General features: G+C 43.7%; 5 protein-coding genes across 11 annotated transcripts; 3 read left to right on the forward strand and 2 right to left on the reverse strand.

Moving 5' to 3' along the window:
- Positions 1–2,935: 2,935 nt before the first annotated feature.
- Positions 2,936–7,748, forward strand: get4 (guided entry of tail-anchored proteins factor 4). The gene is given in 10 exon segments (XM_029629097.2): positions 2,936–3,303; positions 4,255–4,333; positions 4,468–4,549; positions 4,684–4,833; positions 4,930–5,068; positions 5,177–5,317; positions 5,420–5,463; positions 5,466–5,494; positions 5,616–5,688; positions 5,833–7,748. Coding segments are annotated over 10 exon segments (975 nt in total). The 5' UTR covers positions 2,936–3,160; the 3' UTR covers positions 5,928–7,748.
- Positions 6,101–14,357, reverse strand: LOC115106159 (VPS35 endosomal protein-sorting factor-like). 3 transcript variants are annotated; one of them, XM_065007921.1, is made up of 6 exons: positions 13,854–14,357; positions 13,676–13,761; positions 13,304–13,515; positions 12,860–12,937; positions 10,033–10,146; positions 6,101–9,914 (listed from the first exon to the last, which is right to left on the reverse strand). In XM_065007921.1, the coding sequence occupies exons 1-3, from the start codon at positions 14,151–14,153 to the stop codon at positions 13,431–13,433; spliced, it is 471 nt and encodes a 156-aa protein (XP_064863993.1). In that variant the 5' UTR covers positions 14,154–14,357; the 3' UTR covers positions 6,101–9,914; positions 10,033–10,146; positions 12,860–12,937; positions 13,304–13,430. The 3 variants fall into 3 exon arrangements, 2 of the variants coding, with proteins under 2 accessions (XP_064863993.1, XP_064863994.1); XM_065007922.1 differs by lacking the exon at positions 10,033–10,146; XR_003859990.2 differs by lacking the exons at positions 13,304–13,515; positions 13,676–13,761; positions 13,854–14,357 and adding an exon at positions 13,076–13,164.
- A 2,835-nt stretch (positions 14,358–17,192) lies between these two features.
- Positions 17,193–29,501, forward strand: LOC115106401 (palmitoyltransferase ZDHHC16B-like). 3 transcript variants are annotated; one of them, XM_029629102.2, is made up of 10 exons: positions 17,193–17,926; positions 20,788–21,041; positions 21,424–21,618; positions 21,741–21,829; positions 21,951–21,979; positions 22,192–22,325; positions 25,099–25,184; positions 26,897–27,020; positions 27,113–27,183; positions 27,261–29,501. In XM_029629102.2, the coding sequence occupies exons 2-10, from the start codon at positions 20,796–20,798 to the stop codon at positions 27,367–27,369; spliced, it is 1,083 nt and encodes a 360-aa protein (XP_029484962.1). In that variant the 5' UTR covers positions 17,193–17,926; positions 20,788–20,795; the 3' UTR covers positions 27,370–29,501. The 3 variants fall into 3 exon arrangements, with proteins under 3 accessions (XP_029484962.1, XP_029484961.1, XP_029484963.1); XM_029629101.2 differs by lacking the exon at positions 17,193–17,926 and having other exon boundaries at positions 18,192–21,041; XM_029629103.2 differs by lacking the exons at positions 17,193–17,926; positions 27,113–27,183 and having other exon boundaries at positions 18,192–21,041.
- Positions 29,502–29,542: 41 nt separating this feature from the next.
- On the reverse strand, positions 29,543–46,644 carry LOC115106400 (MMS19 nucleotide excision repair protein homolog). 2 transcript variants are annotated; one of them, XM_029629100.2, is made up of 31 exons: positions 46,347–46,644; positions 45,833–45,881; positions 45,618–45,718; positions 45,435–45,520; positions 45,231–45,305; positions 45,037–45,106; positions 44,803–44,931; positions 43,738–43,799; positions 43,236–43,322; positions 42,943–43,017; positions 42,766–42,843; positions 42,492–42,630; positions 40,215–40,369; positions 39,826–39,895; positions 38,768–38,893; positions 38,447–38,528; positions 38,076–38,173; positions 37,787–37,948; positions 37,147–37,302; positions 36,831–36,924; positions 36,410–36,512; positions 36,176–36,250; positions 35,842–35,968; positions 35,644–35,750; positions 34,496–34,552; positions 34,176–34,362; positions 33,964–34,046; positions 32,066–32,230; positions 30,589–30,648; positions 30,371–30,471; positions 29,543–30,185 (listed from the first exon to the last, which is right to left on the reverse strand). In XM_029629100.2, the coding sequence occupies exons 1-31, from the start codon at positions 46,432–46,434 to the stop codon at positions 30,155–30,157; spliced, it is 3,078 nt and encodes a 1,025-aa protein (XP_029484960.1). In that variant the 5' UTR covers positions 46,435–46,644; the 3' UTR covers positions 29,543–30,154. The 2 variants fall into 2 exon arrangements, with proteins under 2 accessions (XP_029484960.1, XP_029484958.1); XM_029629098.2 differs by having other exon boundaries at positions 36,176–36,253; positions 46,347–46,641.
- A 193-nt stretch (positions 46,645–46,837) lies between these two features.
- LOC115106402 (ubiquitin domain-containing protein 1-like) lies at positions 46,838–58,685 on the forward strand. 2 transcript variants are annotated; one of them, XM_029629104.2, is made up of 3 exons: positions 46,838–47,624; positions 55,022–55,249; positions 55,515–58,685. In XM_029629104.2, exons 1-3 carry the CDS (start codon positions 47,537–47,539, stop codon positions 55,895–55,897), a joined length of 699 nt encoding a protein of 232 aa, XP_029484964.2. In that variant the 5' UTR covers positions 46,838–47,536; the 3' UTR covers positions 55,898–58,685. The 2 variants fall into 2 exon arrangements, with proteins under 2 accessions (XP_029484964.2, XP_029484965.1); XM_029629105.2 differs by lacking the exon at positions 46,838–47,624 and adding an exon at positions 47,858–47,937.
- The last annotated feature ends 11,220 nt before the right edge of the window (positions 58,686–69,905 follow it).

The following is a 69,905-nucleotide window of genomic DNA, read 5'->3' on the forward strand; positions in this document are numbered from 1 at the left end:
TTATTTTGTCATTGATATGTGTCCCATATCAGTTTGCAAACAATTTTAAAAATCTTCATACAAATATGGTCTCTTTTATGCTTTCTTGAGTAAGGCAGCTCCAAAATGCAGGTGTTTCATCCTAGCTCAGTGCTTTCTGTGGTGGTGGGGTAGCCAGCGGAAAATACGGAGCGAAGTGGTTGGTAATGTTCTCTAGTTGCATAGTGATTAGCTCAATGTTTTCCCACTCATGGGGACACTACGTCACCGCGAAATCTATGGGGAGAGCTCGAAAATTGAAGCTCCTTGAGTGCTGCCATAGAGTTACATTATAAGTGCCCATCCAAGAAGGCTCAAGGTCAATGGCCACAGATAAAATGATGTCAAATCACATTATATCTACCATAGCTTTGATGGAATGAGGCCTCCCGAGTGGGGCAGTGGTCTATGGCACTGCATCGCAGTGCTAGCTGTGCCACTAGAGATTCTGGGTTCGAGCCCAGGCTCTGTTGCAGCCAGCCGTGACTGGGAGACCCATGGGGCGGCGCACAATTTGCCCAGCATCGTCCGGGTTAGGGGAGGGTTTGGCCGATAGGCATTTCCTTTTCCCATCACGTACTAGCGACTCCTGTGGCGGGCCGTGCGCAGTGCACGCTGACACAGTTGCCTGTTTACAGTGTTTCCTCCGACACATTGGTGCGGCTGGCTTCCGGTTTAAGTGGACATAAGCAGTGCGGCTTGGTTGGGTTGTGTTTTGGGGGACGCACGGCTCTCGACCTTCGCCTTTCCAGAGTACGTACGGGAGTTGCAGCAATGAGACAAGACTGTAACTACCAATTGGATACCATGAAAAAGGGGTATAAAAAAAGCTTTAATGGAATGATCTGGTCAACATCATACTTTCAAAATCTTATCTAGCAAGCTAGACAAGCAGTCATCATCATGAATCACGTCGGAAAATCATTTTCAATCCTTGTCATATGAAGACAAATTATAGATAAAACGTATCCATGCTCATCGGCCATTGGACAAGTTCAACAATGAGTGGTTTGGAAGGAATCAGTGGCGGTTAACTGCAAGCCAATCACTAGTGTGCTATTCAGTGGAGTGGGATGTGGTCCAAGTCTGGGTTTAAGGGTCTCTTTTCCAAGCTTAAAAGGATAAACATTCATGCTGTCAATCCAGCATGATTTCTGTCAGGTGCAGAACAACTGGAAATTCGGAACTGGGAAATCTCAGACTTCGGTGAGTTCAAGACACCTGTGAACTCAGAAAAAAACGAGCTCAGACTGGGAAAATACATTTTGAAAGGTCATCCAACTCAGAATTCCAAGTCGGGAACTCAGGCCTCTTTCTAGACCCCCGACCTGAAGATCACTGACGTCATGATTCAACCTTGTTTTCCCCCCCAGTTGTCTAGAAAGCACCATAAATCCAAAGAATGCCAGTCCTTGATGACAAATTGTGTTGACAAAAATTTCTCACAAGGACAGGCCACCTTCTTGTTCAAGTGAGCAAGGCACAACAAGGTGAGTCCAAAAATGTATTGTATGCTGCTGCATAAATCATGTAATATGACAGGGAGATACGTATACTGTAGCTAAGAAAGTAATAGTAAGTGTATGTTGTGTAGTAAGCTGTTAGCAGCCTATGTGCCTCACCCTAATAATTTGGTCCCTTTCTCCCTATAGCCTGTTTTAGAGAAATGTAATCATTGAATATTGTAAGAGTTTTCATTGTCTGCTTATATGACCCCTTTATTTATCCTACGGTTCTGACTTGGTGTACAGGGAGAATACTGTAAGAACAGCCCATGTTCTGAATTATGTTGCTGTACATTTCAAAAGTGCTGAACAAATAGTTACATTGACTATGTCCATCCTAGCTCGTTCATTATGTCTTAATCGAAATTACGGATTGCCTCTAATCTGCTCGTTGTCCCCTTATGCCATAGTTTGTACATCCTAATTGTCAATAGAAACCACATTTGTTTAAGCAAGTCAGCCATATCAGCTGTGTTTTTTTTAAGGCTGTAAATGAGGCTGAATGAACTGTTTTTGTGCCAGACAAGGCTCCGCTGATAGCCAGGTGTAGCAGTGGTAAGGATTCACTCCATGGTGCTGAAAAGAAAGCTCTGCTGTTGGGACAGCTTTATGTAGGCCCTAACAGTTTGTGGGCACCGTTTGAAACCGTTACAGTGCAATTAATGTATTGTTTAGTGTTGTGTTGTGTCATGGCTTTGCTGGCATCTAAAACATGTTTTTGTTTGTTTGCCCCACCAAGATTTACATGCTAAAATCTCCACTGATCACAATCTCTTTCAATAACGACAGGAACGGAGGAGGTATTTTATCCAGTGAGACTGCTAAGGCCAACACTGCCATGTTAAGTTTTGTCGGACCTAGACCGAGGCACTGTCTCTATAAAAAGCTGAGCTGACTGCACTGACTGTGCTAGTGGCAGACTCAACTAAACTGGCCTGCACCCTATCTCATTGTGACCGCACATTTTTTTAAACAACATTTTATCACATAAAAAAGGTAACTGTAATAAAACGGTGAAAATGTGTTAAAACCCCAAATTAGTGAAATTAAAGTGGCCTAACTTTAGCAGGGAATCTGGTCACTAACACCCCAGACTCTATTTGATAGTACCTGACTTGGATGTAAACAACACAAGGTCATAGCCAAAGATACAGTATTTATAGATTTCCTTCGGGGAACGCCTCCTCTGTGAAGTGCGCATGTGCACAAACCTTGCACTCCTTCTAAACAACGCTATTTTTTAAGACTTTGCCAAAGAGTAAAGTCTATAAAACTTAATGCATTGTGTTCGTAACAGATTTTAGTTTTGGGAACAGAAAATGTATTGAGATCAGATGTTTCATCGATGAGAACATTTGCAGAATGTCGACACAGTTTCACCCAGTTCCATCCTCTCCCACTACTTGCCACTGGACATCCTCTCTCTACCATATTTGGTGGTGAGAAAACGTTCTGAACGGATGCTTCAGCTTTATAACCCCTGTGGCGTGTCTGTGTTGCCCATTCTGTCTGTGCCATAACCATAACTAACTACGGCAAGTAAAATGGGTCAATGCTAGGTATTTTTGTGTATCCGCTTTCTGCACTGTCAGTGTCAACGTTTGGTTGTTGGGCCGAGTTGCTGGGAACAAACAATAATGATGTCGGAGCAGGAGGCTCTGAAGTGCTCCAATGCAAGAAACCGTGGAGGAACGCAGCGGGTTGAAGGGAAACTGCGAGCCAGTGTGGAAAAGGGAGATTACTATGAAGCTCACCAGATGTACAGAACCTTATTTTTTAGGTAAAACATTTCAATTTTCGTTAGCCCGGTGAGATTATTAGTTCGCTTTTGGGCCTCCCCTTTCCAGATCGTTATGCTTGTTAACCTTGCTGCCTACATTTTAGTGTATGATTGGTATATTCAAGGTACTGCCCCACCCACTCGGGTCAGTCCTTCTTTTTGTTTGGACAGTTTTTTGCGTCAATCACTCCAAGTCACAAAATGGGACACAGCATGCGAGCTAGCCTAGCTAATGTCGCAATATACGCTAGCTAGCTAGCCAGTCCATCTCGTTTTTCTAACTAGTTACCCATAAGTGTACGTTTTTGTCTAGTAAAGATACAGTTCACTGACCTGACACACTGATAATCAGACTGTCATCTCCAGCCCAGTAACAATCATGTCAGATACAAGTAGTAGCTAACGCTAGCTGGCTATCTCGCTAGCTAGAGTGTGTGTAGTTAGCCAACGTGAGCAGGCTAGTTTGTTTTAGCTAACTTACATGTCCTAACCAGCTAACGTTAGCTAGCTAGTCGTCTTTGCTACACAGTCACAATCAATTTAGCTATGGGTGTTGGTATTGCCCATGGTTCCTAACCTTCCATCACTATTTTAATAGCGATGGTGTCATCAGTCATTGGGTGTAATTCATTCACTTACTGTTATACTTCAATGTTTTTGACTGTCATGACAGGTAGCCTAACTTAACATGAGAACTGTGTGTGCCTAGTAACTGACAGTTAACTGCGATTCACTGTCGTGTATTGAGAAATGTTGGCCCAGTGACTGAGTATTACTTTTCAGCCCTCATTATTTCATAGACAGGGGGACCACCAGACTAACATCCATACTGTCACTCGGCTGACGTAAAAAGGGCTTTATAAATACATTTGTTTGATACTGTCACTTGCTTAGCCTGGTTTCAATTCAGTTTATCAGTGACATGACATTTGCCATCTCTGTTTGACACAGGTATATTTCACAAGCAAAGCACACCGATGCCAGGGAGTTGATGTACAATGGCGCCCAGCTCTTCTTCAGCTACAACCAGGTATAAGAAGTCATGACGCTGGGGCATTCATTGCATTTCGGCTGTTTTTGTGGCATTGGCTACAGCAATTTTAATTATCCACAGCTAAACAGTTGTGAGTTCTATGGCAAATTACAGGTGTTTGTCATCCACAGCTTAACAGTGCTGCAGACCTGTCAATGTTGGTGCTAGAGTCTTTGGAGAAATCTGAGGCGAAGGTGGAGGATGAAGACTTAGGTGAGCTAACGTGTGTGTGTGTGTGTGTGTGTGTGTGTGTGTGTATATAATGAATTGTAGTTAAACAGTATGAACACAGTTAGTGTCAGTGTGCCGTAGTCGCTGTGTTAAGCTCCTCTGGGTTGTAATTTCAGAGCACCTGGCTAAGCTGTTCAGTTTGATGGACCCCAACTCCCCAGAGAGAGTAGCATTTGTGTCCCGCGCACTCAAGTGGTCCACAGGTGGCTCAGGGAAGCTGGGCGCCCCCAAACTGCATCAGCTCCTAGCAGTCACCTTGTGGAAAGGTATTCAGTAGAAAACTCTGAACATTAAACTGCAAGGTTATCATTTTCATGTTTCCTTGAACAGAGGTTGCATATGATATAATTCTATCTGTTTAGAGCAAAACTACAGTGAGTCTCGCTACCACTTCTTGCACTCCTCTGATGGAGAGGGATGTGCCCAGATGCTGGTGGAGTACTCAGCGCAGCGGGGCTTTCGCAGTGAGGTGGACATGTTTGTGGCACAGGCCGTCCTGCAGTAAGTCTGTCTCCCTGCACCCTCATCTGTTTTCAATCTGTCAACAAAAGCTGCTTATTCTGCTGTTTAATCGCTTGTTCACCTCTGCCCCTCCCTCTTCCTGCTCAGGTTCCTCTGTTTAAAGAACAAAAACAGTGCGTCTGTAGTGTTCAGCACATATACACAGAAACACCCCTCAATAGAGAAGGATCCTCCCTTTGTGCAGCCCTTGCTCAACTTTATCTGGTTTCTCTTGCTGGCAGTGGATGGGTAAGGCCTTATTTATTCAACCACCAAAACCTTCAGGGAATAAAACAGTGTTTTTCCAGGTTCTCATAAATGTGCCTCAACTTTTTCTGTTTTCCTCTGCAGAGGCAAATTAACAGTGTTCACAGTGCTATGTGAGCAGTATCAGCCTTCCTGAAGAGGGACCCTATGTATAATGAGGTGAGCTTGACCCTTTAATGAGTGTTCCTCATGTAGCAATGTAACTCTGCATGGTGTCTAATGATTTCCCCCCCCCCTTCTCCTCTACCCCTCCTGTTACATTGACTGCCTGCTGCATCAGTATCTCGACAGGATAGGACAGCTTTTCTTCGGGGTGCCACCCAAACAGTCTTCATCATATGGTGGATTGCTAGGTAAGTGCTTGTGACTGTCATCTCTTAAATACCAGGCATGAACTAAGCAGTATTTTTACAAACTCATTCTGATCACCATTGAAAGCTACTTTGGTGAAACGGTATGTTTATGTGTTTCATTCAAGTGTGTTCTGTATCTGTCAGGAAACCTGTTGAACAGCCTGATGGGCTCAGGTGAGGGTGAGGATGAGGAGGGAGAGGAAGCACAGGAGCACGGCAGCCCCATTGAGCTGGACTGAGAGCACAGGGTAGTGCAAGGCTTACCCCCCCCCCCACATCCAACAAGAACCTGAACAAAGAGCAGGCCAAACTATCCCCCTCAGTACTGCCTGGACTGCGCCAAAATGCAAACTCCTTTCGTTTGAGTTATGTTTGTTTTTTATATAGTTTTTGTTTCTTCGTTTTTGGACAATTTTCTGTGTAGGTTTGTTTCTTTAAAAAGGATAAGAGAGCAACTGCAATCCTTCCTTCCCTGGACTTATTTTCCCTCATCCACAGGGACAGAAAAGATTCAACAATGGCTGTGTATTCATTTCAGTCATAATTCAACTCGTAAAATAACACATCAGCCTGGGATACTACAACAACAAAGAAACCCTTTTCATTCTAGGGAGTGCTGCTTTTTCTCCTCATATACCATGCATCTTCCACAGGTGCAGGTAGTAATTTGTATTCAAGAATTACTATAAACAACTTATGTGGTAGTTGCATGGTGTAGAGAGACATACCTGTCAGGCATCGTACACCTGGCTGCAAGCTAAAGCCGGACTTGACCATTACTCATAATCCATATGAAAGATTACGTGTGTTTACGTCGACAGGAGTAGACGGGTAGATGGCACAGGAGGTTGGTGGCACCTTAATTGGGGAGGACAAGCTCATGGTAAATGGCTCGAGTGGAATGGTATAAAACACATGGTTTCTATGTGTTTGCCATTCCATTAGCGCTGTTCCAGCCATTATTAGGAGTCATCCTCCCCTCAGCAACCTCCACTGGTAGATGGGTATGCTCAGGTCATATACCTGTGTGTGTTAAATGTGTTTGGCATGCTCATGTGAATGCGAATCAGTTACGTTGAAGTCTTCTAATACATCGCCCCTCCCCCCCCAATACATTGTCAGATTGAGTTGGTGACTGCGCCATTTTGTCAGTCCAGATGTTTGAGACCAGAAAAAAAAAAAGAAACTTAAAAATACTAAGATAAAAACAAAAGAAATCCCAGCCTACTGTGGAATTATATTGTCTATATCCAGAAGCTTAATTATTAATCTCACATGGTTTGGTTTAAATATACCCCAGTATCCAACATGAAGATTCCTTTTGCGTGTATAGAGTATACAGTGGTTTTTAAGCCAGTTCTTTGACATTTTCCACTGTTAACTTACTTTATGTGTTTTGGGAATTTCTTGAATTCATGTTTAAGAAGAGTGGTGAAAGGTTCTCTATTTTGGAATTATAACTGCTATTAAAATTCTCACGTGACTCTTCTAAGCTAACAGACACATCCTTCAGATATTGTTATTATAATGTTACATCTTTGATAATAGCCATGATGTCCATAAGTGTTACTACTATAACATATGCCATTTAGCAGACGTTTTTATCCAAAGCTACTCCGTGCGTATATTTTACGTATGGATGGTCCCAGCAGTAGAACACACTACCCTGGCTTTTCTAGCGTGTTGCTCTATCAACTGAGCCACAAAGGATCACTACAAATATCTCAACTTAAAAAAATAAGTTCATGCCATTGGTTACATCATTATTCAATGCACTAACTCAACAAGATAAGTTGCCTGGATAGCATTAAAGGCCTGAATATATATTATTCCTTCTGGTGTGTGAGTATGTACGGTAATGCGCAGAATATTTAGTGAACACTACCGGAGTTGAGGAATATGTGTCATCAAAGGCTTTTTAGACAGACCGGGGCTCTGGCAAGCAAGCCAGCATGGTGAACATAACATTTGGTTTTTGATTATTTCATTTGAATGCAAATGGGGGTTGTTTGCCTTTTTAAATGATTCACTAATTGAGTAAATAAACACAAATGGTGATAGCTTTTCTGTCCTCAGTCTTTTTAAAGAGTGCTGGGCTTGAATGAGTTGGTTGCTTTCGGAGGAGCCAAAACAAATACCCAATATCACTATTTAGTTTTTTTCAATCCTGTATGTTCAGACATTATTACAATAATATACAAAATGTTAGCGCAGAATGGAGAAACGTCATTTCAGTAGAAATACACAAGTATACAATCATTTGAAATGGAGTAAAGTTTAACGTCACTGTATGAATCAGTTATCTATAATGTTCGTTCATGGCATAGTAAGGAGCTCTTCCTATCTAGGATCAGTCTAGACTGGAAGAGGGAGTGTCATATCAATCTGGAAATGAATTGATCAATTAATGTAACTTATTGGCTGGAGGCAACAAACCTAGTTTACTAGGTCCAAATGAAATCCTGAAATACTGTAAAATCTGCAAGTGTACAGTCCTCCAGGGGCCTAGTTGACACCTAGTGGGCACTAAACATATGCAGTTTTAAGGTGAGACAATCTCTACAGGGGATGTACAGTGTCTTCAGGAAGTATTCATACCCATTGACTTATTCAGCCTGAATTCAAAATTGATTAAAAAAAAATGTTTGTCTCACCCATGTACACACAATACCTCAATGACAAAGTGAAAACATGTTTTTAGAAATGTTTGCTAATTCATTGAAAATGAAACACAGGTATCTAATTTACATAATTATTCACACCCCTGAGTTGATACTTTGTAGAAGCACCTTTGTCAGCTGTTAGTCTCTTAAGAGCTTTCCACACGTGGATTGTGCAACATTTGCCCATTATTTTCAAAATTCTTAAAGCTCTGTCAAATTGGTTGTTGATCATTGCTAAACAACCATTTTCCGGTCTTGTAGATTTAAGTCAAAACTGTAACTAGGCCACTCAGGAACATTCACTGTCTTCTTGGTAAGCAACTCCAGTGTAGATTTGGCTTTCTGTTTTAGGTTATTGTCCTGCTGAAAGGTGAATTAATCTCCCAGTGTCTGGTGGAAAGCAGACTGAACCAGGGTTTCCTCTAGGATTTTGCCTGTCCTTAGCTCCATTCCGTTTCTTTTTTTATTCTGAAAAACTCCCCAGTCCTCAACGATTACAAGCATGCCCATAACATGATGCAGCAACCACTATACCTGAAAATATGGAGAGTGGTACTCAGTAATGTGTTTTATTGGATTTGCCCCAAACATAACACTTTGTATTCAGGACAAAAAGTTAACTTGCTTTACCACATTTTTTGCAGCATTACTTCAGTGCCTTGATGCAAACATGATACATGTTTTGGAATATTTTTATTCTGTTCAGGCTTCCTTCTTTTCACTCTGTCAATTAAGTTAGTATTGTGGAATAACTACAATGTTGTTGATCCATCCTCAGTTTTCTCCTATCACAGATATTCAACTCTGTAACTGTTTTAAAGTCACCACTGGCTTCATGGTGAAATACCTGAGGGGTTTCCTTCCTCCCCAGTAACTGTGTTAGGAAAGACGCCTGTATCTTTGTAGTGACTGAGTGTATTGATACACCAAAGTGTAATTAATAACTTCACTATGCTCAAACAGATATTCAATGTCTGCTTTTTTATTTTTTTACTCATCTACCAATAGGTGCCCTTCTTTGTGAGGCATTGGAAAACCTCGCTGGTCTTTGTGGTTGAGTCTGTGTTTGAAATTCACTGCTCGACTGAGGGACCTTACAGATTATTGTATGTGTGGGGTACGGAGAGGAGTCATTCAAAAAATCACGTTAGACACTTATTACACACAGAGGGAGTCAATAAAACTTATGCGAGTTGTTAAGCAAATCTTTACTCCTGAACTGATTTATTTTTGACAAAACAAAGGGGTTGACTGCTTATTGACTCAAGACTTTTCAGCTTTATATTTTTTATACATTTGTAAACATTTTGAATAACAATTCCACTTTGACATTATGGGGTATTGTGTGTAGGCCAGTGACAAAATAATCCAAATGTAATCATTTTAAAATTCAGGCCGTATCACAAAATGCTAAAGTCAAGGGGTGTGAAAACATTCTGAAGGCCCTGTAGATGTATGGGACCAGGGATGTAGTTGATGGCCTCAGGTCCTAGACTGCAGGGTGGGGTGTTGAACCATGTCTGGCTGCTGGGCCTGGCGCTTGATGAATTCTAGTGTCCTCACCTGTCAAGAAAAAGAGGGCGACTAATAAATAAACCATATTCTGTGTTGTGTATATAGAGATAGTGAATATCTCTCCATGTTTTGTTCTTGCACCTAAAACTTCCTGTTTTACACTCACAGAGGTGCGTGTGTGGCTCAGATTCCACAAGTTGAGTTTGTTGTTACGTAGCTCCCCATGAGCCAAGAGGCAGCCAAACAGAGAGAAGGCTAGACTACCCTGTCTACGAACACTCTATGGCACAAAGAGGAAGAATATGAAGGGATAAGAGAGGACAGTTAAGTAAAACATGTTCTATGGAAAAATACAAAGAAAATGTATAAGCAGCGACTTTGACTCCAATGATTCTTTCATTTCACTTTCTTCTATATTTCTGAAGTCTACTCTGAGAAATCAATATCATATGGTCCTCTGTAGCTCAGTTGGTAGAGCATGGGCTTGCAACATCAGGATAGTGCGTTGGATTCCCAGGACCACTCGTACTTAAAATGTATGCAAGCATGAGGCAGCAGGTGGTTAGACTAGTGGTTAGAGCATTGGGCCAGTAACTGAAAGGTTGCTGGATCGAATCCCCAAGCTGACAAGGTAAAAATATGTTGTTCTGTCCCTGAGCTAGGCAGTTAACCCACTGTTCCCCGGGCGTCTTTGGGTGTCGATTATGGCAGCCCCCCGCACCTCTCTGATTCAGAGGGGTTGGGTTAAATGCGGAAGACACATTTCAGTTGAATGCATTCTGTTGTAGAACTGACGAGGCATCCCACCTTCCCATGACTGTAAGTTGCTTTGGATAAAAGGGTCTGCAAAATGTTGTTGTTGGTATAAAGTACCAGTCAAAAGTTTGGACACACCTAATGATTCAAAGTTTTTTTAAATTTTTTACTATTTTCTACATTGTAGAATAATAGTAAAGACATCAAAACGATGAAATAACACATGGAATCATGTAGTAACCAAAAAAAGAGTTAAACAAATCAAAATATACTTTATATTTGAGATTGTTCAAAGTAGCCACTCTTTTCCTTGATGACAGCTTTGCACACTCTTGACATTCTCTCAACCAGCTTCATGAGGTTGTCACCTAAAATGCATTTCAATTAACAGGTGTGCCTTGTTAAAAGTTCATTTGTGGAATTTCTTTCCTTAATGCATTTGAGCCAATCAGTTGTTGTGACAAGGTAGCGGTGGTATACAGCAACAACAAGGTAGGGAGGGTATACAGCAACAACAAGGTAGGGGTGGTATACAGCAACAACAGGGTAGGGGTGGTATACAGCAACAACAAGGTAGGGATGGTATACAGCAACAACAGGGTAGGGTGGTATACAGCAACAACGGGGTAGGGATGGTATACAGCAACAAGGTAGGGATGGTATACAGCAACAACAAGGTAGTGGTGGTATACAGCAACAACAGGGTAGGGGTGGTATACAGCAACAACAAGGTAGGGGGGTATACAGCAACAACGGGGTAGGGATGGTATACAGCAACAACAGGGTAGGGGTGGTATACAGCAACAACAAGGTAGGGATGGTATACAGCAACAACAGGGTAGGGTGGTATACAGCAACAACGGGGTAGGGGTGGTATACAGCAACAACAAGGTAGGGGTGGTATACAGCAACAACAGGGTAGGGTGGTATACAGCAACAACAGGGTATGGATGGTATACAGCAACAACAGGGTAGGGGTGGTATACAGCAACAAGGTAGGGATGGTATACAGCAACAACAAGGTAGTGGTAGTATACAGCAACAACAGGGTAGGGGTGGTATACAGCAACAACAAGGTAGGGGTGGTATACAGCAACAACAAGGTAGGGGTATATACAGCAACAACAAGGTAGGGGTGGTATACAGCAACAACAAGGTAGGTGGGGTATACAGCAACAACAAGGTAGGGGTGGTATACAGCAACAACAGGGTAGTGGTGGTATACAGCAACAACGGGGTAGGGGTGGTATACAGCAACAACAGGGTAGGGGTGGTATACAGCAACAACAGGGTAGGGGTGGTATACAGCAACAACAGGGTAGGGGTGGTATACAGCAACAACAGGGTAGGGATAGTATACAGACGAAACGACAGTCCATCATTACTTTAAGACACGGAGGTCAGTCAATCCGGAACATTTCAAGAACTTTGAAAGTTTATTCAAGTGCAGTCGCAAAACCAAGAGTCACGTCTGGAGGAAACCTGGCACCATCCCTACGGTGAAGCATGGTGGTGGCAGCATCATGCTGTGGGGATGTTTTTCAGCAGCAGGGACTGGGGAACTAGTCAGGATCGAGGCAAAGATGAAAGGAGTAAAGTACAGACATGCTCCTGAGTGCTCAGGACCTCACTCACAAAAGCTTCACAATGTATTTCTTTGTAGGCTATATCCTTAAAATAATAGGCCATACCATCTGGTTTGCACTTAGGACAATGACCCAACAGGACAATGACCCAACAGGACAATGACAACAACAGGACAATGACCCAATACACCTCCAGGCTGTGTAAGGGCTATTTGACCAAGAAGGAGCGTGATGGAGTGCTGCATCAGATGACCTGGCCTCCACAATCACCCGACCTCAACCCAATTGAGATGGTTTGGGATGAGTTGGACCGCAGTGTGAAGGAAAAGCAGCCAACAAGTGCTCAGCATATGTGGGAACTCCTTCAAGACTGTTGGAAAAGCATTCCAGGTGAAGCTGGTTGAGAGAATGTCAAGAGTGTGCAAAGCTGTCATCAAGGCAGAGGGTGGCTCCTTTGAAGAATCTAAACTCTAAAATATCTTTTAACATTTTTTGGTTACTACATGATTCCATAATTGTTTTTCATAGTTTTGATGTCTTCACTATTATTCTACAATGTAGAATGTAGTTTTACAAAATAAAGAAAAACCCTTGAATGTGGTGTGTCCAAACTTTGACTTGTACTGTAGATAGTGCTGTGGTGTGACAAACCCTGACAAAAGCAGCAGTCTTATGGGAGTGGCTCCCCCTCATCACACGGCTTGTCTCCACGGCCAGCTGGTTCACAGCCTGAAAAGAAGACAAGTTGAGGTGCATATACAGTATGTGCTCTATGTGTAACCTTTGGAAAATTATTACAACGTTTAACTAGATCGATATCAACTGTCAAAAGAAGTCGGTTTGTATTGCAATTACAGAACTACATACAAGTTAATAAAGGTCAACCATGTCTAGGTGTGGTCTTGGTGTTGCGTGTATGTATGTGCACACACAGATAAGACGATGTAGATAAGGGCTTATGAGGGAGTATGGTTGGCCCCTTGGCTGTTCTCACGTGGAGGGGGGCGGGGGGATCACTGTTTGTCAGCCTTGGAAATGCAGGAGGAGAAGTAGTGCATGAGGACCCAGAGGAGGGGTAGTCAGTCAGACACTCACCATGCGTATGAAGCCATTGATCAGTAAGGCCAGAGGCCAGATCTATTTTCATCCTCCAGAGTCAGCGCGCTAAAGGACACAGAGAGAGTAGGGTCACTTTATAACACACCCACCCACAGTTGACTACTTACTTTACAGAGTCGTGCATGGTCTTGCAGACGTGCAGTAGAGCATTGAGGATAACAGGGTCTCTAGTGTGCTCCTGTTGGTGTCTGAAGGGACAGACACAGACAGACATTCGGGATAGACATATGGATACATGCACAGAAGCAAACTGAGTTCACATAGAAAAGAGTTGAAGAGATATTTAGCTTGGGTGTCATTAGCCACGTAGCATGACATCAACGAAGGTGTTGCCTAAACCAGACATACTTAATGAAGATGTCCATGATGGAGAGACACACCTCCACCCTGACGCTGTCCTTCTGGGACATGTCCATGAAGGGAAGGAAACGCTCCTAAGGGAGAATCATAGAGAAACGAATTAGATCGATCCACTGACAAACATGAGTGATTGTGTGAGATTGGAGAATATCAAACCAAGTCTTACCATGGAGAAGATAGAGAAGTCATGAAAGTAGGTGAGGATCTTCCTTATCACGGACTGGAGCTGAGCATAGGCATCCTCAAAGGCACGATCCGGCATAATGTGCTTGATGATGTCAGAGAGCACAGTGTTGACCTCACGTTTCTGAGAGATAGAGGAAATAAGGATTATACTAGCATGAATCATTTGGAGACCCTGATGCTTACAACTCTTCATTGGTAGTCTGTTTTGGAATGGGTGGCCAGTAATAAACTGGTCCTGAACATCTCTAAAACTAAGAGCATTGTATTTGGTACAAATCATTCCCTAAGGTCTAGACCTCAGCTGAATCTGGTAATGAATGGAATGGCTGTTGAACAAGTTGTGGAGACAACATTACTTGGCGTTACCTTAGATTGTAAACTGTCATGGTCAAAACATATAGATTCAATGGTTGTAAAGATGGGGAGAGGTCTGTCCGTGATAAAGAGATAGTCTGCTTTTTTGACACCACACTCCAAAAAGCAAGTCCAGCAGGCTCTAGTTTAGTCTTATCTTGATTATTGTCCAGTCATGTGGTGCAATGCTGCAAGGAAAGACCTAGTTAAGCTGCAGCTGGCCCAGAACAGAGCGCCATGTCTTGCGCTTCATTGTAATCAGAGGGCTGATATAAATACTATGTATGCCAGACTCTCTTGGTTAGGAGTTGAGGAGAGACCGACTGCATCACTTCAACATTGTTTTGAAAATCCCAAATGGTTTGCATAGTCAATTTACACACAGCTCTGACACACACACTTAACCCACCAGACATGCCACCAGGGGTCTTTTCACAGTCCCCAAATTCAGAACAAATTCAAGCGTACATAATTATATGGAGCCATTGCATGGAACTCCGTTGCACCTCATATTGCTCAAGTGAACAGGAAATCTGGTCTCAAAAACAGATAAAGCAGCACCTCACGGCACAACGCCTCTCCCCTATTTGACCTAGATAGTTTGTGTGCGTGCATTGATATGTAGGCGACTTATGCTTTTTTGTAAAAACTTTTTTTTTAATGTAGTTCTGTGCTTGTCTATTGATGTTCTGTATTATGTCATGTTTCATGTTTCGTGTTGGACCCCAGGAAGAGTAGCTGCTGCTTTTGCAACAGCTAATGGGGATCCTATTAAACCACCCACAGTGAAATGACGACAGGTGAACTCCACCCTGATCTCAGCACAGTTGATGTAATCCTGGAATAAGAGAAGGTACCATTTGTCCATGTGCACCACCAAGCATGTCTTCATTGTCTAATAGGGTTATTATTTGTTGTGCACCTGTGTACTGCGCACTTTGGCGATGACCTTATTATATAGAGCCAATCCTAAATGTATTATTGATACTGTCGCATAGCTAACTAAAAGTCAGCGGTCCCCAAGAGAGGATGGCTTTCACTTCAGCAGTGATAAATTCAACTTCTTTGATCAAAAGACCACGATCATCAGAAAGCAAATTACGGACTCCTCTTTAAATCTGCGTATTTCTCCAAAGCTCAGTTGTCCTGAGTCTGCACAACACTGCCGTGACCTAGGATCAAGAGTGACACTCAAGTTTTTTAATACTATATCTCTTCACACATTGATGAAAATAGTATTGGCCTCTAAACCTTCAAGCTTGCATACTGGACCTTATTCCAACTAAACTACTGAAATAGCTGCTTCCTGTGCTTGCCCTCCTATGTTGAACATAATAAATGGCTCTCTATACTAAACTCACTAAAAGTTGCAGTAACAAAGCCTCTCTTGAAAAATCCAAACTTTGACGCAGAAAATATAAAAAACTATCGGCCTATATCAAATCTCCCATTCCTCTCAATTTTTTGGGAAAAAGCTGTTGCACAGCAACTCACTGCCTTCCTGAAGACAAACAATGTATACGAAACGCTTCAGTATGGTTTTAGACCCCATCATAGCAATGAGACGGCACTCGTGAAGGTGGTAAATTACCTTTTAATGGTGTCAGACCAAGGCTCTGCATCTGTCCTCGCACTCCTAGACCTTAGTGCAGCTTTTGATACCATTGATCACCACATTCTTTTGGAGAGATTGGAAACCCAAATTGGTCTACACAGACAAGTTCTGTCCTTGTTTAGATCTTATCTGTCTCTGTGGATGGTTTGTCATCTGACAAATCGACTGTAAATGTAGTTGTTCCCCAAAGTTCCGATTTTGCACCACTACTGTTTTCACTATATATTTTACCTCTTGGTGATGTCATTCGGAAACATAATGTTAACTTTCACTGCTATGCGGACGACACACAGCTGTACATTTCAATGAAACATGGTGAAACCCCAAAATTGCCCACCCTGGAAGACTGTTTCTCAGACATAAGGAAGTGGATGGCGTCAAATGTTTTACTTTCAAACTCGGACAAAACAGAGATACCAGGTTCTAGGTCCCAAGAAACAATGAGATCTTCTGTTGGATCGGACAATTCATCTTGATGGTTGTACAGTCGTCTCAAATAAAACTGTGAAGGACTGCGTTACTTTGGGCCCTAATCTCTCTTTTGACGAACATATCAAGAATATTTCAAGGACAGCTTTTTTCCATCTTCGTAACATTGCAAAAATCTCAAACTTTCTGTCCAAAAATGATTCAGAAAAACGAATCCATGCTTTTGTTACTTCTAGATTAGACTACTGCAATGCTCTACTTTCTGGCTACCTGGATAAAGCACTAAATACACTTCAATTAGTGCTAAACACGGCTGCTAGAATCTTGACAAGAATCACAACATTTTGATCATGCCTCAGGACTACCTGGCCTGATGACTCCTTGCTGTCCATAGTCCACATGGTCGTGCTGCTGCTCCAGTTTCAACTGTTCTGCCTGCGGCTATGAAACCCTGACCTTTTCACCGGATGTGCTACCTGTCCCTGACCTGCTGTTTGGACTCGCTCTCTCTACCTCTGAATGATCGGCTATGAAAAGCCAACTGACATTTACTCTTGAGGTGCTGACCCGTTGCATCCTCTATAACCACTGTGATTATTATTATTTGACCCTGCTGGTCATCTATGAACGTTTGAAAATCTTGGCCATGTACTGTTAAAATCTGGAAGAAAAAAAACACTTCTCTTAAGTGCAGGAACCTCATATTATTTTGATATATATTGATATATATATTTTGCAAATATTGCAGTGTGCTTGTATTAATGCAGGTCAATCAATCAATCAAATGTATTTATAAAGTCCTTTTTACATCAGCCGATGTCACAAAGTGCTATACAGAAACCCAGCCTAAAACCCCAAACAGCAAGCATTGCAGATGTTGAAGCACGGTGGCTAGGAAAAACTCCCTAGAATGGCAGGAACCTAGGAAGAAACCTAGAGAGGAACCAGGCTCTGAGGGGTGGCCAGTCCTCTTCTGGCTGTGCCGGGTGGAGACTATACGTTGATGCTGAATGTTGTTTGTTAGAAAGCTGACTTCGAGAAAAAACAAAAAACAAAGTTGACGGCTTCTGACAGCAAGATCATGCCAGCAAGATCAGGCAAGTACACGCATTTGAATGTGATGTTATGCATCTAGCTATGTTATTTCAATGTGATGTTTATACTCTTAAGTTTTAAAGAACTGCAAATACCGATTTTTGATTAGAAAATAGGCATCTGCACAGATGCCGTATCTCTCTAGTCATATGACGTCTCCACTTCCTGCTTGGAAAACCAATTTTGAGACAACGCTGTTTTCTCCTCTAATAAGAAATGTTTCCAGATATCATTTATGGTACTCATTAAACATGAAAATCCCAAAAGGATGGATGATGTAGCGCAGCTTGAATCAATCAACAGATTAGCAGGGAACGGTTTTTATTGACATCTTGAAATGTACAAAAAAAATCATTTCCCAAGATCCAATGCATGTCCGAAGGGGCGCGACGGCTCGAGGATTTTTGACACAAGAAAATAAGATAGTCTGCTTCCGCGCGCGATTTATAATGTTTTGCTCACTTTGCGAAATCTCTTGAGTGTAGCTAACATTTCACAGTTATAATGACTTGAATGTCAATGCATTTAACCTAGCTGGTCCTATTTTCTCGGAAGATAAGGTGAGTGAACTATTTTGATTATTGGCATATCAATGGTGTCAGTACTATTAATTAGCCAGCTAGTTATCATAGCTAGCTGCTAGCGAGCCATCATAAAATGGTAATATTTTGCAATCAACACACATCTCAGATTGTAATCAAATGTCATGGAGCGGCCTGCCAGCGGAAAACTCAGCAATCAAGATTGCCAGGCTGGTGGCACCCTATCAACATTGTTTGTCGTTTGTGGTAGCCAGCGGCAACAAATATTAACATGACAGTGAGTATGCTTGTCTGTGCCTTAAAGCGGCAATCGGAGGTTGAAACAAGAAACATACTCCCCTAGTCCTGCCACCTTTTTCGGGAAAAAGGCTGAGAAATGGGTCTGGAGAAATGTTAGCTCTCAATCTCAAATTAATCAGCAGAGCTATGGACACAATGACTGAGCCATCCATGGCATCGACATGATCGTTTTAACCACGTTGAGGCTATATATTGTTTTCAAACATTTGAGTAATGGTTCAGGATGGGGTGCGACAGTTGAACTAAGCTCATGAGACATTTATAAGTGAAATTCTTCAATAATTGATGGGTAAATGTAATTAATTTATGTCCAAAAATGTATGTAGTAACTGCAGATTGCCCCTTTTTAACGTTAGAGAACCCTGTAAAAGGAAGACTAGAAAGAAGTTAGGGCTATGTTATTTGTGCAGTCAGCGCAGAGCTGCAGACATTCCAAATATTTTGAGTGTTGATGGTGTGAATGTGATCATAGAAATGTAGTACTTTAGGATGTAGAACGTACTGTTCAGTCCTGACTGCATTAACATTCTATTTTGCGGATTGTTTTCTTAGTATGTGAATATGTCATTTGCATCCTTTCGGATTGTAGAATGAGGCCATTTTCTGGAGTACAATAACCCCAATAAACAACTCTCATCATTCCCGGGGCCCAGTGCTGTCAACACCGGTGTAAATGATTACCCTGAGGACTGAACAAAGAGACAGCAATGGCACAGAGAGAGAAAAGTCTTGAGCAGAAGCAACAAACAGACTGAAGTGTCTGTTTAGTGTTGTCAGTGCAGCTTGCCAGTTGCAAGGCCTGTGCTGCACACAAATATGCTAAGCCTTGTTTCAGGGACAGACAGGGCAAGGCTTTTGACCCTGGCAGAGCAGAGGAGACCATTTCTTTGCTGGGCAGATTTGGAGGTTGCCATAGAGACTGCCCTCACTGCCTTAAAGAGCTTAATTGTTGTGTTTTAAAACGGAGAATTAAGGGGTTAATCTGAGATTGAGGAAAAACAAGCTTTCTGATGGTGATGATCAGGTTTAGAGATTGATTGCATGTTCACATTTTGTTCATACTGGTTTGTTCCAATATGTCACTCTGAACTCTACCTTTTGGAAATTCATGTGTAGTTGGTAGGTAGTCAACAACAGCCTGTCGATTTGGCAGGAAATCACCCCTAATCTTTTCCAGTTCCACGCAGCTTTTCTATGACTGGCATGCTGCCATATGCTGATCAATGATCTCCGTAATACTGGGTGACTTCATGGTCACCTGTTGGCATTATTAGATTTCTGTCATTCTATCTGCACAGGTTGTAAAGAGGGATTACATACTCTGCATATTGACAACCGAGGGGGCAGTTGTAGGCCAAACAGCTGGCCACAGTGAAGGTCCCAGCATTATAATTGATGATTAGGCCATACAAATGTAATTAAAAGTTGGAACGAATGCCTCTCTTCACTTTTCTGGAAATTGCACAATTAAAGGGAAAAATGATGTCCCCAAGCCTCCAGTGAAGAGGGAAACAACTTCCCCCTCAAGTTATGGCTGAACCTTGCCTAATTTAGCCTCCCAAAAGGCAAAAATATTTGGTCGCTAGATGTTGAACTAAGGTTGCTATAGTATGTTAACAAGATAGTCTACTTCGGTTTTGTTGTTCACTCGCCTCACTCAAAAAAAAGAAAATCTGTAAAACATTGAACAAAATGTGTATGGCCTTAGTGTACTGGAGAGCCTAACCAATGTTTCCCCCTTATCAGTGTAACTAATACTCACTTTCATGAAATTGATGCTGGCTGGCTGTCCACTTGTTCCCCTCTTAGGAAATTCATCCTTGGGCTTTTGGTGTCTTATAAGGTTACTGGTTTTGCATACCCAAGGTCTTTCAATAGAAGGCTCGGCAACAGAACTGTATTTCTAATGAATTATTAACATTCTAAGTTTTGTGAGAGTGGACACACTCATTACCTGATAGCCCTGTCCCATTTTCTGGACATGCATCCTTTGGTTCCATTGGAAACAGCACTCACCTGGTTTTAATTACTTTATTGCCTTGTCTTCGGTCTGTGGAGAAGAAGACTGCGCTGAGCAGATGTCTCTCTAGGTCCTGGAGAGCTGGTTGTTTAAGCATTTAAAGGGATACTTCAGGATTTTGGCAACGAGGCCTTTTATCTACACCAGAGTCGGATAAACTCGTTGATACCATCTTTATGTCTCTGTGTCCAGTATGAAGGAAGATGGCAGTAGTTTCGCAAGCTAATGCAGTTAGCAATTTCGCTTGTTTACATCTTCCTTCAAACTCCACGCAGAGACATAAAAAATGGTATCAACGAGTTCATCTGACTCTGGGGAAATAAAGGGCCTCATTGCCAAAATCCTGAAGTATCCCTTTAATTGAGAGATAAGATGAGGTTCTAAAGTCTTCTTTTTTAAGGAGAGTAGAATTCCAGTGTCACCACTCAACCGTGGGTTGTATTTCTCAAAGAGTGACGTCGATGACATCATCTGCAATATGGATGACTGTACATTCCAAGTTCTTCTTTCCGGTCGTAGTAGTTTTTCCACCTGCTTCTGTGTTGTGTGTCTCTGGAAGACTGGGCCATGCGCAGCTGGAGGTGGCAGTTCTCCAGGATGATGAGCCTTTGCCTGCGCTGGTGCCGGCTGTGTCCTAAGCGAGGGGTGCGCCCCAGCAAGCCCCGGAGGAAGCTAGGAGAGCTGTGGAGCTACTGGAAGCTGCTGCTCAACTCCCTATACTTCAACAGCCTCACCAACTCTGACACCTACCTGGACTGTGTCTTTGAACCCATCTACTGGATTGTGGACAATGTGACTCGCTGGTTTGGGGTGGTAAGTCAATAGATCACCTTTCTGATACATTTGATATACATTTGAGTCATTTAACAGATGCTCTTATCCAGAGCAACTTTCAGGAACCGTTAGGGTCAAGTGCCTTAAGGGCACGTCAACAGATTTTTCACCTAGTTGGTTTGGGAATTCAAACCAGCAACCTTTCGGTTACTGGCCCAACGCTCTTAACTGCTAGGCTATCTGCTGCCCTGTCTGTAGATGTACAGTCAAATAGCTTTGTTTTAATGTAGTTAATTAAATATCCCATGTTTGGTTACATTAACCTTTTTGCTCTTCCATTTTTTCCCCACAGTTTTTTCGCCTTTCACGCTCCCTCATGAGTTGTTCCCTCTGTCCGTGTCCTCCTCTCCTCTGTTCCCAGGTATTTGTGTGCCTGGTGATTGCCCTCACCAGCTCTGTGGTGGTCGTTGTCTACCTGTGCCTGTTGCCTGTTATCCTCAACACCTACCCACTGCTGTGGATCATCTGGCACCTCACCTATGGCCACTGGGTCCTCATGATGGTCCTTTTCCACTACTACAAGGCCACCACCACCTCCCCTGGACACCCACCACAGGTGAGGTGCCTGCTCTAATGCCTGCAGAAAATTGGTTTTGTGAAGACACAGGCAATAGGCAGTTTTAGGTGTGGTTGTGAAATAACGATCTTCTATTTCCTTTTTTTTGGTTTGTTTCTCAGGTTAAAAGTGATACACCGTCAGTGACCATCTGTAAGAAATGCATCGTCCCCAAACCAGCCAGGACTCACCACTGCAGCATCTGCAATACGTAAGTTAAGGACTCTCTTGTCAGTCGTTAGATGATGTCATCAAGAAATCCAAAACCTCTACTGGTTAGCTCTAGTCCATGGCGCAGGTCAATCACAATGAGTGACTTTCTTTCATTCCAGGTGTATTCTGAAGATGGATCACCACTGTCGTATCCTTTCTATCGAGACCCACAAACAGTCTTCAACATCTCCTCTGTCAGATTCCTTTTTTTTTGTGTAATCTTTTTATTTGAATTTAATACATGTTAAAACCCAAGGGGGGACAGTCATTCAATTGAATAATCTCTCGCATTCCAAAATGTTTTTATCTTTGTTAGATCTGCCTCATTAACTTTGACCTTAACTTGCCTTGTGACGCCAGCTTGGCTCAACAACTGTGTGGGTCACTTCAACCACCGCTACTTCTTCTCCTTCTGCCTGTACATGACCATGGGCTGCATGTACTGCAGCGTCAGCTGCAAAGACATGTTCATAGAGGCTTACAACGCTGTCGAGGTGAGGGAGATCAACAGACGGAAGAATGTCAGCTTCTTAGAGGTTCTAGAAGGCTTGACATTTTGACTTTCAAAGAGTATTCGGAGTACTGCCCTCCGCGTAAATCATGCCTTGTTATTGACATGTGGACCAAACACCCTGATTGAGTGAGGCCGCTTGGTTCATGACTGTTTGGATAGAGTCTGGCATGTCTTTGCCACATTTTTCCTTCTCTTATGTGCTAGGTGAGGCGTGGGCTTGTCGTATAGGTAAGCGAAAGGCCATACATTCTGAGCATGGTGTCAAGTTGAGCTGCCACAAGTTTAGCTAAAGAGACAGGCAAAAAAAACAGCAGCCAAGCAAAGCTGGCTAACGGAGCGCCAAGGGAGCTTTGGAATTTAGGAATCAAAGACATCAGATGAAACATTAACAGCAATTAAATACACTTGTTTCTTGTCAAGTCCACTGAGAAGGCTCATGGCTGTTTGTCTAATGCAATTTGAAGTCTCCGGGATCAAGATCAATTACTCTCTTGACACCAGTCCACCATGGTAAGATGGGAGTTTATATAGTAACAGATTCTATGGCTCTTAGGCAACACCTCACTTTTAGATTTAAAAAATGCTTCCATCGCTGTGTGATAAATTCTCTCTAGCTACAGAGGTATGATGATAACCCATAACCAGTCTAGTCAATAGTTTCTCAATATTATGAGTTCTGATTTAGCTAGTCAACGGCACTAACTTCTCTCCTGCATTTGGCTGTTGACCCCCAAATGGTATTTTATTCCCTATATATATATATATATAGTGCACTAATTTTTGACCAGAGCATTGTGGGCCCTGGTCAAAAGTAGTGCACTACATATGGAATAGGGTGCGATTTGGGATGTAACCAGTGTGTGTATTGACATTGATCCATTAGCAGTGTGAATGGGGAGCCACAGAGGGAGCCAGTGATAAGAGTAGGCGACAGACTGCTTCTCAGTCTGGCCATGTAGTACAAAAGGTTCTTGAAATCACAGCACTCAGAACAGGGCCTGGTTTTCCAAAAGCATCTTAAGGCTGTTTGGGAAACCGGGCCCTGGTGTGTTGACCAAAATTAAAACTGCAGATTAATTTGTAGAGGGTAGTACTACAGATTGACAGACTGCTGGGCAACACTGGGTCCCACTGTCAATTAACAATCAACATTTGACAACAATTAGGCAATCGTCTCAATGTGTAGTATGGGGCCTTCTATGTGCCCAGTGAGACTGCAGCTCTCTTCTCAAGCCAGGCAAAGTCCCATGTGATTGGTAGTTAATTCTAGGTCCCTTGGCTACAGACTTGGCATCTAGAGTTTTGCTGATTTGCCACTAGTTGCATTCTGAGGACCGTGGATGTACTCCTTTGTTAACCCAGCTACTGTTTGTGATTAGGCTTTTTGTGGTTGGTGGTTTAACCTAGAGGTCGACCGATTAATCGGAATGGCCGATTTAATTAGGGCCGATTTCAAGTTTTCATAACAACCGGAAATCGTTATTTTTGTGCGCCGATTTATTTATTATATTTTTTTACACCTTTTAATTTAATCTTTATTTAACTAGGCAAGTCAGTTAAGAACACATTCTTATTTTCAACGACGGCCTAGGAACGGTGGGTTAACCTTGTCAGCTCGGGGGATCCAATCTTGCAACCTTACAGTTAACTAGTCCAACGCAATAACGACCTGCCTCTCTCTCGTTGCACTCCACAAGGAGACTGACTGCCTGTTATGCAAATGCAGTAGGCCAAGGTAAGTTGCTAACTTATCTCATAAAAAAACAATCAATCATAATCACTAGTTAACTCCACATGGTTGATGATATTACTAGATATTATCTAGCGTGTCCTGTGTTGCATATAATCTGACTAAGCATACAAGTATCTGACTGAGCGGTGGTAGGCAGAAGCAGGCGCGTAAACATTCATTCAAACAGCACTTTCGTGCGTTTTGCCAGCAGCTCTTCGTTGTGCATCAAGCATTGCGCTGTTTATGACTTCAAACCTATCAACTCCCGAGATGAGGCTGGTGTGACCACCTTGGGGTGGTTGTTTCCCTTGCTCTGCATGGGTAACGCTGTTGTCGTTGTGTTGCTGGTTCGAGCCCAGGGAGGAGCGAGGAGAGGGACGGAAGCTATACTGTTACACTGGCAATACTAAAGTGCCTATAAGAACATCCAATAGTCAAAGGTTAATGAAATACAAATGGTATAGAGAGAAATAGTCCTATAATAACTACAACCTAAAACTTCTTGCCTGGGAATATTGAAGACTCATGTTAAAAGGAACCACCAGCTTTCATATGTTCTCATGTTCTGAGCAAGGAACTGAAACGTTAGCTTTCTTACATAGCACATATTGCACTTTTACGTTCTTTTCCAACACTTTGTTTTTGCATTATTTAAACGAAATTGAACATGTTTCATTATACACATAAGTGTTAATTCCGTATTGTTGTCATTATTACAAATACATATATTTTTTTAAACTGTCCGATTAATCGGTATCGGCGTTGAAAAATCATAATCGGTCGACCTCTAGTTTAACCCTGTGGAATACCCATTGGTATCACATTTACTAATTGAACTGCAACTCGAGTGAGGCCATTCTACACATTTTAAAGTTAGTTTCTAGCTTAAACGGTGTAGGAGGAGTAGTGTGCTTAAGTAGAAGGTTGAAAATTTAAGCTGGGGTTTTTGCAGTGCAAGCCCCACAATTAAACTGATTTTCATGTAGGGTCTTTACATTGTTTGGTTTTGTGTTCTTTCTAGAGCTACTATCAGACCCCACCAGCAATGTTTTCCTTCAGGGAAAAGATGGTCCACAATGGTGTCATTTTCATTTGGGTGCTGACAAGGTGAGACAAATTTGTAACCGCTAAAAGTTTAGGGTTTTATAGTAGATAGTCAACTGTTTTGTTGTGGTGAACTGCTATGGCTGTTCTGTGTGTGTTCTCAAATAGACCTCATCTTGAGTTGTGTTCAGTACAGTCATGGTAAAAAGTTTTGAATTACATTAATTTTCAAAGTCAGCTGCCTTGGTGTCTTTAGATATTTGTCAGATGTTACTATGGAATACTGAAGTATAATTACAAGCATTTCATAAGTGTCAAATGCTTTTATTGACAATTACATGAAGTTGATGCAAAGAGGCAATATTTGCAGTGTTGACCGTTCAAGATCTCTGCAATCCGCCCTGGCATGTTGTCAATTAACTTCTGGGCCACACACTGATGGCAGCCCATTCTTGCATAATCAATGCTTGCAGTTTGTCAGAATTTGTGGGTTTTTGTTTGTCCACCCGCCTCTTGAGGATTGACCACAAGTTCTCAATGGGATTAAGATCTGGGGAGTTTCCTGGCCATGGACCCAAAATATTTATGTTTTGTTCCCCGAGCCACTTAGTTATCACTTTTGCCTCATTGCAAGGTGCTCCATCATGCTGGGAAAGGAATTGTTCGTCACCAAACTGTTCCTGGATGATTGGGAGAAGTTGCTCTCGGAGGAGGTGTTGGTACCATTCTTAATTCATGGCTGTGTTCTTAAGCAAAATTGTGAGTGAGCCCACTCCCTTGGCTGAGAAGCAACCCCACACATGAATGGTCTCCTGATGCTTTACTGTTGGCATGACACAGGACTGATGGTAGTCGTGGCCACGCTCACCTTCTCCAGACAAGCTTTTTTCCGGATGCCCCAAACATTCGGAAAGAGAATTCATCAGAGAAAATTACTTTACCCCAGTCCTCAGCAGTCTAATCCCTGTACCTTTTGCAGAATATCAGTCTGTCCCTGATGTTTTTCCTGGAGAGAAGTGGCTTCTTTGCTGCCCTTCTTGACACCAGGCCATCCTCCAAAAGTCTTCGCCTCACTGTGTGTGAAGATGCACTCACACCTGCCTGCTGCCATTCCCGAGCAAGCTCTGTACTGGTGGTGCCGCGATCCTGCAGCTGAATCAACTTTATGAGACGGCCCTGGCGCTTGCTGGACTTTCTTTGGCGCCCTGAAGCCTTCTTCACAACAATTGAACCGCTCTCCTTGAAGTTCTTGATGATCCGATAAATGGTTGATTTAGGTGCAATCTTAGTGGTAGCAATATCCTTGCCTGTGAAGCCCTTTTTGTGCAAAGCAATGATGACTGCACGTGTTTCCTTGCAGGTAACCATAGTTGACAGAGGAAGAACAATGATTCCAAGCACCACCCTCCTTTTTGAAGCTTCCAGTCTGTTATTTGAATTCAATCAGCATGACAGAGTGATCTCCAGCCTTGTCCTCATCAACACTCACACCTATGTTAACGAGAGAATCACTGACATGTCAGCTGGTCCTTTTGTGGCAGGGCTGAAATGCAGTGGATTTTTTTTTTGTTTGGGGGGGATTCAGTTCATTTGCATGGCAGATGGACTTTGCAATTAATTTGATCACTCTTTGTAACATTCTGGAGTATATGCAAATTGCCATCATACAAACTGAGGCAGCAGACTTTGTGAAATTCAATATTGGTCATTCTCAACTTTTGGCCACGACTGTACAATTGACAGATGGTCATGATTGCTGTTTGTATGCCCTGCAGTTCGGTGGCAGTTGCTCTGGGAGGTCTGACCCTGTGGCATGCTATCCTCATCACTCGAGGAGAGACCAGTGTGGAGAGACACATCAACAAGAAAGAAATCAGACGTTTAAAGGAGAAAGGAAAGGTGAGGCTTATTGGACTCTGTGGGTTTACCAAAATATCAACATGGTGTACCAGTTCGGAATTAGTGAGTAAAGCCTGTTTCTCTTTTGTAAGGTGTTCCGAAATCCATACCACTATGGGAAAATAAACAATTGGAAAGTTTTGTTTGGTGTGGAGGAGACAAGGTAAGCCTTGTTTTTAGGCTGTTGTGAAACATACATAATTGTTCTTACAGAGTTGGTTTGTCTTCCTCTTCCCACAGTCACTGGTTGACCAGAGTCCTCCTGCCGTCTAGCCACGTTCCCCATGAAGATGGACTGATATGGGAATGCCCTCGGGCTCTCATCAGAAGAGACCCTATGACCATCTAACCTCCCACTACTCGCTGCTGGACAGTTTCTCATCTCCACTTTATGGGCCATAATCACTGCTATAGCCCTGGCCCCTGGATAGTGGGGTAGACAGAAGACTTATTTTAGCCTCTGAGGAGTGGACTATTTGGTGTTTATTGTGGCCCATGAGTCCAGGGACCTTAATCGGACCTCCAGTCACTGTCATGTGAAGTGAACTGATGGTCCTGTCTTTAATAGTCTACTTGTCTTGTGGACTGTGTTTTTGTACTGTTAGGTATGTTGTCCAAAGTTGATGTGAAGTGTGTGCTTTTTAATTGTATTGAAGTCACAGAAGAAGCAGTTTGGACTTTTTCAGTGCCAAAGAACAGCTTTCCACCAAAGGCTAGGTTCGAGCTAGATAACCACATGCCTTGGCCATTGTCCAACTATGGGTGAGTAGTCTGGAGACTGACAGAATTACATAAACAATATTACCATTCAGGCTACAGTTAGATTATGGTGCTCATGTTACTGAGCAGTACCCCTGTCAATATTAGGAATTGTCAAAACATTGCTATGTGCCTTGTTATGTTAAATCTTTAACCTGTTTTCTATTTGTTAATTACCAGGCACTAATGTATTTTCTACTATTATCCAACCTCTCCCACATTGATTTCCCCACTAAAAAGCGGCGTGTACACTACACGATTTTGGTCCCGATAGCTGTCCCGGTCACGTTTTTGAGATCGGTATTTTCAAACATGGGTATTACTATATCGGCACAAAACCAGCAATGATCGTGTAGTGTGAGATGTGCAACAAGTTTCGAGAATGGTGATAAGCAATAGCCAATGAGAGCTCGCCAGTGAGATGACGTTTCGCATCACACAGAATGTGTAGGTGCTCGATCCGTGAATACTATTAGTACGGGTTTGTACTTCCCTTTAACCAACGCGTCAAGTCGTTACAGCTCTGAAGTTCACAAGCAATGTTATTAAATTCAAAATGTTGGCTAGATATTTCAACTCTGTATGGCAAGCGCGAAAGTCTTAAATAATAGAGCCGCACACTCTAGGAGCTCAGATGCAAAACTATTTATGTCCAACGTTTCGACAGACAAGCTGTTTTCATCAGGGTATAATGACAAACAATGCGAGGTGACTCATTTATACAGTGTCAAGACAGGTCTATAATTATGGACAAATACAATTTGGCTACAGCGTGAAAGTGACTGAAAACGTTTGAGGCTGTTGAGACAGCTCGTTGTAGCTACATTCAATCTAATAACATTATTTTTGCGTGGTATCTAGAATCCTCACAAACAAGTTAATTATCTTATAGTGTTTGACCCCCGTCTGTGCCACATCGTTTAGTGCGCACCACTACGTTGGCAAGACAACTACAGGAAAGCGGTTATTTAACCTCTACGGAATCAGTGTCCTCCCCCCGGGGGATGGTTGCGCTAACGTGATGAGCAGAAAGCTTAAATTCTTGTTAATCTAACTGCAATGTCCAATTTACAGTAGCTACTAGTGAAAGAATACCATGCTATTGTTGAGTGCACAGCTAGGTACTTGAAAATGTATCAAACCAATTAAGCACATTGGATCAGTCCAAAACTTTGCAGATTGCCATCTAGTGGCAAATCTAAATTGCACCTAAACTGGAATAATACATTGGTCTTTCTCTTGCATTTCAAAGAATACAAAAAAGTTTAAAAAAAATAATATTTGACCAGATCTGTGTTATTCTCCTACATTATTTTCAAAGGAATCAATAATATGCATATCCTTGCTTCAGGTCCTGAGGTACAGGCAGTTAGATTTTGGTATGTAATTTTAGGTGAAAATTTAATTCGAAAAAAATGGGTCAGATCCTTGTTAATTTGAGAGGCTCAGCGACGTTAATTCTGAAAGTTGTGTAGTGTACACCCGGCTTAACCAACATTAAGATCACTTAACATGGTCATACGCTCTGGAAGCTGCGGACTTCCTCCTTGCTGGTCTCGAATATGGCCACCAGTTAGAATTCCTGGGATATTTCTTGTGGTTGGCTGCTGTGACACGACCAATAGAAACTGTTTCACTATATTGCGCACATCTGTATCATTACGATTGATATTAGCTTGTATTGTTTTAATATTTGATAAAGGATTGTTTTTGGAAACTTCATCCAGCTTCTTTTATTGAGCTCTTGATTTTTAAAGCACTGATTAGTTTACAAAAATGGTTTTATTGACAGCTTAAGTTAGACATTTAAATATTGTCCACATATCTTCGGCATATGTTCTTGTGAGTTTCAAAGTTAGCCTAGTGAAATTAAATGTGCAGCCTGCCAGCTGCATCAATCCTTCCAATACTGAATACAATGTTGACTCTTCATAATGGCATCGTCACGAGTGATGTTAAACACATTAATATTGTCCTCTATGGTTAGATAGTCAATTACCTAAAATGTACTTAAATCAGTAGCTCTCGTACACAACTGGCAGGGTGAGGTCAACTGTTAGACTTGCAAATCATAATTTCAAGGCATTATATTGTAGCTAGAAATGGTTCTCTCTGTGCCAAGCTTGTTTCAGTGCAGCTCTGAGTCCTTCCGTGGTGGACGGTCACCTATAGGTCCACGCCACCATGCAGTGGTGGTCAGAGTGGCAATACAAAAAAAATGGACGTGTAAAAGGTGAAGTGCTGTGGTTGGTGGTGAGATGTCCCAGACTCCAAGGGCAAAACTAGGGTCCCATGCCTGGATCAAAGCCTCTTCCTCAGGAGCAGGCGGTCCCTCTGTCCCCTCCCACAATCAGTCCGTAATGGTGGGGCCAAACTCACCTTCCCCCTGGACTCCCCAGTAGGAACCTTCACATGAGACACACATTGTAATAAACTTCCATTGATACAATGGAGAGAAATTCAGGGCCTGTTTTTCTCACTGTTAAGCTTTTGTGTCATTGACTTCTGGTCTGTTAGAAATGTTACATCAACCGATTGAAATGACTAACCCTTGAAGTTGTGAGAATGTTTGAGGAAATCTAATGCCTCACCATTCATTGCGTGCCACCACTGCCTCGCTCCTCACCATCCTCTTGAGGTCATCCAGGGGCACAGCCAAGGCACGCAGCACCCTCGCACGGAAAGGCATGATCTGCCAGAGGAAGGGTGGGTTTGTTTAGGACCAGTTTATAGGAATCGGTTGTTAAAGCCCCATCTGTGTGGCCAGTTGGCTGACAGAGGTTCTGTGCAGTCCAGGACCGAGTCTTACCTCATGTTCTGGAAAGCGGGAGAGGGCATGGATACAGCGCAGAGAGGCTATCCGCACTTTCTGTGAGGACAAGGAGAGAGACAGACAAAAAAACCTTTGAGTGAAGATTAGTGTTTTAGCACTGTGTATGGGGATTGGGGACAAGGTTACCTTGGTTCATGTTGCAGCTGAATAGTCCAGATTTAAAAAACGCTGAGTTGCATTCTGCGGTTTATGACAATTGCATTTCAGGTTAAAGACCACACCGGTACACCCAAGCAGCATTTCATTTGCAGATGTATTGTGGGTTAGATTCCCGGGACCACACATGACTGTACGTCACTTTGGATAAGTGTCTACTAAATGGCATATTATTGAATGCTCACGTGGACATGCTCGCGGGGCTGAATCAACTTCCTCTGGCACAGAGGAATGAGATACAAAGTCTGTACGACAACACTAATGTCACAGAGAGAACACATCTGCCTGATGCTCAGATCTGACTCCTATTTAGGTTTCTCAATACTTGTCCCATTGGCATATGTCCCGTTTATAATGATAGTGTGTGGTGTCTCATAACATACCCTGTTGATTCGGCTATTTCGCCGACAGCAGTATAAAATTGAGCACACAGCCATGCAATCTCCATAGACAAACATTGACAGTCAAATGGCCTTACTAAAGCGCTCATTGTCTTTCAGCGTGGACCGACATAGCCTGCTACCTTTCCAACAAGTCAGTTTGTCAAATGTTTGCCCTGCTAGAGGTGCCCGGGTTAACTGTGAAACAGGACCGCCTAGTGTTAAAGAGCGCAAAAATAGTCCACCCTCGGTTGCAACACTCACTACCAAGCTCCAAACTGCCTCTGGAAGCAACGTCAGCACAAGAACAGTTTGTGTGTCGGCTGGAGTGGTTTAAAGCTCGCCGCCATTGGACTCTGGAGTGATGAATCATGCTTCACCATCTGGCAGTCCCCGATGGACGAATTTGGGTTTGGCGGATGCCAGGATAACGCTACCTGCCCCAATGCGTAGACCCAACTAAAGTTTGGTGGAGGAGGAATAATGGTCTGGGGCAGTTTTTCATGGTTCAGGCTAGGCCCCTTAGGTCCACTGGAGGGTAATCTTACAGTATACAATGACATTCTAGACGCTTCCAACTTTGTAGCAACAGTTTGTGGACGGCCCTTAATTCGGCATGACAATGCCCCCGTGCACAAAGCAAGGTCCATTCAGAAATGGTTTGTTGAGATCGGTGTGGAAGAACACCATTGGGATGAAGGCCTAATCGCCCGACCGCACTAATGCTCTTGTGGCTGAATGGAAGCAACCCCCCCCAGCAATGTTCCAACATCTAACGGAAAGCCTTCCCAGAAGAGTGAAGAGGCTGTTATAGCAGCAAAGGGGGGACCAACTCCATATTAATGCCCATGATATTGAAATGAGATGTTTGACGAGCAGGTGTCCACATACACTAAGTGATAAAGTATGATACGTACCATAGCAGGGCTTGTGGTGAGGGTGAGGGTGCGGCCTACTAGCGCCTCCAGCTGAGTGATGAGGGCGGAGGGGGGGTCCATGAGGACAGGTTGCAGGCAGGACAGGGTGGACAGCTGCACCGCCTGGTCTGGACAGGACAGGGCCTCTAGCAGGAGGGGCAGGAGCTGACCAAACAGTGAAGAATATAAAAAGGAGGACATCACCACATCTTTAAGATACAGTGCCTTCAGAAAGTAGTCACACATTTTGATGTGTTACAAAGTGCGACTAAAATGGATTTAAGTCATTTTTTTGTCATTTTTTAAAATTGTTGACCCATCTACCAATAGGTGACTTTCTTTGAGGCCTTGGAAAACATCCCTGGTCTTTTTTTGTATTTTATTTAAATAGGCAAGTCAGTTAACACTTATTTACAATGATGGCCTACCAAAAGGCCTCCTGCGGGGACGGGGGCTGGGATTAAAAATAAAATACACGACAAAACACACATCACGAAAAGAAACACCACTACATAAAGAGAGACCTCAGACAACATGGTAGCAACACAACACGGTAGCAACACAACAACAAGGTAGACGAACAAAAGATGGTACAAACATTATTGGGCACAGACAACAGCACAAAGGCATGAAGGTAGAGACAACACATCACGCGAAGCAGCCACAAGTGTCAGTAAGAGTGTCCATGATGGAGTCTTTGAATGAAGAGATGGAGATAAAGCTGTCCAGTTTGTTTTGCAGCTCTTCCAGTCGATAGCTGCAGCGAACTGAAAAGAGGAGCGACCCAGGGATGTGTGCACTTTGGGGACCTTTTAACAGAATGTGACTGGCAGAACAGGTGTTGTATGTGGAGGATGAGGGCTGCAGTAGGTATCTCAGATAGGGGGGAGTAATTGAGTGCAATGATGTGTCCGAAAAGGAATATTGGTGTCAAATCTGATGGCCGAATGGTAAAGAACATCTAGCCACTCGAGAGCACCCTTACCTGCCGATCTATAAATGATGTCTCCGTAATCTAGCATGGGAAGGGAGATCATCTGAATCAGGGTTAGTTTGACAGCTGGGGTGAAAGAGGAGCGATTGCGATAGAGGAAACCAAGTGTAGATTTAACTTCAGCCTGCAGCTTTTGATATGTGCTGAGAAAAAGCCAGTGTTCCATCTAGCCATACTCCAAAGTACTTGCATAAGGTGACTACCTCAAGGTCTAAACACTCAGAGGTAGTAATCACACAAGTAGGGGCATTCTTCTTACCAAACCACATGACCTTTGTTTTGGAAGTTCACGTGTTGTATTTTTTTGGAGGGCCAAAAGGGGAGGGTTTACCTACCGTCCCCTAACCGAGACAACGCTGGGCCAATTGTGTGTCACCTTATGAGACTCCCGATCACAGCAGGTTGTGATACAGCCCGGGATCGAACCAGGGTCTGTAGTGATGCCTCTAGCACTGAGACGCAGTGCCTTAGACCACTGTGCCACTCGGGTTAAGGGCTAAGAAAGTTTTGTTGTTGAGCGTTGAACACAAAATCCAGGGAGGGGCCAGCTGAATATAAGACTATCATCTGCATATAAATAGATGAGAGCTTCCTACTGCCTGAGCTATGTTGATGTAAATTGGGAAGCGTGTGGGGCCGAGGATCGAGCCTTGGGGGTACTCCCTTGGTTACAGGCAGTGGCTGAAACAGCAGATGTTCTGCACTCTGAGAGAGGTAGTTAGCAAACCAGGCCAAAGACCCATCAGACACCAATACTCCTTAGCCGGCCCGCAAGAATGGAATGGTCAGCCGAGTCAATAAAAATAGCAGCACAACATTGCTTAGATTCAAGGGCAATGGTGACATCATTTTGCTTGACTGAGGGACCTTACAATTATACATTTCACTGGTCCTCTCCACTTACCGCTGGTAGCTCAGTGAGCTGAACCTGTCTGGGCAGGTAGTTCACTATGTGAGACAGTGCCTTCAGGTAGCCAGACTTCTTCTCTGTAGAGGGAGAGAAGGAAGGGAGAGTTAAGAATCGGTACAATGAACAGGACTCTCACAAACTGGTTAACAAGTTTCAACACGTGGCCAGTATCTGTAGTGCATTGAAAATGTGTCCATTTCCGGTACCTTGGGCTGCAGAGTTAAAGCCCTGGACAAGCTTGGCCGAGTTCTCGGTGAAGAAGCGTTGGCGGTACATGATGCGTACGTCGGCGTTGCAACCGCGGTTGAGGACGTCCGGCGAGTCGCTCATCAAGAGAGAGAATCCATCGGCAGCTAACGAACCCAGTTCTGAGTCACTGAGCAGGGAGAAAAGCTGAGAACGACACAGGGTTATTGCGGTGTGTGTGAGGTTACTGAGGTATAGATATTTTTCTAGGGGAGAAGAGACAAAACAATTAAAACGACAGACTGTGTGTGTAGGAGGACAGAGGACTCCTGTCCTTTACCTTGTCTGTCAGGGCTGTGGACAGAGGGTGGTAGCGGAGAAGGAGAGCCTTGGCCACCTAAAGACAAGAAAGCCATGCACAACTTGATGAATGAATGGACAGAACACCATACAATTGGCAAGTCACCATTCACCCCAAAGGAGAGGAGGTCGTAGGAGTATCAGAGATCCCTAGTCTAGAGAGGGAGGGGGGGTTGTAGGAGTATCAGAGATCCCTAGTCTAGAGACACGGGGGGGGTTGTAGGAGTATCAGAGATCCCTAGTCTAGAGACAGGGGGGTCGTAGGGGTATCAGAGATCCCTAGTCTAGAGACACGGGGGGTTGTAGGAGTATCAGAGATCCCTAGTCTAGAGACACGACGGGGAGGGAGGGGGTTGTAGGAGTATCAGAGATCCCTAGTCTAGAGACACAGGGGATCGTAGGAGTATCAGAGATCCCTAGTCTAGAGACACGGGGGGTTGTAGGAGTATCAGAGATCCCTAGTCTAGAGACACGGGGATCGTAGGAGTATCAGAGATCCCTAGTCTAGAGACACGGGGGATTGTAGGAGTATCAGAGATCCCTAGTCTAGAGACACGGGGAGGGGGGGGGTTGTAGGAGTATCAGAGATCCCTAGTCTAGAGACACGGGGGGAGGGGGTTGTAGGAGTATCAGAGATCCCTAGTCTAGAGACACGGGGGATTGTAGGAGTATCAGAGATCCCTAGTCTAGAGACACGGGGATCGTAGGAGTATCAGAGACCCCTAGTCTAGAGACACAGGGGGGGTCGTAGGAGTATCAGAGACCCCTAGTCTAGAGACACAGGGGGGGTCGTAGGAGTATCAGAGACCCCTAGTCTAGAGACACAGGGGGGGGTCGTAGGAGTATCAGAGACCCCTAGTCTAGAGACACAGGGGGGGGTCGTAGGAGTATCAGAGACCCCTAGTCTAGAGACACAGGGGGTCGTAGGAGTATCAGAGACCCCTAGTCTAGAGACACGGGGGCCGTAGGAGTATCAGAGACCCCTAGTCTAGAGACAGGGGGGGGGGGGTCGTAGGAGTATCAGAGACCCCTAGTCTAGTGACACGGGGGGGGGGGCTGAGGGGAACGGAGAACGAAAGAGAACATATGGAAATCATAAACGGATGTGAACGGATAAAATATACTAACCCAGAGCAGCAGCGTGAACGCCTGCGTTCGGACCGAGGAGGACGCACAGTCCAGCTCAGTGGAGATCCTCTTTAACGTCCCGTCTATCAGAGAGTCCAGGGCTTCTCCTGTAGAAACACACAACATTAAATATACCATCTCACCAACATTCACTTGACCAATCCTCATTCAGATCAAGGACAGGACTGGAGGACTCACCTGCAGGCCTCTTGTTGACCAGCCCAGCGTAGCACTTGGCGGCTGAGGTGTAGGAGAAGGGATGTACACAGGTACAGCTCAGCTCCTCCAGTTCTAACAGTAGCCTGTCCATCTGTGGAACCTCCACCTGTCCAGGACACACGGTCAGTTGGTCAATGATATCGGGCTAAATTAAGCCATTCAATGTCAGGATATCTTAAGAATGCAACACCCGAGTATCCGGCGTAACGCGTTAAACCGGTATCCATTGTATGAACATTTAACAGTACAAACACGGTTACAGTGTGGTTTTGAGGCCCTGTGATGAGTAGCAGACATTTTAGGGCGTTCTTACACTCCGTGGCAGTGAGCACACACAGCCCATGAGAAGACACACCATCTGGGACTGGCTCCAGGAGTCACCTGCCTGCTTCTAGAGGACAAGGTCAAAGGACAACCCATTCAATGTACCACTCACAGATACAATGCTCTATTTACTCCCAGCATGCATCCTGTCCCTTGAGTATCCTCAGTAGTAGTGTATTTTGATAAAGGAGATGGCTGGGTGTCTTTAGCATTGAACCCTGACCTTGAGGAGCTGGATCTGGGAGGGGAAGGCATTCTCTGGCAGGAAGGACATGTCACCATCCAGGAAGAGGGACACCGCCCGCGAGGCTGTTTGGCCCGCCAGTCTGGTGACACAGCAGAGCTTAGTAGGTTTACAAAATTCCGGGAACTTTCAATAAACTCCCATTGTTTTCCATAAATCCTGGTTGGAGGAATCTGGATTTCCTGCCCGTTTCCTCCTGAATCTGGGAATCCTCCAACCAGGAGTTTGGGAAAACCAGGGAATGTATTAAAAGTTCCTCGAGTTTTACAACCCTAGTGGTTAGCACCAAGCCAATATATTTACATATGACATAATACATGTGCCGTCATCAATTATGTGTGTGTGTGTGTGTGTGTCTCATCTGACTGGGTGGCTGGCTCTCTCAGTGATGCCAACTCACTGGGACTGTAGTCGGGCACAGGTAGTGCTGATGACTGGTACCATGGCTGATAGGACAGACTCCTCCACTAAAGGACTCGGATGGTCTGAGGACCCTTCAAATATAAAACAGAGCAGAAAAAAGCATCAGTCAAAAAGAGTTTAGTCTTCTGTATTTAGTTTGCCAAAACACACCTACTCATTTTCAGAACAGCTCTCCATTGAACCAGAGATTCCTTATCTCAAGGGACTTCCTGGTTCAATAAAGGTTACATTTATCAAAACATTACAATGTGTTGCAGAGGCCTGAAGCCATTAGTTGGTCAGAATATTCTCACCCCGCATAGCTGCCTGCAAGGCCAGTCCGAGCAGGCGCGGAATGATGATGTCATGGAAGACGTGGCCGGTCTCTTCAGTGTCCTGGGCATTCTCTGCTATCCTCTGCAGATTGTGGCACACAGAGATCACCTCCTCCAATGAAAACGAGCCAGTGCCTGTTGGGGGTGAGATTACGTCTTCATTGTCATCAGAGTCTACTTATACAAAAGGTGCAATATGCAGAAATTGCTCCGCCATTTCTTGGTTGATAGAATTCTAATAGTTCAAGCAATGTATAGTGTAGGGAACCATTGTACCATCTAAACTGCTGGGAAATATATTTTCAACCACCACAAAAATTATGTTTTTCAGCTATTTGAAGCTGGTGTACAAAACTGAAAGTACATTTCAGAAAGGAAACTGGAAGCATCGAAATAGTGCACATAGAAAAGATCTGCCGCTTCTTAGACATGCTTTCAATGAGAATAACGTATCTATAGCTCACATTTCTATGTGAATTTGGTCAGGTCGCCCAAAACGTTAACATACTGCAGCTTTAACATAGAGATAGGGGAGTTTACCTATACAACGAAACATAAGACATATTTAGAAAGGGTCTACCTATACAAAGACAGAAGAGTGTGTGGTAGTGACACATACCAGTGTGTGAGGAGGTGAGAACCTGTAGCAGGACAGGTGTGCTCTCCTGAACCACACTGGGCCGGGACGACACCGCAGCCAGCGCCGTCAAACACCGCTGACGCACGGCCTGCTGGGAATGTTCCTGGGACGACGTGGCGCTGTCCCCTTGTGCCATGGACTCTGGGAACAGGACAGGAAAGGGTTCAGTTCAGTAACCCTCCTCCGGTTGGAATGATGTCATTGAAGGAACGTAATGATAAAGACCTTTGTTTACATTATTTAGTTTTGACCTTTGACCCTAACCCACCTGAGAAGATCTCCCCCTTCAGCCGTGGAACCATCTTAGAGATGAAGGCTAGAGGATGCAGACCAGCCAGAGCCCCTGCACACTCAACCACAGCCAGGCTGGACAGACAGGGAGAGGCAGAGAGAAGAACCAAACCCTTGTGTTAATTGATTAGGCACACACAGGTTGTGTTTACACAGGCAGCCCAATTCTGATGGGTTATTTTTCACTAACTGGCCTTTTGACCAATCACATCAGATCTTTATCAAAGCTTATCTGATTGGTCAAAATACCAATTAGTGAAATATAAAAGATCAGAAGTGGGCTGCCTGTGTAAACGTGGCCACCGACTTCTGATTTCCCTCCCAGAAGAACTGAAAACAGGTACTAACCTAACTTTAGCATCTTCCTCCTCCAGTATGAGCTTGGTGAGGTGGTCAACAGCCAGCTCCACATCTGACTCTAACAGCAGGACTATGAGAGAGGTGGGAGATGTCAACCTATACGTCTCAGCATAGTAAGGGGAGATGTAGCACAATCTGAATGGCCAATTAAATGTATTCTCTATCCCACAAGCTGAACAGCATGTGAACAAAGACTCATGCTGACTTCAATTCAATCCTGTGTAGCAGTGAGATGAGCTCAAAAGGTCTCAAATGTGTTGGTCAGGCATTTGTTAATTGGAAGAGGGATTGCGAGGTCAGGAGTCTCACCTGTCTGTTGGCTCAGGGCAGTGAGCACACGCAGTGATGTGATCTGGAGCCCAGCACTGTTCTCAGACAGAGCAGAGAACACTATACTGCAAAGAGACTGCCTGAAGTCCAACAGCACACTCTCATCTGGCGAGAGGAGAGAGGAGGAGGGGGGAGAGAGAGGGACAAAGAAAGTGGGGAAGGAGAAAGGGAGGAAGAGAGAAAAGGGAGAGAAGGAGAGGTGTGAGAGTGGTGGGAAAAGGTTAATAGAATAATTCACACCGCCACATATCACACGAACCAGGAGGGAACATTTCATGAGGGACAGATCTTGTACAGTAGAGATGGCTGGATATTTTCATCATTCCTAAAGCATGAATAGTTATTATGCTTGGGCAAGTTCTAACGGCGTTCTGCTTCAAATACTCTTCCAAATGGAGCCCTGAAATGAAGCATTGTAAATCACTTGTTTAGATACAGAGGCAGAACTTGAAAGGAGGAACAGGGGACATTAAATCTCGAAAAGTCTAAGCCGTTTGGGGGGGGGGGCGATGACGAAATATTTAACCCACAAAACTACCTGCGTACTTCCATTGGTTTGTATGGGTTACAATCAGACGAGTTCAGGGACACTTGTGGGGTCAGAGCAAAATGAAGAAAACCATCGTGTTTGTACGAGTCACCCCTTTCCATAGTGTAGTCAAATTACTTTGTAGCTCAAACTAAAGGCCATAAATTACAGACAGAAATTGGCACATCAGAGTTACTGACTTTAAACGAGTCCCATGCTGTGGGGCTCGTAGAGCAAAACAGAGAACACCAGCATTACAGACGTTTTCGTGAGAAGACCAACTTCTCATGGGCTGACAAACTGCTGTAGCTCGGCCGCCTTCCACCGCAGATGCGCAAAGCCAACATAGGAGGATGTGGCGGATTGAGAGTTAGCCCATGCAACAACAACAAAAAGGACATGTCAGACGGGTTTTGATAGAGATTATTTTATTATGTCACCTAGACTGACGCACGGCTCTTAATGAACGTGGCACAAAGAGCGGAACAGTAATGAACGTTACACTTACCCTCCTCTGAAGACTTCCCTGGCTGGACGAAGCCCTGTAACACCTCCAGTAGGGTGCGCCGCTGAGCACACTACACGGGGGAGGACACAGACAGATATTTAAGATTTCTGTAGGAACCAAGGAACCATATGCCTGTAGGAACCAAGCCAGAACCAAGATACTTACAACAGGCTGGGCCGCCTACATGTCCTGTGGCAGTATTGGGTCAGCAGGACATAACTTACAATGCAGTAACACTGTGATTTTGACTATGTGGGAAGCCAGCAAAACACACAATGTGAGAAATCTGACTCGCGGAACTGACGCAAATCATTACCAACAGTCAAGAATGGGAGACGAGCGTCAACACTGACGGAAATGGAACGACCTAGCTGGCTGGTGTGACTCACTTGTGTTCGGCTGTTGTATTGTTCTATGAGGGACGGCATGATGGCGGCTGCAACTCTGTGGCTCGCCCTGTAGGAGGCGGTAGAGGTGGCCTGCAGCAGTTTGGCGCTGGGCCACACCAGCTTCAGGTCCGGCTCACACAGGTGGTGCTGACAGTCTACAAAACATTAGGCTGGGTTGGTACATTGGTGATGGCGCGTGTATTTTATTTTATTTTTTATTTCACCTTTATTTAACCAGGTAGGCTAGTTGAGAACAAGTTCTCATTTGCAACTGCGACCTGGCCAAGATAAAGCATAGCAGTGTGAACAGACAACAACACAGAGTTACACATGGAGTAAACAATAAACAAGTCAATAACAGTAGAAAAAAAAGAATCTATATACATTGTGTGCAAAAGGTATGAGGTAGGCAATAAATAGGCCATAGGAGCAAATAATTACAATTTAGCAGATTAACACTGGAGTGATAAATGATCAGATGAACATGTGCAGGTAGAGATACTGGTGTGCAAAAGAGCAGAAAAGTAAATAAAATAAAAACAGTATGGGGATGAGGTAGGTAAATTGGGTGGGCTATTTACCGATGGACTATGTACAGCTGCAGTGATCGGTTAGCTGCTCAGATAGCAGATGTTTAAAGTTGGTGAGGGAGATAAAAGTATCCAACTTCAGAGATTTTTGCAATTCGTTCCAGTCACTGGCAGCAGAGAACTGGAAGGAAAGGTGGCCAAATGAGGTGTTGGCTTTGGGGATGATCAGTGAGATATACCTGCTGGGACGTGTGCTACGGGTGGGTGTTGTTATCGTGACCAGTGAACTGAGATAAGGCAGAGCTTTACCTAACATAGACTTATAGATGACCTGGAGCCAGTGGGTCTGGCGACAAACATGCAGCGAGGGCCAGCCGACTAGAGCATACAGGTCGCAGTGGTGGGTGGTATAAGGTGCTTTAGTAACAAAGCGGATGGCACTGTGATAAACTGCATCCAGTTTGCTGAGTAGAGTATTGGAAGCTATTTTGTAGATGACATCGCCGAAGTCGAGGATCGGTAGGATAGTCAGTTTTACTAGGGTAAGTTTGGCGGCGTGAGTGAAGGAGGCTTTGTTGCGAAATAGAAAGCCGACTCTAGATTTGATTTTGGATTGGAGATGTTTGATATGAGTCTGGAAGGAGAGTTTGCAGTCTAGCCAGACACCTAGGTACTTATAGATGTCCACATATTCTAGATATCAGGACATTGTGCTGGATTATATGAAGTGTGTATACCTAAACCTATCTGGGTGTAAATAACGCACAGTGTGGTGAGTCGAAGGTGGAAGGTTGCGAGTAAGCATCAAGAGCAGACCGGTAGCAAGGAGCCTGAGATTTATTTGCCATCATCTGTAGCCAAGCTCTCATCTCCCCCACCTCACTCTCTCAATTTTAAAAAGGTTTCAATTTAAGGGGCTTTATTGGTATGGGAAACATATGTTTACATTGCCAATGCAAGTGAAATAGATAAACAAAAAGTCAAATAAACAAAAAGTCAAATAAACAAAAAAAGTTGACATTTAAATGCACAAAAGTTCCAAAAGAATGAAGACATTTCAAATGTCATTATGTATATTTACAGTGTTGTAATGATGTGCAAATAGAAAAATAAAAAAACATAAGTATAACCTATATTTACAATGGTGTTTGTTCTTCACAGGTTGCCATTTTCTTGTGGCAAGAGGTCACAAATGTTGCTGCTGTGATGGCACACTGTGGTATTTCACCCAATAGATATGGGAGTTTATCAAAATATGATTTGTTCAAATTCTTTCTGGGTCTGTGTAATCTGAGGGAAATATGTCTCTATAATATAGTCATACATTTGGCAGGAGGTTAGGAAGTGCATCTCAGTTTCCACCTCATTTTGTGGGCAGTGTGCACATAGCCTGTCTTCTCTTGAGAGACAGGCCGAGAAAGATCTGCCTTCGGCGGCCTTTCTCAATAGTAAGGCTATGTTCACAGTACATAGTCAAAGAGTTCCTTAATTTTGGGTCAGTCACAATGGTCAGATATTCTGCCACTGTGTACTCTCTGTTTAGGGCCAAATAGCGTTCTAGTTTACTCTGTTTTTTCCTCTCTCAACACCTCTCCTACTGTGGTAAGCACTGAGGAGAACAACTGCCAAGTCCGTCTCCCTCTCACACATTTCCAAATACACTGACCAAACACAATAACAAAATAGACAAACACCTTCGACATTAGTTGGCTCCTGTTCCCAGAACCAGATTTGTTTGAGGGGTTACCTTTGAGGACCAAGTCGAGGAAGACATTGAGGTAGTCTTCAGAGTCAGAGTTGAGGACGGAGCGGGAGATGCAGGCTGTCAGGGCACCGAGGGCAGCTAGACCAGCGGACTCCACCCTCTCACTGGCTGTCTGGAACACCTGCACAGGGATGGAGGCCAATCAAACTCTGCATTCAGACTATCAAGATGCCTCGTGTACTGTTCGAGACACTTTCACACAATTCTAATAGTCATTTTCGATGTTGACAGACCCCCAGGTTTCATTGAAACGCACCTCCCTGCGCAGCGAGGCCCAAAGGCCTGGTAGGAATTCGGCTAGCTCTTTATGTTCATACACAGAAGCACAGGCCGTCTGCAACACGAGGATGAAACACAGCTCATTAAGACATGAATGCCATTTACTTTATATATAAACCACAAAGATGATCTGAGGTGACAAACATGGTCTTACCAGAGTCTGCAGGGAGTCCACCTTGGCACTCGGAACATCGGAGTCCAGCTTCTCAATGATCAGCGGCAACAGGAACTGTTGAAGCGAGACAATCAACAAATCATGACTACACACACCCAAACGCTTTCACTTGTTCACTTTCTGTCTCTCACAAACATACAACCATACACAAAGACTATATCTGATGTCCTTTAACATTCTAAAAGGCTATATGTTGTGTGGTCTCGCTTGCCAGACACGGCAGATGTGGGAAGAGACTACGCATTGTGTGCAGTACAGTACGTCTTCCCCACCTCTGCAAAGCGTGGTGTTCCAGTGAGCACGGCCCTCAGGGCGAGGATCAGCTCTTCCTGGGTGATGCCGTGGGGGTCATTGGGTGGCTGGGTGGCAACACACACAGAGAACAGCCATGGATGTCAACCATTTCAAAACATGGAACAACTCTAACATTCCGTTTTTATTTATTGCATGAACTTAGTTCCAGCTCATCAAAAGACCTTCCTTAATACTCTTAACTCTTAAAAATGAATGTTCATCAAGTACTGTTCTGAGTGATCTCCACTATCAAGGTCAATCTGAATCACCCCCCCAAAAAAATGGAATAATACAAGCTGTCTGTCAAAGTGTTTAGACTCGGGGCTTATCCATTTCCTATAATCCTCTGCCAGATGCTAGTCGGTGTCACACGGCTCAGGTATCAGAGCACACAGGACAGCGAGTCACATACGCATTGTCTCCTGGGTAGGTTCATCTGGCGGGTCTAAGTCCACAACAGCTGCACAAACAAACACTTACCGGGCTGAAGTCTATGGGGAAATAGCAGGATGTAACTTCAAACAGCTCCTCTGTGAATTTACCTGAATAAAGAAACACAGACATAATATTACCGTCTACGAATTGAGGAATCGCTAGATAATACATGTATTAAATCTCTAACACTTTCAGTTGGTGACACCAGCCCATGATTTGGTCGCACAAAAATGTTGTTGCGGCACCACGCAATATATATATATATTTTTGCAATCACCTTATGAAATCATTCACAGTGCTACTTAGTTGGTATGCCTCAAGACATACGTTTCATCCAACATGTACAAGCAGAAATGCATGAACAGGATGTGCAATCTAAACCAGTGACGCGGGAACTCCGCTCCATATGGCTAGCTCTCAGGAGAGCTGTTCTCAGTCATGACATGCAGGTTTTTCCATGCCTCCGCACACCCTAATCTCTGCAATTTGCAGATACAATTTCATTTACCGGAGAGAAAGACACTGGTAGTCTAAACAACACGAGCAGCACTCGCGAGACTAAACTATGTTCACTTCCGAAACATGACTCAGCTTCAATTAGTCTCTGTCCATCCGTCACTCACCACAGACTAAACAAGCAGAAGCCAATGCTTCATTTCTCGTAACCAGGACATGGTTAATCCACAACAAAAAGTCAAGGGTTCATATCACGCCTTGACACCGTGTTGATATTGTTACCTGACACCGTGTCGCTATTGTTACCTGACACCGTGTCGATATTGTTACCCGACACCGTGTTGATGGTGAGTTTTGGTCACCTGTGTGCCGCACACGTTTAGAGGGTCTTTTTTCCCTGCTTGTCGTTATAGCACGTTTTCCTAAGACACAGCTGATCAATTTCCTCAAGCAATGTCATTTCCCTGTTCCTGATGGAATACAACCTGCCTTCACCTCATTACTGAAGAAGCAATTAAACAAAGATGAAAGTGTTACAAGTTCACTCAATGCCCAGTAAACCTGAGCAACATTGAAACACAAGACGACAGCACAACTAAAAAGGTACATAAAACACGTTTGTAAAGTCTGGAATAACAACGTGTGTGTTCTCACCCAGATCATAGCCTCCATGGATGATTTTCCTAGCGATCTGGAAGGCCAGGAGAAGATTGCGTGGGTCCCTCTCCCCATCCACTGACTGGACAAACCCAAAGACAAAGTCTGCACCCAGGCCCTTCAGCTCTGTGGGATGGGAAAGTGGTCCATCAATTCAACAACATGCAGATAAGCAACATACAGAGCATGCTGGTTTCTCCATGATAGCTACCACTCTACCTCAGCTCTTACCTGACTCTCTGGATTCCATAAGCTGGGTTAGGATGTTGTAAACACATGACCGCTCCACCAGCATCAGGGACTGTAGTGACACAGAGAGCAGAAACAGGGTCAGGGGTAATGCAGTACAAGAAACAGAGGCTCCGTCTGTATGCTAATTATTTAGGAGAGTTGACACTTGACAAGGGCAGGTTGGATGTGCTCACCTGCACATGAACGTCCTGGAAGAGTGATTTCAGAATGGACACCGCAGACCCAGGCGGCAACACTGAGCATTTTGTCTGAGAGGGTATTTCAAAACGTTGGTCAGGAATAGGCCAGATATACTCGTCTATCAGTTCACGTTTGACAATATTTGCATTTCTATCGAACATTCACGTCAAACTTAACATCAGGCTACTAAGACTTACCAGCGCATTCATCCCCTTTAAGACATGAGGTGTGATGACATAGTGGTCCTTGAGTCTGTTCTCATAAAACGCTAGAAGGACGTCCACTGAGGGCAAAACAAATAGATGATAATCAATAGCCAATGACAGGACATATAGCACCCACAAACCAAAACGACACAGATGTGTTATAGTGCTGTTTACCTTCTCTCTCTGTGAGGTCTCCGTGGCACTGCTGCAGGACATTGGAAAGGAGCTGGACACCACGGGCTCGGGTCTGGGGTTGGGAGCTGGCCAGATGCAAGCTGCACAGAGACAAGATGGTCAGTGTGTTAGTGTTGGCTGAAACGGCATGACATTGAAGTTGATGACAATGATAGTGACTGGGACAATAATGATTAATGTAACTTAAACATTACCCCAACGCTTCAACCAACTGTAGTATTGTAAACTGTCCAGCCTTGAGTCCTAATCAAAGGAAATGCATTTATTCAGCCAGAGGAAAGACAAGTGGTCAATGAGTAGGATATATCATGCAGACACTTTTAGGGGACAGGGAAGTAGGTTCAGAGTCTAATGTCAAAGTCACTGTGCTAATATGTTGAGAAAAACCCTTTTCACAGCAGGCTGGTTAGAAAGTTAGCAAGCAAGTTGTGGCCAACAACATATGTTCATTCGCTTGACTTCAAAGACATTGATTGCCACTTTGTATACGTTGATAGCTACTGAACAGGCTGTTGTTGTCCGTTTTTGTAGTATGCACTTGAACCAATGACGGGTTAAACACATAAAGTAACGTTAAGAGTTGATGGCCTGCTGCTAGCTAGCATGCTAGCCAGAAGTCATGCTGGGCCACCAGTCACGCGCGATTTCTGTATCGTTCATTGACGTTCATCTCAAAAACCAAATCAGAGAGAAAGGTGGTTGAAATACCTGTTGCGGTGTCTGCGGCCTTGCTGTCCTGTTGTCCCGAAACAAATTCTTCTACCAAGCCCACTAGCAAGGCACTACCCGCAGCCATCACGAACAGCCTTGGTTCAACCAAACTGAAGTGAGCATGCGTGGAAAGTTCTTGCGATTACCCTGAGAGCAGTCACAAAAAAAGTAATATTATCAAATATGATATTGAACCCCATGCATAAATGTGCAAAACCATTTTTTGCAATGTACTAAAGCTGTACATTCTTTACTAACCAAATAATACATAGCATTGTTGTGGAAATGCATGGCTATGGGCATATTCTAAAGAAATGTTATATATGGACATTTTTATATTTCTATTTATCATTTGACCATTCATCTGCAAATAAATATGTATATAAAGTTAGTTTTGGCATGGTTGAGGACTTTCATTTGTTCAAGGGATGCTCCCCACCCCTGGAGGAAGTCGTGACGTGCCACAATCTGACACCCCTGGCCTTGAGCACGCGCAGGCGTAAAAAGTTACTGTTGCTACCCGCACCAGGAAGACAAGGGGATTTAAAAACCTGCCTGAGAAAAATTAGAAAGGTTTGAAATTGACCACGGTGTTAAACGGAGAATCATATCAACAATCATTTTGGTTTACAATCTAAGCTATCCGTTTAGAATACTTACCTGGTCGTGAGTACGTGAAAGGTTGTTTACTAATGTTAATTAGCTAGGGCTGTCTCGCGCAACGACGGATGGTGGTGTGCGAGTTATCAAGCCAGCGATCTAATGTGAGCTTGCTAACAAGTTGCTTAGCAAATTGTTGTCCACGAAGTTAGCTAGTTGGCACGCTAACTTGTCTAAGTAGAATGTATAGAGGGCAGTCTAGGCATAATGCAATCAATTATTGTTGACATTTATCCCGTTTAGCTTGCTAGCGAGTCTGCACGTGACTACTCCTTTTGGAATGTTGGATCGCATCAAACAATAATAAAGCAGAAGTAGCTAGCCTGCTCTTCCGTGCTTACAATTTAGTTTTGCGACCAGTGTTCACATTCAATCTAACGTTAATTTGTGGACTCTGCTATCAAGAAAAGCACCTTGACCTAGCGAGAATTTTGTACAGCGGATCTGGCTGTATCTAATTGTTTTGGAACTAGGTAGCGGTTGGCTAATAATGGGGCCCCGACATAGTTAGCCAACTGATAATAATCATGGGAGGATGTGTTGGGCGAGAACGTGAGGACACACAGGACCACGGAGCATCCAGAAGCAGTGGAAGAACACACCGAAAACGTGGAAGTAAGTAATGGTAACTGTGTTGTCTGAGTGCATCGAATAGGAACATAGTTCAACACATTACGTGGTAAATGTTTACCATGTAGTACCGTGTCTACCCATTTCATTACTACAACATATTAACCCCCAGAGAAATATGGATTTCGTCCTTAAGGTTCTCACTCTTAATAACACGGGTATCCATTCTGGACTGTGCCCAAATAACTGTAGGATACATTTGTAATTTCCCTTCCCCCATCTTGCAGGACACAAATGGACACGAGTTCCTTCCTGTTACCCCTCTACCAGTACAGACAAAATGTATGCTCTCACTACTGTAAGTCGCTCTGTATAAAAGCATCTGCTAAATTACTAAAATGTACCAACCGATGGCTGTATAAATAGCTACCAACACAACTAGGCTAAACCTGATTTGATCAGGGAAAACACCATTGGTTGACTGTCAATAATACATCATAGTAGTTGAGCTGACTCTTCACCAACAATGTTATCTTGATTTTTCATGTGCATGTCCATCACCTTGCTAAGATTATTTTCTGCAGAAAAATAGGAGCAGAATGCCATGTTTAACCTGTTATAGTTTGTTGGCGTTTAGTGACTGATGGAATGTAGATTGCTGCTAAAGCACTTTGCATAAAGACTAAAGCTACAGGCTCCAAATAGCTTAGGTTTAATGAAACACAAATTGGAAACTTCCAAGGGACACGGAAAGCAGTAAGATCCCTCCGCCACATAGGACCCATCAACACCTCGGCCTAATTTAGAAAATGCAATCTTACACTGGACTGTGGGACTGTCATAACACAGTTTCTAAACCCAGAGGCGCAACATCGCAAGACTTCTGGGAAAACAGACCATCCCAGGGTGAGAAGTCAATAAGTGAAGACCCGATGATGCATTTCTACGCATGAGCTTTCCTAGCCAACATCACCTTCAAGTGTGATCGGGATTTCTATTGGAGAAGCAGTTTGTCTTTCTTCATACTGTACGGTCTTTAGTCACAATGTGCCATTAGACTTCCTTGGTGTATTATACAACAGGGCTCCCGAGTTGGCGCAGTGGTCTAAGCCACTGCATCTCAATGCTAGAGGGGTCACTACAAACACCCAGGTTTGAATCCAGGCTGTATCACAACCGGCTGTGATTGGGAGTCCCATAGGGTGGCGAACAATTGGCCCAGTGTCGTGCGGGTTTGGCAGGTGTAGGCCGTCGTTGTAAATAAGAATTTGTTCTGCCTAGTTAAATAAAAACAAAATATATCAGAAGACCTCGTCTATAAAGTTGACTGAAGAGCCAACAATGATTTGTAGAGGCTTCAGGACCGTGTTTACCAAACCAAGAGGTTCACATTTAGTTTTTTGCCCTCGCACTACACCGCTGATTCAAATGGTGATCAGCTGATTATCTGAATCAGCTGTGTAGTGAGAGGGCAAAAACCAAAATGTGCAGCCCGAGTTTGCGAAACGCTACCTTAGGAGCAGTGAGCGTTTGATGCAGGTAGACTAGAGGCACTCCCAGGCCGGTAAAAAGAACAAGTCGTGTCATGTGGCCTACAGCAGTGGTTCTCAAACCTCTCCCTGGGGACCTCCAGCCATTCCATGTATTTGATCTATTCCAGAGCTAGCACACCTGATTCAACTTGTCAACTAAGTATCAAGCCCTTGACTGCTTGAGTCAGTGAGCGAGTTCAGGCCTGAGAGAGTTCAGGCCTACAACAAAATTGTGAAACGTCTGGGGGTCCCTGAGGAGAGGTTTGCGAACCACTGCCCTACGACAACTGTTCCACCGGGGCAGCGTGCACCAGGCCGGCATGCAGTGTGCCATGTGAAAGCAAGGAGAAGACCGATGTTTCTCAGTGCCATGTCTCCCATTATGGCTAGAAATGAATACCAGGGTGCTAAGTTAAGGACGACTTGCTGCCTTTTCTTTCCCCCACCTTTATTTAACCAGGTAGGCTAGTTGAACAAGTTCTCATTTACAACTGCGACCTGGCCAAGATAAAGCAAAGCAGTGTGACACAGACAACAACAGAGTTACACATGGAATAAACAAGCCAACACAAACAAGTCAATGACACAGTAGGAAAAAAAATAGTCTATACAGTGTGTGCAAAAGGCATGAGGTAGGCAATAAATAGACCATAGGAGCGAATAATTACAATTTAGCAGATTAACACTGGAGTGATAAATGAGCAGATGATGTGCAAGTAGCGATACTGGTGCAAAAGAGCAGAAAAGTAAATAAACCAGTATGGGGATGAGGTAGGTAGATTGGGTGGGCTATTTACAGATGTACTATGTACAGCTGCAGCGATCGGTTAGCTGATGTTTAAAGTTGGTGATGGAAATAACTCTCCAACTTCAGCGATTTTTGCAATTCATTTCAATCACTGGCAGCAGAGAACTGGACGGAAAGGCAGCTAAATGAGGTATTTGCTTTAGGGATGATCAGTGAGATATGTGGGTGGAAGTATTGTTTTATTCTTTGGTGTAGAACTTAATTTGGGTGTAAGCATTTGCTTAATTATAACCTTGGCCAAGTCATGTTGTAGCTACATGTAAAATAAAGGAAACACCAACATAGTGTCTGAATAGGGCGTTGGGTTGCCAAAACGGCTTCAATGTGCCTTGGCATAGATTCTGTCCTGAACCTATATTGAATGATGCAACACTATTCTTATGAAAATAATTATGAATACGTACTTTATTCAACTTGTATATTCTTCCACAAGAAATTCCATAATTTGGTGTTTTGTTGATGGTGGAAAACACAGTCTCAGGCACCGATCCAGAATCTCCCAGAAGTGTTCAATTGGGTTGAGATCTGATGACACACCCTTTAAACGGCCCTATGCTCATTTAAGACCCCTCTTCCAAAGTCACTTAGATCTCTTCTAGCCATGGTAGCCAAAATAACAGCCAACTGGGAATTTTTATACATGACCCTATGCATAATGGAATGTTAATTGCTTAATTAGCTTAGGATCCACACCTGTGTGGAAGCACCTGCTTTCAATAGAGTACCGAAGTATGAGTCATAATACCCATAAAAACTAGCGGTCAAACAAGGAAATGGTTTTAATCATTTTCCCACCATTCATATTTCCCATGGGGAATATTAGAAACACTTAAAATAAGGGCTTTGTTTCGTGTAGGCTTGCCCTGGCATGAGGGATAAGGGGACTTATATATCTCTCTATCTATATTGATACATCACCTTGTCCAAGAGAGATTTACATGGTTAAGGTGATATATGTATATAAATTGATACAAGTCCCCTTATCCCTCATGCCAGGGTAAGCCTACACGAAACACAGCCCTTATTTGAAGTGTTTCTAATATTCCCTATTGGAAAAATGAATGGTGGAAAAATGATTGGAACCATTTCCCTGTTTGACTGCTAGGTTTTAATGGGTATTATGACACCTCCACTGTGGAGCTCTATATCCACATCAAAGTTGTCTAGCAACTGGGGCTAAGCCTAGTTGATAGCAGTTTTCTAACAGCTTTTTGGATGTTCCGTGGAGGTTTGGCAGGCGAGGCCAAGTTTTATCTTTAGCCGCAGAATGTCGAGGAGGACTGTGTTTTGTAAAAGGCGACAAGATTGTCAATTACAGGGGTGATTATGTGTTCACAGTGAATTTGTGCTTGGCCCAAGCCTCGTTTTGACTTTCATATAATTCATTCCTACATGGCTGTTCTGTACTGTCTGTGAAATGGGTACTTCCTAGACTTGCGGATATGCTTTTAACTTGCAATGTTGGTTCAGGGCTGAAATTGGCCTACTTCAACATTGACATTGTAGGGGTGAAAGCATGCCGTAGGCCTCTAGGAACAGATCCACCCTATATTTAGTGTTATCGGGGGAGTGAGGTGCTCTGATGTAAGAATGTAATCTATTATTTTGAACCCAAGTCCCAAGATAATACTTTTTAACAGCCACATACAGCCCACCGCTACATCACAAGTGTATCTTTGTGTCCTGAAACAATACATAATGTGATCTGCAATGCAGTACTGTCTGTAAAATGCATATTACCAACACCCCAGTGTGGCATTATCTGCCCCTTCGTAACCTCAACAAGCCCCACATGAGGAGCACACCCTGCTATTGCGTCATGTCTCTGGAATGCTTCTCTAATGCTGCGGCAACATGGATTCATGATGGGTGGAGGTGCTCCTTGGCCTAGTGCTGCAATATCTGCATACCTGGAAATAGTCCTGCACGTTTCCAAACTATTTGCTAATCTGATGTTGAAACGTTAGCTGGTAATCAAGGCAACACATTAGACCTATTCACTTTTTTTTCCCAGAGGCCTAGTCTAGGCTATATGATGACTGGAAAGTCTACAAGTCCTTTTTCCCAAGACAGCATGTATGTTGAGTTGAACAGACAGTATATGATGTCCCTTACGACAGAGTTTCCCAAACTCGGTCCTGGGGCCTCCCCTGGGTTCACATTTAGTTGTTGTTTTTTTGCCCCTAGGACTACACAACTGATTCAAGTAACCAACTCGTCATCAAGCTTGGATTATTTGAATCAGCTAGGGACAAAACCAAAACAGGCCCCAGAACCGAGTTTGGGATACCCTGCCTTACGACATCACATAGTGTTGCACACACAGTTGTGTCCTAGTCCTGTATGCTGCCTGATCCAACAACTCATAGACTAGTCCATTACTCTGCTTGAGTGCTAGTATGAAGATTATTACACTCTACTCCCTGTTTATCCTACACTGAACCACCGTTTACTCCTTGTAAGCTACCTGCACTCTAAATAATTTGTTTGGTGGAAAGGTGACCCTTTTTTAAATACTTGGCAACTGTCTTTGTTGCCCCTCCTTGCTGCACTTGGTTAGCCTAGTTGTCAATGAAGAGCAGAGATACCGCTGGTCATGTTAGGACAACAATCGCCGCCTCAGCAGACTCTTCTTTGACCATTCAAACACTCGTTTGTTAGCTAACTGGGCCCGTTTAGTACCATGTGACAGACCGAGCCGAAGTCACACTCTGGTGCCAACTATAAAACTCAGCTGCTCAGTTTGACACCAAGTCCTCATTGGAGGCCGGGACCTACCTCTCCATACCCTTCTGAGAGCCTGGCCTGGTGCTGAAGGAACACTTTACCACATTCTGAAAAGTGTTTTCCTGGCTTCCCCGATAGGTGTGCAGTGCTAATCCAACGCTAAGCATGGATTATCTTTCAGATGTACATGGTGTCTGCATATTCTAATTATAAACCCCGATTGAGGGTATAGAGAGCTGTGTGTGTGTGTGTGGGGAGGTTCTTTGCTAGCAATGTAGGGAAAACTTCTCCAGATGGGCAGGCCCAAATACTCCATAAATGTCTTGTTAACTGTTGCATCTGTGCTAGTGAAACGTTTGGAGATGGGAACGCCCAGTGCAACTGAGATTGCCACACACTCACTCTACGCTATCCTGGACCGTGTATGGCGCGGGAGGTGGAATTTTATTGTCCAAACACCCCCCCCCACCCCCCCGCTCTCGGGAATGCCTCCTTTGCTCTGTCATGCAAACGAGCAGAGCCTAGATTGGTGTTGTTTATGTTGTGTGGCTCACCTGGCTGCCTTGAATCTGGCAGAGAGGGGTGGACTTTGGTCATGATGATGTGGAAGAGGGTTTATTATCGCTGGGTGTACTAGTCCTCATGGAATATCTAACACTGCAAAGGCCTGCTGTGGCATAGCCAGAGCAACGTGTAACGTCTATTAGATTCTTAAGTATCTTTCTAGGGCTGTTTCTTTTAAAGAGCTCTAGTCTTCTGTGTCTTGTACAACTTGCTTATATGGTATTATGATGACCTTATTGAACGTAGGTGATAGACTATCCTATTATAATGAGATTCCAGGCATTGACAGACGCCACAACATTGTTGCTCTAGTTTCGTCCATGGTAATGACTGTCGTGATGATGCCCCCCACATTGTCTAAGCCCCCTCTACTAACATTCTTTAATGGGTGTTGTTCACTCTGCGTCGGAGATCAATGGCTGCTGGTAAGTCTCCTTAGGTAATAGGCTATCTAGTCTATTGTACTTGGAAATTAATATTTGAGTAATTTAGCAGACGCTCACATACAGAGCGAGGTGAGACCACAACATAGAGTATAGAGCACATTTAGGGATGGGAGGGGCGAGAGACCAGAGGTGGCGGAATGGAGTGCTCTGGTTTGGGTGTAGGGTTTGAGCATAGCTTGAAAGTAAGGAGGGGCAATTCCCCCTGCTTCTCCGTGGGTAGGCACCAGAGTCTTGATGCGAGCATCGACTGGAAGCCAGAGTGTGCGGAGGAGTGGTGTGACGTGAGAGGACTTGGGAAGGTTGGACAGTAGACGGGCTGCTGCGTTCTGGGTAAGTTGCAGGGGTTTGATGGCACAAGCGGGGAGCCCAGCCAACAGAGTTGCAGTAGTCCAGACTCCAGACGGGAGAGGACAAGTGCCTGGATTAGGACCTGCGCCGCTTCCGGTGTGAGGAAAAGTCATACTCTGGATGTCGTAGAGTAAGAACCTGCAGGCACAAGTCACTGCTTTGATGTTTGCAGAGAACGACAGCATGTTATCCAGGGTCAGGCCATAGTTCTTTCCACTCTGGGAGGGGGAGCACCGTGGAGTTGTCAACCACAATGGAGAGGTCTTGGATCGGGCAGGCCTTCCCCGGGAGGAAGAGCAACTCCGTTTTGTTGAGCTTGAGGTAGTGGGACAACATCCAAGCTGAGATACCTGCCAGGCACGCAGAGACGCCACCTGGGTGTCAGAATGGAGGGAAGAAGAGTAGTTGAGTTTCATCCGCATAGCAATAATAGGAGAGACCATGTGAGGATATGACAGAGCCCAGTGACTTGGAATAGAAATGGCTTAGTGGCCAACAGATAGTTGGAGGAAGGCAAAGAACCTGGATTGCAGCCTTGACAGAAGTGATGATGTGGGAGGTACTCCCATTGCCCTATCATGTCTTCCGAAAACCGTCAAAAGGCCAGATATATGCAGCAGACATTCCCTATCGTATGCTAGATGGTAAATACCCAGATAATCCCCATGCCCAGATAAGAACCTAGAGTTAACATGTTTACCATGTGGGTACCCTTGCCTTGGACATGCCTACGATCTAACTTTGGGAGGTGTTGAAAACAGTTCTGTGTAGCTTAACTATATTTTGTAACAAATAGGCTAGAATGGGTATCTGGCACTTTGACATTAGCCCTTGATGTAACCATATGGGTTTTTAGAGAGATGTAACCCAGTATATATTACTGAGCATGTGACTAAAACTGTACCCGTTTCAATGCACTAAACAATGACGTGTAGTGATATTCTGGTACGTAGTCTGTAGGTCGATATTAGAAAAGCCTTCTAACAATGTGACTTTTTGTTGTGTCCCTCCCTGCAGGTCGCAATGAGCCCCTGAAGAAGGACAAGCCCAAGTGGAAGAGTGACTATCCCATGACGGAGGGCCAGCTCCGCAGTAAGAGGGATGAGTTCTGGGACACAGCCCCGGCCTTCGAGGGCCGAAAGGAGATCTGGGACGCTCTGAAGGCAGCCACCGTCGCCATGGAGTGCAACGACCACGAGCTGGCTCAGGCCATAGTGGACGGAGCCAGCATCACACTGCCTCACGGTCAGGCACACACACACATTTAAGATATGGGGAAGCTATGATAACCTGGGGGCACATTTGGAATCTGAATAGACTTGAACTGTCAGTACATTTGGAACAATGGTAATATTACACCATGATGTATTTGCACAACTCTTGACCTGATTTATGAAATCTGATTCATGTTTCTCTGATTCATGCCTGAGTCAAGACCACTTCCTGAGCAGTTGTGAAGTAACACACATTTAGCAACGGAACATGTTTTTTCCCTCTGTCTGTGTTCCAGGCTCCCTGACAGAGTGTTATGATGAGCTGGGTAGCCGCTACCAGCTACCCGTCTACTGCCTGGCCCCTCCGGTCAATCTGATCTCCGAGCGCAGCGACGAGGACCCCGGCGACAGCCCCGAGCCCACAGCCGCCCCCAAGAAGGAGTTCCAGCTCAAGGTGCGCCTCTCCACGGGCAAGGACCTGCGCCTCAGCGCCAGCATGGCCGACTCCATCGGGCAGCTGAAGAAGCAGCTTCAGGCCCAGGAGGACATTGACACGGCCCACCAGCGCTGGTTCTTCTCAGGCAAGCTGCTCACGGACAAGACCCGCCTGCAGGACACTAAGATCCAGAAGGACTTTGTTATCCAGGTCATCGTCAACCCGCAGGCCCCCATTAACTAGGTCCCAGTTGAAAGGAGGATCGACGGAGGAGCCCTGGATAATGGTTTTACCACTGATCTGTAAAACAGAGAGGTGATTTGGGGAATTACAGTTAAGAGATGAACAACAGAAGGGAGAGACTCTGAAGTGCTGCTTTTCAATGTTTCATTGTTTACCATTAAAGAGTGTGGTTCTTTTCAGTGTGTCACTTCTCTATAGGACGGTTGGTTGATCGATCCAGACGTTTCAGACCACTCACCCTAAGGGGTGTTCACTGTCACTCACCACACTAACTTTGAAGTAAATCATAGCAGAATTGCCCTCCAGATGTGAGACACTGCAGGTGTATGGCATGTGCAAGGGGTCTGCGTCTGCACTAACCAGGTGCCAATTGAAATCACAGAATCTTTTACATAGTTTGTAAAGCACATGTTTTTCTTTCCCTGCTCTCTACTCTGGTACCCTGTAATGGATACTTCCCATAATACTCCCTTAAGTGATATACAAAACTTTTTGTCTCATTGTTTTCTTTCTTTTTTTGAGTTAATCTCAAAACAAAGCTTTTTTGCACAGTTGATTTGTACTTGCGTGGTAGTTTGTGTGCCTTCAAGGAAGAAAACAAAACAGAATCCTTAGGGGGGAAAATTATATTTTTACTGCTAAAGCCTTCTGTCTCTAGATTCAGGAATAATCGTTTCATAGATCTATACAAATCCTAAATATACTGCTGCATTTTCGATCAGCTGTCTCTATATCAGTTATTGCATTTCAAATGTACAACTGGTGTTTCCATGGATGTTAGCCCCATGTTGTCCCTAATGGTTGCATGCGCCCCCCACGCTCCCATTTGTCAATGTACTGTAAAGTGACAATGATTAGAGAGCATAGCCCATTTATGCTGTGCCACATTACAATCCTGAGGTGAAATGGGAAGCTCGAGCTACAGTGAAGATGATAGGAGAACGTCTCTCTGTTTTAGTATATAGTCATGGAAGAGGAACAGTGCTTTTCTGGCTGTCTCGGGTGGCACCTCGCTGCACATGAGGTGCTCCTTTACCCTTCACATCAGTCCTTTGCTTTTCCATCTCTCTCTAAGTGCTTGTGACTCTTTCTTTTATGGCCTCATCAAAATAACATAAACAAGATACCCCAGTGGTGGATAGTTAAGCTGGAGGTGGGAAGACTTGTTACCAGGTTATTGTAATCATAGTTATGCTATCATTTAAAGGGATATTTTGGCAATGAGGCAATTTATCTACTTCCCCAGTGTCGGGTGAACTCGCGGATACTATTTTTATGCCTTTGTGTTTAGTATGAAGAAAGTTAAAGGTAGTTTCACAAGCCAATGCTAACTAGTGTTAGCGCTCTGACTGGAAGTCTATGGGTATCTGCTAGCATGCTATGCCCTTTAAGGATTTTAGGTTTGTTGTCTGTATTGGCATTTGAACTTTATCCAACTTTTAGATCAAACAGTTGATCAATGTGCTGGGAATATATTTGTTAACCTTTATGCAAACTTGAGTATTTCTCTCAACTTACAATGTATGTGCAATGCAAAATAGACCTCGTACCTTTTGATTCTCCCCTTATTTAATATATACAGTAGCATTAGCTATGACTATGTAAAGGTTCTCAGAAACACAACATAGGAGCCTGCTATGTTCAGATTGCTTTGTTGTTGTACAATCAACCTTTGATCTTGTTCAGAGTTTCATATTACCTTCATCTCTGTTTTGAAATGTTGTCCCATCTATAAAAGTGTTCAAATGGCCACTTCTTTTAATGGGATGTCCTCACTATAACAATCATGTACCTTGCGTGAATTGGCTTGGCCCTTGTCCCCCCCCCACACACTTTGTGTGACGGTTAGCACATCCATTTGGGCTCAGAAAAATACCTAACTTTGCAATAGGGCCTTTTTTACAGTCTCCCACCTCTTCTGTGTAAAACAGCAGAGACCCATGTTCTGTTAGCTGTGTTGCTTCATCTTGTCTCAATCCGTCCTTGCAGAATGTGGCTCAAATGTTTGCTTCATCTAGGTTCATTTAGTGCTATGAGAGGTAACGAGATACGTCGGTCTAACATCAATGTACAGCAGTCCCTACATCGGACAGCACAAAAATAGAAACCTCAATGTAATCTATGTGAGAGAGCTGCACGATGTTGCCAGTAAGGACAAATCTGATACCACCGAGCAATGACATCACACAAGGGCCGTGGTTCGATCCAGGCCAGGGGAGCAGGAGAGAGAGAGACTTCTCTGCTCTTCCTTCAGTTTTCTGAGGCCTGTGAACCTCCCATCACAGTAGTTGGCAGAGATTTCAAGTCTAGGAAAGATCCCTTATGCAGGCAATTAATCAGACACGCTTTGTGTTTTAGTAAGAACGTACAAGTATATTTTGTATGCATGATACGTGTTTGATCATATGGGGATCAGATCAGGAGTTTCATTTGTATGTTTCTGTAAAGTCATATATTAGTCATGGTACACAGGTGGACTCAGTCATGCAGTAGCCTAAATCTGGTAATATGGCCATGGATATTTATTAGTTATTTTGTGGGTTACTTTAGGACACCATGTACACTGCTTTATGTTCCTCTCGGACCTCAGATACCAATAAGCCATTGCATTTTAATCAAGCATTTTCACCAGGGTGGATCAAGAGGCCTTGCTCAAAGCAGAAACATGCAAATTGTGTTTTTGTTGATGTCCACAAGGATGTATAAAGATATATATATATTTAGTCATTTGGAAAAATATAAGTGATTATTACATGAGATTTCTGATAATTAAAAATGCTTACAACAACTCGTTTTACAAGTGACGTGTACATTTATAAGCTGATTTTCAACCCTGTTTTTAGCTGTAACATAATTACACTTATTGTTAAAGGAAATCTCTCTTCATTTTATCCTGTAGCCAAATCTGTATGTGGCCTTGGACCAGAATATCCTAACTAACCTCTGAATAACAATCAAAGTCCATTTTTATTAGTTTAATTGTTTGTGTTCTCTTGTTCCTTTGGTGATCCATTTTTAAAGTTCAATACTTATTGAATGAACCTTCCTGGACTCGCCCCACACAGTGCAAGATCAGGTCATTGATTTAGGTCATACTGCCATCTTGTGGATATACAGTACAATTTCGTGTATTGATTATTGACTGAAATTCTCTTGTTGCGCACTAAAGAAACATGAGCACTTCCTTTCTTCTATAGAAATAAGATAAAGGAAGAGAGGGTGAGCGAAAAGCACATGGAGACGTGACACGAAGCAGAAAGATCGGCTACTCCTGGACTATAATGCAGAAGACCGGAGAGTATGAAGTTGAGTACTCGGTAGAGTCGTTGATGATGGCATATGCTCCTCATGGGGCGACTAAGCCATCTATTCTACTCCCACTAATTCAAGTATTTCCAGTCTTATTGCTCAGATCCCCACCATTCAGCTTTACTCCCTGTCTGTATAACATGAATGAGAGACCATGCTGTTACCCTAAAGACCAAGGGTATGTTTTTGCTGAAAGCCATATAAGGCTCTGATTTCCCTGACCTCTGTGTTGAAGAGTTTACAAACCCCTGCATTATCTCTTATTTGAATATACTATTCTCTTACATTATGTAATTTACGTGTCAGTCATTTTGTTTTCCAGAACCGGAACACTTAATTGTGATCATATCTTCAACAAATGTAACTTTGATGGGACACAATGAGCAAAGGATGTTGGTGGGTTACTGGGCTTTCTGGCTCTAACAAGGTATGTTTGGAGTCCCTGATGAGCCCAGTGAGAAGGTATGACTGCTGAGCAGGCTCAGGTCTGGTCTTGTGTGTTTGGCTGGGCTTGTCTGATCCAGAAGGAAATACCACCAGATTAGGTTGTGCTGAGTTACAGGATATGCAGCATTCAGTCGACCATCTTCGGTTAATTGAAGAATAATTGTGAAACATTAAAGTTATTATTTTTAGATAAAACTATACTAAATATATTCCTGTCACCAAATAATTGATTAAAACACACTGGTCTACAGTAGCCTCAGCAGCACTCTGTAGGGTGGCACCATGGTGTAGCCGGAGGACGGCAAGCTGCTTTGTAAATGACATCGCCGTAGTCAAGAATCGGTAGGATAGTCAGTTTTACGAGGGTATGTTTTGACAGCATGACTGAAGGATGCTTTGTTGCGAAATAGGAAGCCAATTCTAGATTTAATTTTGGATTGGAGATGCTTAATGTGAATCTGGAAGGAGAGTTTACAGTCCAACCAGATACCTAGGTATTTGTAGTTGTCGTGGTAAACATTAAGTGTTGGGCCACCACGAGCTGCCAGAACGGCTTCAATGAGCCTTGGCATAGATTCTAAGTGGCTGGAACTCTATTAGAGGGATTCGAAACCATTCTTCCTCGAGAAATTCAAAAATTTGGTGTTTTATTGATGGTGGTGGGAACCGCTGTCTCAGGCTCCTCCCCAGAAGCTCCCATAATGGTTTAAATTGGGTTTAGATCTGGTGACTAAGTCGGCCATGGCATACGGTTTAGATCGTTTTCATGTTCATAAAACCCTTCAGGGACCACTTGTGCCCTGTGGATGGGGTATTGTCATCCTATGGGCTGGGGGCATAGCAATGGTGGCCAAAATAATGGGCAACTGGGCCTGCCCAGCATTTTAATAGATGACTTTAAGCGTGATGGGATGTGAATTGCTCAGGAACCACACCTGTGTGGAAGCACCTGCTTTCAATATACTTTGCCTCCTTAATTACAATTTAGCGTTAAAGTAAATTATTTCGCCTCTATGGCCTATTTATTGCCTACCTTCCTACTCTTCTACATTTGCACATACTGTACATAGATTTTTCTATTTTTTTTTCTATTTGTCGCACTTTTTTGCTTTATCTTGGCCAGGTCGCAATTGTAAATGAGAACTTGTTCTCAACTGGCCTGCCCCTGTTACAATAGACATTGTTACTTCACACAGTCTGCACTTGGGACTTACCTTGGTAACTGATAGAGCGACGGTTGCTGATAATGGGCCTATGTAGATATTCCATTAAAAAAATCTGCCGTTTCCAGCTACAATGGTCATTAACAATGTCTACTTTATTTATTGTCTACTCTACTGTATTTCTGATCAATTTGTTATTTTAATGGACAAAAAGTTGCTTTTCTTTCAAAAACAAGGACATTTCTAAGTGACCTCACTTTGAACGGTAGTGTGTGTTTTCTCAAAAACAGGTTATGGTCAATGTCAGAATGCAGTGAAATCTAACAGTTTAGCTCCCACTATCTTCTTATCCATTTATTTCACCCAATCATAAATCATTTGTGTCAATGTAGTACATGTTGAGTGCCCTTCTCTATAAGCATGCTGAGCCTTTGGTCTAACACCATCCCCCCCCCCCCCAGAAGTTTGCTAAGAACTGGCAACAAGCTGATTGGTCTGCTGTTAGAACAAGTAAAGACCGCTTTACCACTCTTAGGTAGCGGAATGACTTTAGCTTCTCTCCAGGCCTGAGGACCAACACCTTCCTCTAGACTCAGATGAAAGACAGGAGTGGCCATAGTCAGCTACCATCCTCAGTAGCTTTCGGTTTCAGTTGTCAATGCCAGGAGGATTGTTATTGATCAAAAACAATACTTTTTACACCTGTCCCAAAATAACTTTACAAAGTTCAAACTTACAATGCTTTTCTTTCATTTGTTTCTTTTATGCATGAATACGATGGCTCAGTATTCGTTGTTAGCATTCCTGCTTAAGTTTGCCCACTTTACCAAATGAAGTAGTCGTACAAATAATTGGCAACATCAAAAGGTTTTGTGATGAGTTGTGCCATCGATGAAATATGTAGTTGAATTGGTCTTTCTGCCCGTAATTTCATGTGAAGTACTCAAGTTGTTTCTCTACAGAATTCTTTATATCATTGATCTTGGCTTCATAATACAGTTTCTTGCTCTTAGTTTCTCAATTTGCAGTAAGTCAGCCAGTCAGATCTGTAGCCAGACATATTAGCCACTCCTTCTACCCCATCTCTTTCAACCATACAGTTTTTCAATTCCTCATCGATCCATGGAGCCTTAACAGTTCGAACAGTACATTTCTTAACAGGTGGCATGTATGTTAAAAAAATTGGAAGAAGCTATGTCATAAATGCATCAAGTGCAGCATCTGGATGTTCCTTATTATCACATCAGACCAACGTCAGCCACAAGAGTCACAGCAAAAAGTTTGTGTATGATTCTATTTTAGGCTCAACTTTTGAATCCTTGGTTCTCCTAGATATAGCATCCAATTACTGCATCCAATGGTTACGGAAACCTGTTCTACAGTATTAGTAAAAATGTGATCAATACATGTGGGTGATCTTGTTCCTGTAGTGTTTACAGGCATTGGTTACAGTGAGAAGCTTCCTTTTGAGCGGAAAGCTTGATGAAAACCAGTCACTATACATGTCCCCAGGAAAGTAGACCTCTCTGTTTACATCACATACACGATCAACCATTTCACACACATTATTTAGATACGGACTGTTAGAACTTTGTGGCCTATAACAACACCATAAAGGAATAGGCTTTAGATGAGGAAAGTGAACCTGCCGCCACAGTACTTCAATAACACTTGACATGAGATCTTCTCTAAGAATTATTGGGATATATAATATATTCTATATACAAAAGTATGTGGACACCATGTCAAATTAGTGGATTCAGCTATTTCAGCCACACCCGTTGCTGACAGGTGTATACATTTGAGCACACAGCCATGCAATCTCCATAGATGAACATTGGCAGTAGAATGGCCTTACTGAAGAGGTCAGTGACTTTCAATGTGGCACCGTCATAGGATGCCACCTGCCCTGGTCAACTATAAGTGCTGTTATTGTGAAGTGGAAACGTCTAGGAGCAACTAAGCTGTGAAGTGGTAGGCCACACAAGCTCACATAACGGGACCGCTGAGTGCTGAAGCACGTAGCGAGTAAAAATCAGCTGTCCTCAGTTGCAACACTCACTACCGAGTTCCAAACTGCCTCTGGAAGCAAGGTCAGCGCAATAACTGTTTATCGGGAGCTTCATGAAATGGGTTTCCATGGCCGAGCAGCCGAACACAAGCCTAAGATAACCATGCGCAATGCCAAGCGTTGACTGGAGTGGTGTGAAGCTTGCGACCATTCGACTTGTTTTTTGAGATCGGTGTGGAAGAACTTGACTGGCCTGCACAGAGTCCTGACCTCAACCCCATTTAACACCTTTGGGATGAATTGGAACGCTGACTGCGAGCCAGGCCTAATTGCCCAACATCAGTGCCTCAACTCACTAATGCTCTTGTGGCTGAATGGGAGAAAGTCCCCGCAGCAATGTTCCAACATCTAGTGGAAAGCCTTCCCAGAAGAGTGGAGGCTGTTATAGCATCAAAGGGGGGACCAACTCCAAATTGATGCCCATGATTTTTGAATGAGATGTTTGACAAGCAGGTGTTCAATACTTTTGGTCATGTAGTGTGTGAATATATAGCAACACCTCCCCCATAAGCATTCCTGTTTCTTCTACAGATGTTATGTCCTAGTTCTGCTACTGTTAGATAATTCCTTTGATGATACAAGTGAGTCTCAGAAATTGCTAATATATTTGTTTTCTGATATTAGAAAGTTATGGATTTCATTAACCTTATTTCTAAGTCTACATATATTAATATGGGCTATTTTCAGCCCTTTCCTGGGTAACTCAGAGATAGACATAATATGGAAAATAACAAACAAGTGTGTGTGTGCGGGGTTAAAGCTACGAACCCATACGCTTGGCTCTCTTGTACCTTCCAGGCTTTTGGGAGGGAGGGTGGACAAAGAGCCTTTTACATCGGATGTAAGCAATGTCCCCACACTTTTGGCAGCTTTCATGGCCGGGATAAGTTATTTTCTATTCTGGCGCACAGCTTCAGGATAGTCCTTGTTGAGGAAGATGTACGTTTCCCTCAAGTTCTTGTCTCTTTCCAGAACCTCTACCTTGTCCTTGAACCTCAGGAACAGCTACTATCGGCCTGGGCCTGTCACCTGGGCCGGTGGTGGGTTTTCCTGTGGGCGCTCTCCATCTCAATCTTCCTGTGATCTATCTTCAGTTTCTCCAAGATAATTTCCCTCACTTTGTCCTCAGACTCCATCCAGGTATCATGGAGATTCTGCAATTCCGTCTACATCAATGTTGTTCTGCCTTGATTGTCCCTCGAAATAATCTGATTTCATTGTCATTGTTATCATGGATTCACATACAGAATTAATGTACTCTCTCAATGACTTAAAGATTGTTGTCATCTTGCTGTTTTCAGTGGCCGTGATGGTGAGCATTTCCCCACTGAAGTCGGTTACAACGCCAAACTGCAGTCAGGTCAAGACCCTGGTGAGGACGACGAGCACGCAGATGAGCTTCCCTGAGACGGTTTCTGACAGTTTGTGCAGAAATGCTTCGGTTGTGTAGACCCACAGTTTAATCAAATGTTCGGGTGGCTGGCCTCAGACACTCCCCCAGGTGAAGAAGCCACATGTGCTCACCAGGTCCTGGGCTGGCGTGGTTACACGTCGTCTGCATTTGTGAGGCATGTTGGATGTACTGCCAAATTCTCTAAAACAACGTTGGAGGCGGCAACAGCTCTGGTGGACATTCCTGCAGTCAGCATGCCCATTGCACGCTTCCTCAAAACATTGACATTGTGTTGTGTGACAAAACTGCACATTTTAGAGTGGCCTTTTATTGTCCCCAGCACAAGGTTCACCTGTGTAATGATCATACTGTTTAATCAGCTTCTTCATATGTCACACCTGTCAGGTGGATGGATTATCTTGGCGAAGGAAAAATGCTCACTAACAGGGATGTAAACAATTTTGTGCACCAAATTTGAGAGCAATACGCTTTTTGTGCATGTGGAAATTGTCTGGGATCTTTCATTTCAGCTCATTAAACATGGGACCAACACTTTACATGTTGGCTTTATATTTCTGTTCAGCGTTATAGCCAGTGTAGCATGCACAACAGACAGCCTGACTCATAAACAGTCACTAGTTTATCATCACCACTAGATGGCACTGTGCACAAGATGTTAGAACAAGGAGGATTTTGGGCTTGGAAACCGGTGTACAGTAATAGGCTGCAGGCCGATTCCTTCAACCGAGAGAGCTTATATTTGAAGTGTTCCCGGGAGATAAAACGTATTAGGAACATACACCATGTTCAGATTTAGTCATCGATTCAAAAGTGTTTAGATTTTTTCCATTACTGTTTTCACCATTTATGTAACATGAGGCTGATAGACAATGAATTAATATAATATTATTCCCAGTATTGAATTGGAATTGGCCTGAGGACAGGACCAGAGGTGGTCAGCCAAGGACATCTGTGATTTCTGCTGTCCCCAGATCTGCCGCTTGGCTGCCTCCACTCAACCTACTGTCACACATAATATCCTAATGTCACTACACAGTCCCACAAGTACTCCAACAGATAGTATTTGACCTGGACGTGAGAGATCATTGAGATTTTTGAAAGATGCTTCAGTAGACTATACTGTAACACCATACGGTAACGTTACATTTCTTCACAAGTCGACTGAGGTTTTTTCATATTTTTCCCAATGTATGACGCCCATGTACATATGCACAAGAAAACACACATGCACACACTATACACACACACACACACATTATACACACACTATACACAGTACTCTCTCTCTCTCCCTCTTAAAGCAAATACAAACTACAGGGCGGATGAAATTCCCTGAAAAAAGGCCCTATTGATGGAATTTCTCAAGAGGAGTTTGTGGTTGGCTGCCCTGCCAGGACCTGAGTGGAATCAGGCCATTCTACACTGTGGTGCCATTACAGACCCAGAATGAGCCTATCAAATATGCACAAACGTGCTCAAAACAGTTTTCAATGTGTTGAGGTGCTCAGCTGAGCAATCTGGAGTCTGCGTAGGCGTCTTTGACTGTAATTTACCCAAATTACCCCATTAGAAATGGGCTAATTTCTCAGCTTCTCAAAACGAGCAGTATCAACATACGAAGGGAGAGGGATACACATTTCTGCCGTTTCTGAGAAAGAGCTCTGACTGAATCTTGTGGGATAGCTTGTAGGCATGTTGAAGAACATACATGAAGGATTTGAGTGATTCAAAAAATATTAGATAATGGTGGACAGGTTCTGTTTATCGGGCGCACAACCAATTCATGTTTTACTCCTTGTGTAAATCCCTTCTGTGCTTGGGCCGACTTACAGCAAATGTCATCGTCAACGGGGAAGAAGGATTTTAAGGTCACAGCTGTTCGCGGCGGAGGGCTATGGAGCAGGGCATGTAGGGTTGCTCTATGATCTTGTGCAAACTGGGCAGCTCTTTGTCCAGAATAACAGAAGGCCTCCAGAGCCTTCTGACCAGAATAGAAGAAGCAATCCTGTCAGGGCAGCAGATCTTGCAGAACACAGTTCATGTGAGTCAGTGTGTGTGGGGTTGGAGGCCCGGGGAGTTAGTGGGGCTTTAATGCTAATCTGCTGCCATCTCTTCGTGGCCAGCTGCCTGGAACGTTCCCCCACCGCTCACTAAATGCTTACCTGCTCCTCACCTCATAATGCTGCTCACCTCAACACAATGTTGGGGTGGCAGGGTAGCCTAGTGGTTAGAGCGTTGGACTAGTAACCGGAAGGTTGCAAGTTCAAACCCCTGAGCTGACAAGATACAAATCTGTCGTTCTGCCCCTGAACAGGCAGTTAACCCACTGTTCCTAGGCCGTCATTGAAAATAAGAATTTGTTCTTAACTGACTTGCCTAGTTAAATAAAGGTAAAAAAAAATATATATTAAAAAAATGTGCATAAACCTGTGTTGAGGTGAGCAGCATTCCATGGGCTGATATGACGTCACATGGTCTCAGTGACTCCAGGGGAGGACAACAGCAGATGCCGGACACCTTGTCTTTCCAGGAAGTGGGCTGTGGACCCAATGACCAAACCCCGGTCCTAAACGGGTTTAAACTCCCTAACCTCTCTACACAGATATCTTTGAATATAGCAATGAAATTAGAGAGGTTTAAAAAGTAAACCATCCACCCTCACTATGCAACATATTACAATATCACACCATCAAAAGTCATAAGTCAATCCCAATTAGCCAATTACAGGAATCAACACCTGTGAACTTAACATATATTTCACTGACACACATTGTGTCCCTGCTGGATTACAGGGGACAGGGACGGGAGCCAGAACAGGGTGTCCATCTCACCTTACTGTAGTAAAGCTATTGAGTTCGATGTGGCCTACCTAGTTACATCTTAGAGCCAGATATCCTTTCCCCTTAAGGCTGTGGCACCAGCTCCCTGTCTAAGTCTTGAGCCCCCTGCCCTGCAAGCCAGCCAAACACTCCCAACAACCAACAACACAAACAACATGAATAATGAAACACTTGCCCCAGGCCAAATAAAGCTTCTCCTCACCCTCTATCCCGGCCCTATGGACCAATGAGGACGCTGCGCATTGGCTCCTGCTCTGACGCCAACCCTAACCAACTCCAACACCCTCTGAGCTACTGATAGCCAGAGGCTTAGGAGAATCCTGAGGTCCCTGGATCCATTTGCTAAAACTCTGCCAGCTAATCTGTTAATGCGATTGTTTTTAATAGGGTGACGGTGTATTTGTCTGTAGAATTAAGGTAGGCCTGCATCCCAAATGGTACCCTATTCCCTATGTAGTGCCCTACTTTTATTTACCTGAGCCTGGCCGAAAGTAGCACACTACGTATTGAGGAATAGGATGTCATTTGGGACGCTCAGAGTGCTGTGGTTGGGGATGTGCTGCTGTTTCCAGGATACTGCGAGACCATTGGGTAGAATGGGCCCGTAGAGGGTTACATTCTTGAGGGGAAAACAACATAATTGCAACTGGCCCAAATATTTCTCCACAGACCGCATGATGGAGATAGTGGAAAATGTACAGGTAACTGCCCAAATAAAGGAAACACCAACATAAAGCGTCTTAATAGGGCGAGCCACCAGAACAGCTTCAATGCGCCTTGGCATAGATTCTACAAGTGTCTGGAACATGACGCTAAGCATGATGGGATATTAATTGCTTAATTAACTGAGGAACCACACCTGTGAGGAAGTACCTTCTTTCAGTATACTTTGCCTCAGGCGTTTCCTTTATTTTGGCAGTTACCTGTAGGTTTGTGTCAACATTTCAATGTATCAGATCGCATTCATTTTCATTTGTAATGTTTTTTCGACTGTGGTGAGGGATTGAATTTGATTGATGCTTGCTTTAAGGGTCTATTCCATCACTATTTTATATGGTGCTCTTTTTTGAATGTTTCTGTACATGCAGTCTGTTATGTTAATTTCTATGGAGGTTGTGTAAGGACGGGAAATAGCAGCATATGTTTCTGTTGGAGTCCTGGATATTGATGGCTTCCCCAGTGGACCTCTTTACTCCCAATGGGCAGTATCCACATTCGTGCACAGCATTTCATTTAATTCACTGTGTGTGTGTGTGTGTTTTAAGAGTTATTCAGTAAAGTCCTACCATGCCAAAATTATTTCTGCAGTCTTGTGGTTGTTTTTCTCAGAGAAAAAAAAGTCAGTCTAACCCAGCAGGCAGCGGCGGCCATTTGACAAAATGTCTGACAACTGTTTGAGTCAACATAACCAGTCTAGCTTAGCCAGAGCCGTCCGAGGCACGGTTCTGCGCCTACTTCCAATTAGTTCCCCAGCTAGTATCCCCTCTTACATTATATATCTCTGTTTTCTGTTTCTCCTGTCCTGTTCTGTCAGTGGACAAGGGAGGAGGAGGGGGGAACATAAACTGTGCGTGTGACTTTGTAGAGCAGTTCTACCAGCAGGAGTCGGTGTGCTCTCTCTCTCTTTCTTTCTTTCTTTCTTTCTTTCTTTCTTTCTCTCTCTGTCTCACTCACTCACTCACTCACTCACTCTCTCTCTCTTTCTCTCTCTTTCTCTCTCAGCCCTTTGGCAGAGAGGAGAGGGTGAAAGAGGGAGTGGGAGAGTGGGAGGCTGGGGGCAGATGTGGGTGCCACGTTTGCATCACAGTACTGTAATACTATTCACAGCCAAGCTGGCATTTTTGCTGCCTAACTTTTAATCTGAGGAATCCTGCTCGTTACTAAACGCTCGATGTATAAACCCACTGACCAGAAAGACTCTTATTCATTCAAGTTAAGAGAGAGAAGAAAAACATTATAATTCCAACATTCAATAACATTAGGCCCAGACCTACCACTCGTGGGAATGGAACAGTGTCTGCACTGTTGCTCACGCTTTTCTATAGGACAAAACACAAATCACCCAAGACTGTGCATTTACTCAGAGGTGGCTGCTGTTTCAGACAGAGAGCGAGAGCAATAGTAAGAAGAGGGAGAGAGGAGAGAGGGAGAGAGGAGAAAGAAGGAGAAAGTAGAAAGAGGAATAGAGTAGAAAGAAGTAGAGAGGAGAAAGAGAGAGAGAGGAGAAAGAGAGAGAGAGTAGAAAGAGAGAGAGTAGGAACCACATGCTTGACTTGGCTGTGGCCTTGGAAGTATTTGGGTTTTTCCAACTGATGATGCCCAAAACCTCATGATTAAGTCATGCTATTTTGAAGAAAAAAGGATGAAACAATATATTCTGAGAAGAGTTGCCAGACAGTAGTGAATTCAGGGAATTCAAAACCCAAAGATTCCATCATTACTCTATTCAATGAAATTCAGCTTCAATCTACTTTCCAATCTACCGTCTTACCTGCACTAAACAGCAAGACACAAGGAAAAACAGTTAATTCCCAGCATATTGAAATCTTGGAAGTTTGAAATGCTTTGGTGTTAAATCAGAGTGAGGGCACATAACTTTGTCAAAAATAAGATGTTTTGAAGAAAGATTTATTTGTCAAGAGAATAACAACTTTAATGTAGTCTACTGCCCAAACATTTCCTTCTTCACATGTTAACATAGAGAATGAACACTAACTTTGGCCGTTTTAAACACTGATTTGAATGCAAAGCCTACTGTGCTCTC

This window comes from Oncorhynchus nerka, linkage group LG23 (genome assembly GCF_034236695.1).
Source record: "Oncorhynchus nerka isolate Pitt River linkage group LG23, Oner_Uvic_2.0, whole genome shotgun sequence".
Lineage (NCBI taxonomy): Eukaryota > Metazoa > Chordata > Actinopteri > Salmoniformes > Salmonidae > Oncorhynchus > Oncorhynchus nerka.

Bases quoted from the DNA above. Each gene is read 5' to 3' on its own strand.
- LOC115106159 (XM_065007922.1), bottom strand. From the start codon at position 14,153: ATGATTTGTACCAAATACAATGCTCTTAGTTTTAGAGATGTTCAGGAC. The intron at 13,762-13,853 runs GTAAGACTTGGT...ATTCTCCCTTAG, and splicing joins ACTTCTCTATCTTCTCCATG to GAGCGTTTCCTTCCCTTCAT. The intron at 13,516-13,675 runs GTATGTCTGGTT...CTGTCCCTTCAG, and splicing joins ATCATGGACATCTTCATTAA to ACACCAACAGGAGCACACTA.
- LOC115106401 (XM_029629102.2), top strand. From the start codon at position 20,796: ATGCGCAGCTGGAGGTGGCAGTTCTCCAGGATGATGAGCCTTTGCCTG. The intron at 21,830-21,950 runs GTAAGTTAAGGA...CTTTCATTCCAG, and splicing joins CACTGCAGCATCTGCAATAC to GTGTATTCTGAAGATGGATC. The intron at 21,980-22,191 runs GTATCCTTTCTA...TTGTGACGCCAG, and splicing joins GAAGATGGATCACCACTGTC to CTTGGCTCAACAACTGTGTG.
- LOC115106400 (XM_029629098.2), bottom strand. From the start codon at position 46,434: ATGGCTGCGGGTAGTGCCTTGCTAGTGGGCTTGGTAGAAGAATTTGTT. The intron at 43,018-43,235 runs GTGGGGAAGACG...TCGCTTCAACAG, and splicing joins GAACACCACGCTTTGCAGAG to TTCCTGTTGCCGCTGATCAT. The intron at 30,649-32,065 runs GTACGTATCATA...TTGTCCTCACAG, and splicing joins TCACCACAAGCCCTGCTATG to AAAGTGCGGATAGCCTCTCT.
- LOC115106402 (XM_029629104.2), top strand. From the start codon at position 47,537: ATGGGAGGATGTGTTGGGCGAGAACGTGAGGACACACAGGACCACGGA. The intron at 47,625-55,021 runs GTAAGTAATGGT...CCCTCCCTGCAG, and splicing joins AACACACCGAAAACGTGGAA to GTCGCAATGAGCCCCTGAAG. The intron at 55,250-55,514 runs GTCAGGCACACA...TCTGTGTTCCAG, and splicing joins CAGCATCACACTGCCTCACG to GCTCCCTGACAGAGTGTTAT.